At 37.6% G+C, this 72,089-nt stretch overlaps 4 non-coding genes across 4 annotated transcripts; 1 reads left to right on the forward strand and 3 right to left on the reverse strand.

Moving 5' to 3' along the window:
- Nucleotides 1–3,244: 3,244 nt before the first annotated feature.
- Nucleotides 3,245–3,352, reverse strand: LOC112725455 (small nucleolar RNA R71). The gene has a single exon (XR_003164563.1). It is a non-coding gene; the product is annotated as a small nucleolar RNA R71 (small nucleolar RNA).
- Nucleotides 3,353–11,447: 8,095 nt separating this feature from the next.
- Nucleotides 11,448–11,555, reverse strand: LOC112725456 (small nucleolar RNA R71). The gene has a single exon (XR_003164564.1). It is a non-coding gene; the product is annotated as a small nucleolar RNA R71 (small nucleolar RNA).
- An 8,095-nt stretch (nucleotides 11,556–19,650) lies between these two features.
- Nucleotides 19,651–19,758, reverse strand: LOC112725457 (small nucleolar RNA R71). The gene has a single exon (XR_003164565.1). It is a non-coding gene; the product is annotated as a small nucleolar RNA R71 (small nucleolar RNA).
- Nucleotides 19,759–29,955: 10,197 nt separating this feature from the next.
- Nucleotides 29,956–30,063, forward strand: LOC112724846 (small nucleolar RNA R71). Its single transcript, XR_003163990.1, has one exon. It is a non-coding gene; the product is annotated as a small nucleolar RNA R71 (small nucleolar RNA).
- Nucleotides 30,064–72,089: the final 42,026 nt, after the last annotated feature.

The raw sequence follows: 72,089 nt of genomic DNA on the forward strand, positions 1-72,089 counted from the left end.
CTCTTAGATCTCTTAACCGGAATCTTCGTGGCGTAAGCTAGAATGATGGCGGCATTCAAGAGAATCCGGAAAGTCTAAACCTTGTCTGTGGTATTCCGAGTAGGATTCAATGATTGAATGACTGTGACGAGCTCCTAACTCGCGATTGTAGGGCGTTAGTGACAGACGCAAAAGGATAGTAAATCCTATTCCAGCATGATCGAGAACTGACAGATGAATAGCCGTGCCGTGACAGGGTGCGTGAGCATATTACTCACTGAGAGGATAAGATGAAGCCATTGGCAAGGGTGATGCCTCCAGACGATTAGCCGTGCCGTGACAGGGCATTAGATCATTTTCCCGAGAGATGACCGAAAGTAGCCATTGACAGTGGTGATGTATCACATAAAGCCAGCCATGGAAAGGAGTGAGACTGATTGGATGAAGATAGCAGGAAAGCAGAGGTTCAGAGGAACGAAAAGCATCTCCATTCGCTTATCTGAAATTCCTACCAATGATTTACATGAGTACCTCTATCCCTATTCTATTATTTATTATTCGAAAACTCCATGATTATTTTATATCCGCCTGACTGAGATTTGCAAGGTGACCATAGCTTGCTTCATACCAATAATCTCCGTGGGATTCGACCCTTACTCACGTAAGGTATTACTTGGACGACCCAGTGCACTTGCTGGTTAGTTGTATCGAAGTTGTGACAAATTATGAATGTGTAATCATGATTACGCGTACCAAGTTGCTCACGTGCCAGGAATAGTTTGAGCCTGGACATCAAAATTTCGTGCACCAAGTTTTTGGCGCCGTTGCCGGGGATTGTTCGTGTTTGGACAACTGACGGTTCATCTTGTTGCTCAGATTAGGTAATCTTCTTTTTGTTTTATTTTCAAAAATTTTTCAAAAATCTTTCAAACATTCTTCCTTTGTTTTCGAAAAAAAAAAATTATTTTAAAATAAAAATGTTTTCAAAAATAAATTATTCTATGGCTTCAGAATTTTTAAGAATGAATTCTAGTGTTTCATGAAGCATGTCGAAGCCTGGCTGGCTGTAAAGCCATGTCTCAATTCTTATACTTAAGAGAAGAGCTTCTTTATCTTTTTTAGCCAATTGGCTGTTGAATGTAAGGAATGTCAGGCGTGTCATGTCTGAGTTACATACTAAAGCTTGGCTGGCTATTAAGCCATGCCTGACCCTTTGATTGGAGATTTAGAGCATAAGATTCCTGGAATTCATATTAAAAATTTTGGAATCCTTATTTTTCTCTTTTCTAAATAATTTTCGAAAAATATAAAATAAAAATCCAAAAAAATTAGAAAATCATAAAAATCAAAAATATTTTTTGTGTTTCTTGTTTGAGTCATGTGTCATGTTATAAGTTTGGTGTCAATTGCATGTGCATCTTGCATTTTTTTCGAAAATTTCATGCATTCATAGTGTTCTTCATGATCTTCAAGTTGTTCTTGGTAAGTCTTCTTGTTTGATCTTTGCATTTACATGTTTTGTGCCTTTTCTTGTTTTTCATATGCATTCTTGAATTCGTAGTGTCTAAGCATTAAAGAATTCTAAGTTTGGTGTCTTGCATGTTTTCCTTGCATTAAAAATTTTTCAAAAATATGTTCTTGGTGTTCATCTTGACATTCATAGTGTTCTTGGTGTTCATCTTGACATTCATAGCATTCTTGCATGCATTCATTGTTTTGATCCATAACTCTCATGCATTGCATCATTTTTCTTGTTTTTCTCTCTCATCATAAAAATTCAAAAATCAAAAAAATATCTTTTCCTTTTTCTCTCTTAAAATTTCGAAAATTAGATTTGACTTTTTCAAAAAATTTTAAAATCTAGTTGTTTTTATGAGTCAAATCAAATTTTCAATTTAAAAATCTCATCTTTTTCAAAATCTTTTTCAAAAATCAAATCATTTTCAAATTTCTTAGTTATTTTTGAAAATTCCAAAAATATTTTTCAAAAATCTTTTTCTTATTTTTATATCAAATTTTCAAAAATAACATAATCAATTAATGTTTTGATTCAAAAATTTGAAGTTTGTTACTTGCTTGTTAAGAAAGATTCAAACTTTAAGTTTTAGAATCATATCTTGTGATTTCTTATGAATCAAGTCATTAATTGTGATTTTAAAAAAAAATCAAATCTTTTTTCAAAAACTAATTTCTATCATATCTTTTCAAAAATAGCTTCTCATCTTATCTTTTTCAAAAATCTAATTTCAAAATATCTTTTCTAACCTCCTAACTTCTTATCTTTTCAAAATTTGTTTCAACTAACTAACTAACTTTTTGTTTGTTTCTTAACTTTTTCAAAACTACCTAACTAACTCTCTCTCCCTCATTTTCAAAAATATCTTCCCCCTTTTTCAAAATTTCTTTTCAATTTATTAATTATTTTAATTTTTAATTTTTAAATCTTAATTTTCGAAAATTACTAACATTTTTCAAAAACTATTTTCAAAAGTCACTAACTCTTTTTCAAAAAACTATTTTCGAAAATTCCTTCTCTCTCATCTTATTCTATTTATTTATTCATCTACTAACATCTCATCTCACATCTCTGCCATCTTCACAGTTGTGTTTCTTCCATTATATTACATTCTTTGTCTCCCCTTCTTCTTCTACTCACACAGGGATCTCTATACTGTGGTATAAAGGATCCATATTATTATTATTATTATTTTCTGTGCCCTCTTCTTTGTCATATGAGCAGGAGCAAGGACAAGAATATTCTTGTTGAAGCAGATCCAGAACCTGAAAGGACTCTGAAAAGGAAACTAAGAGAGCTAAATTACAACAATCCAGAGAAAACCTTTCAGAAATTTTCGAACAGGAAGAGGAGATGGCAGCCGAAAATAATAATAATGTAAGGAAGATGCTTGGTGACTTTACTGCACCTAATTCCAATTTACATGGAAGAAGCATCTCCATTCCTGCCATTGGAGCAAACAACTTTGAGCTGAAACCTCAATTAGTTTCTCTGATGCAGCAGAACTGCAAGTTTCATGGACTTCCATCTGAAGATCCTTTTCAGTTCTTAACTGAATTCTTGCAGATATGTGATACTGTTAAGACTAATGGAGTAGATCCTAAAGTCTACAGGCTCATACTTTTCCCTTTTGCTGTAAGAGACAGAGCTAGATTATGGTTGGATTCTCAACCCAAAGACAGCCTGAACTCTTGGGATAAGCTGGTCACGGCTTTCTTAGCCAAGTACTTTCCTCCTCAAAAGCTGTGCAAGCTTAGAGCTGATGTTCAAACCTTCAGATAGAAAGAAGGTGAATCCCTCTATGAAGCTTGGGAAAGATACAAACAGTTGACCAAAAAGTGTCCTTCTGACATGCTTTCAGAATGGACCATCCTGGATATATTCTATGATGGTTTATCTGAGCTATCAAAAATGTCACTGTACACTTTTGCAGGTGGATCCATTCACCTAAAGAAAACGCCTGCAGAAGCTCAAGAACTCATTGACATGGTTGCTAATAACCAGTTCATGTACACTTCTGAAAGGAATCCTGTGAATAATGGGACGCCTATGAAGAAGGGAGTTCTTGAGGTTGATACTCTGAATGCCATATTGGCTCAGAATAAAATATTGACTCAGCAAGTCAATATGATCTCTCAGAGTCTGAATGGAATGCAAGCTGCATCCAACAGTACTCAAGAGGCATCTTCTGAAGAAGAAGCCTATGATCCTGAGAACCCTGCAATAGCAGAGGTAAATTACTTAGGTGAACCTTATGGAAACACCTATAACTCAACATGGAGAAATCATCCAAATTTCTCATGGAAGGATCAAAAGCCTCAACAAGGCTTTAATAATGGTGGAAGAAACAGGTTTAGCAATAGCAAGCCTTTTCCATCATCAACTCAGCAACAGACAGAGAACTCTGAACAAAATACTTCTAATTTAGCAAACTTAGTCTCTGATCTGTCCAAGGCCACTGTAAGTTTCATGAATGAAACAAGGTCTTCCATTAGAAATTTGGAAGCACAAGTGGGCCAGCTAAGTAAAAGGATCACTGAAATCCCTCCTAGTACTCTCCTAAGCAATACAGAAGAGAATCCAAAAGGAGAGTGCAAGGCCATTGACATAAGCACCATGGCCGAACCCAATGAGGGAGTGGAGGACGTGAATCCCAAGGAGGAAGACCTCCTGGGACATCCAGTGATCAATAAGGAGCTTCCCTCTGAGGAACCAAAGGACTCTGAGGCTCATCTAGAGACCATAGAGATTCCATTGAACCTCCTTATGCCCTTCATGAGCTCTGATGAGTACTCCTCTTCTGAAGAGAATGAGGATGTTACTGAAGAGCAAACTGCCAAGTTTCTTGGTGCAATCATGAAGCTGAATGCCAAATTATTTGGCATTGATACTTGGGAAGTTGAACCTCCCCTATTCATCAATGAACTAAGTGATCTGGATCAACTGACATTGCCTCAGAAGAGACAGGATCCTGGAAAGTTCATAACACCTTGTACTATAGGCACCATGATCTTTAAAGCTCTATGTGATCTTGGTTCAGGTATAAACCTCATGCCCCTCTCTGTAATAGAGAAACTGGGAATCTATGAGGTGCAAGCTGCTAAAATCTCATTAGAGATGGCAGACAGTTCAAGAAAACAGGCATATGGACAAGTAGAGGACGTATTAGTAAAGGTTGAAGGCCTTTACATCCCTGCTGATCTCATAGTCCTGGATACTGGAAAGGAAGAGGATGAATCCATCATCCTAGGAAGACCTTTCCTGGCCACAGCAGGAGCTGTGATTGATGTTGACAGAGGTGAAATAGTCCTTCAATGGAATGAGGACTCCCTTGTGTTTAAAACTCAAGGATCTCCCTCTGCAACCATGGAGAGGAAGCAGAAAAAGCTTCTCTCAAAGCAGAGTCAACCAGAGCCCCCACAGTCAAACTCTAAGTTTGGTGTTGGGAGGCCACAACCAAACTCTAAGTTTGGTGTTCAACTCCCATATCCAAACTCTAAGTTTGGTGTTGGAGAGTCTCAACAAAGCTCTGCACATCTGTGAGGCTCCATGAGAGCCCACTGTCAAGCTATTGACATTAAAGAAGCGCTTGTTGAGAGGCAACCCAATGTTTATTTATCTAACTATATTTTTCTTAGTTATATATCTTTATAGGTTCATGATCATGTGGAGTCACAAAATAAACAAAAAAATCAAAAACAGAATCAAAAACAGCAGAAGAAAAATCACACCCTGGAGGAGCATCTGTCTGGCGTTCAAACGCCAGAACAGAACATGGTCCTGGCGCTGAACGCCCAGAATGGGCAGCATCCTGGCGCTGAACGCCCAGAACAAGCATGGTTCTGGCGTTCAACGCCAGAAATGGCAGCAAAGGGGCATTGAACGCCCAAAATGGGCACCAACCTGGCGCTGAACGCCCAGAGTTGTGTGCAAGGGCATTTTACATGCCTAAATTGGTGCAGGGATGTAAATGCCTTGACACCTCAGGATCTGTGGACCCCACAGGATCCCCACCTACCTCATCATCTCTCTTCCCATTCATGATCATCCCTTCTGTTTTCCATTTACCACTCACATCCATACACCCACTACCTTCAAAATTCAACATCTCTCTCCCACCCAATCCCACCCATATGGCCGAATACACACCTCCCTCCATCTTCTCCATATCTTCTTCTTCTTCTTCTATTCTTTCTTCTTTTTGCTCGAGGGCGAGCAACATTCTAAGTTTGGTGTGGTAAAAGCATAGCTTTTTTGTTTTTTCCATAACCATTGATGGGACATAAGGCCAAAGAAACCTCTAGAAAGAGGAAAGGGAAGACAAAAGCTTCCATAAAGGGTCCATAGCTCAGTGGTAGAACATTTGACTGCAAATCAAGAGATCTCTGAGATACCTCAGGGGATACATTTTCTTCCACACAATTATTGGAAGCAACTAAGGGTGGAACATCAAGAGCACTCCATCATCCTTCATGAAATCAGAGAAGATCTAAAAGCAATGAAGGAGGAGCAACAAAGACAAGGAAGAGACATAGAAGAGCTCAAAGACATCATTGGTTCCTCAAGAAGGAAACGCCACCATCACTAAGGTGGATTCATTTCTTGCTCTTATTTCTTCTGTTTTTCGTTTTCTATGTTAAGTGCTTATCTATGTTTGTGTCTTCATTACATGATCATTAGTAGTAACTATGTCTTAAAGTTATGAATGTCCTATGAATCCATCACCTCTCTTAAATGAAAAATGTTTTAATTCAAAAGAACAAGAAGTACATGAGTTTCGAATTTATCCTTGAACTTAGTTTAATTATATTGATGTGGTGACAATGCTTCTTATTTTCTGAATGTATGCTTGAACAGTGCATATGTCTTTTGAAGTTGTTGTTTAAGAATGTTAAATATGTTGGCTCTTGAAAGAATGATGACTAGGAGACATGTTATTTGATAATCTAAAAAATCATAAAAATAATTCTTGAAGCAAGAAAAAGCAGCAAAGAACAAAGCTTGCAGAAAAAAAAAATAGTCGAAAAAAAAAAATTAGAAAAAGCAAGCAGAAAAAGCCAAAGCTCTTAAAACCAAAAGGCAAGAGCAAAAAGCCAATAACCCTTAAAACCAAAAGGCAAGGGCAAATAAAAAGGATCCCAAGGCTTTGAGCATCAGTGGATAGGAGGGCCTAAAAAGGAATAAAATCCTGGTCTAAGCGGCTAAACCAAGCTATCCCTAACCATGTGCTTGTGGCATGAAGGTGTCAAGTGAAAACTTGAGACTGAGCGGTTAAAGTCAAGGTCCAAAGCAAAAAAAGAGTGTGCTTAAGAACCCTGGACACCTCTAATTGGGGACTTTAGCAAAGCTGAGTCACAATCTGAAAAGGTTCACCCAATTATGTGTCTGTGGCATTTATGTATCCGGTGGTAATACTGGAAAACAAAGTGCTTAGGGCCACGGCCAAGACTCATGAAAGAAGCTGTGTTCAAGAATCATCATACTGAACTAGGAGAGTCAATAACACTATTCGAAATCTGAAGTTCCTATAGATGCCAATCATTCTAAACTTCAATGGATAAAGTGAGATGCCAAAACTATTCAAGAGGCAAAAAGCTATAAGTCCCGCTCATATGATTGAAGCTCTGTTTCATTGATAGTTTGGAATTTATAGTATATTCTCTTCTTTTTATCCTATTTGATTTTCAGTTGCTTGGGGACAAGCAACAATTTAAGTTTGGTGTTGTGATGGGCGGATAATTTATACGCTTTTTGGCATTGTTTTTAGTATGTTTTTAGTAGGATCTAGTTACTTTTAGGGATGTTTTCATTAGTTTTTATGTTAAATTCACATTTCTGAACTTTACTATGAGTTTGTGTGTTTTTCTGTGATTTCAGGTACTTTCTGGCTGAAATTGAGGGACTTGAGCAAAAATCAGATTCAGAGGTTGAAGAAGGACTGCTGATGCTGTTGGATTCTGACTGCCCTGCACTCAAAATGGATTTTCTAGAGCTACAGAACTCGAAATGGCGCGCTTCCAATTGCGTTGGAAATTAGACATCCAGGGCTTTCCATCAATATATAATAGTCCATACTTTGGCCAAGAATAGACGACGTAAACTGGCGTTCAACGCCAGCTTTCTACCCAAATCTGGCGTCCAGCGCCAGAAAAGGATCCAAAACCAGAGTTGAACGCCAGAAATTGATCAAAACCTGGCGTTCAACTCCACAAATGGCCTCTGCACGTGCAACACTCAAGCTTAGCCCAAACACACACCAAGTGGGCCCAGGAAGTGGATTTATGCATCAATTACTTACTCATGTAAACCCTAGTAGCTAGTTTATTATAAATAGGACCTCTTACTATTGTATTAGAAATCTTTGGTCTCAGTTTTAATCCATTGTTCATCTTTGGATTACCTTATGATCCTTTGATCACGTTTTGGGGGCTGGCCATCTCGGCCATGCCTGGACCTTCACTTATGTATTTTCAACGGTCGAGTTTCTACACTCCATAGATTAAGGTGTGGAGCTCTGCTGTTCCTCAAAGAATAATGCAAGTACTACTGTTTTCTATTCAATTCATCTTATTTTACTTCTAAGATATCCATTCGGACCCAAGAACGTGATGAAGGTGATGATTATGTGTGACGCTCATCACCATCTCCCCTATGAACACGTGCCTGATAAACACTTCCGTTCTACATGAAATAAGCTAGAATGAATATCTCTTAGATCTCTTAACCGGAATCTTCGTGGTGTAAGCTAGAATGATGGCGGCATTCAAGAGAATCCGGAAAGTCTAAACCTTGTCTGTGGTATTCCGAGTAGGATTCAACGATTGAATGACTGTGACGAGCTCCTAACTCGCGATTGTAGGGCGTTAGTGACAGACGCAAAAGGATAGTAAATCCTATTCCAGCATGATCGAGAACCGACAGATGAATAGCCGTGCCATGACAGGGTGCGGGAGCATATTACTCACTGAGAGGATAAGATGAAGCCATTGGCAAGGGTGATGCCTCCAGACGATTAGCCGTGCCGTGACAGGGCATTGGATCATTTTCCCGAGAGATGACCGAAAGTAGCCATTGACAGTGGTGATGTATCACATAAAGCCAGCCATGGAAAGGAGTGAGACTGATTGGATGAAGATAGCAGGAAAGCAGAGGTTCAGAGGAACGAAAAGCATCTCCATTCGCTTATCTGAAATTCCTACCAATGATTTACATGAGTACCTCTATCCCTATTCTATTATTTATTATTCGAAAACTCTATGATTATTTTATATCCGCCTGACTGAGATTTGCAAGGTGACCATAGCTTGCTTCATACCAATAATCTCCGTGGGATTCGACCCTTACTCACGTAAGGTATTACTTGGACGACCCAGTGCACTTGCTGGTTAGTTGTATCGAAGTTGTGACAAATTATGAATGTGTAATCACGATTACGCGTACCAAGTTGCTCACGTGCCAGGAATAGTTTGAGCCTGGACATCACAATTTCGTGCACCAAGTTTTTGGCGCCGTTGCCGGGGATTGTTCGTGTTTGGACAACTGACGGTTCATCTTGTTGCTCAGATTAGGTAATCTTCTTTTTGTTTTATTTTCAAAAATTTTTCAAAAATCTTTCAAACATTCTTCCTTTGTTTTCGAAAAAAAAAATTTATTTTAAAATAAAAATGTTTTCAAAAATAAATTATTCTATGGCTTCAGAATTTTTAAGAATGAATTCTAGTGTTTCATGAAGCATGTCGAAGCCTGGCTGGCTGTAAAGCCATGTCTCAATTCTTATACTTAAGAGAAGAGCTTCTTTATCTTTCTTAGCCAATTGGCTGTTGAATGTAAGGAATGTCAGGCGTGTCATGTCTGAGTTACATACTAAAGCTTGGCTGGCTATTAAGCCATGCCTGACCCTTTGATTGGAGATTTAGAGCATAAGATTCCTGGAATTCATATTAAAAATTTTGGAATCCTTATTTTTCTCTTTTCTAAATAATTTTCGAAAAATATAAAATAAAAATCCAAAAAAATTAGAAAATCATAAAAATCAAAAATATTTTTTGTGTTTCTTGTTTGAGTCATGTGTCATGTTATAAGTTTGGTGTCAATTGCATGTGCATCTTGCATTTTTTTCGAAAATTTCATGCATTCATAGTGTTCTTCATGATCTTCAAGTTGTTCTTGGTAAGTCTTCTTGTTTGATCTTTGCATTTACATGTTTTGTGCCTTTTCTTGTTTTTCATATGCATTCTTGAATTCGTAGTGTCTAAGCATTAAAGAATTCTAAGTTTGGTGTCTTGCATGTTTTCCTTGCATTAAAAATTTTTCAAAAATATGTTCTTGGTGTTCATCTTGACATTCATAGTGTTCTTGGTGTTCATCTTGACATTCATAGCATTCTTGCATGCATTCATTGTTTTGATCCATAACTCTCATGCATTGCATCATTTTTCTTGTTTTTCTCTCTCATCATAAAAATTCAAAAATCAAAAAAATATCTTTTCCTTTTTCTCTCTTAAAATTTCGAAAATTAGATTTGACTTTTTCAAAAATTTTTAAAATCTAGTTGTTTTTATGAGTCAAATCAAATTTTCAATTTAAAAATCTCATCTTTTTCAAAATCTTTTTCAAAAATCAAATCATTTTCAAATTTCTTAGTTATTTTTGAAAATTCCAAAAATATTTTTCAAAAATCTTTTTCTTATTTTTATATCAAATTTTCAAAAATAACATAATCAATTAATGTTTTGATTCAAAAATTTGAAGTTTGTTACTTGCTTGTTAAGAAAGATTCAAACTTTAAGTTTTAGAATCATATCTTGTGATTTCTTATGAATCAAGTCATTAATTGTGATTTTAAAAAAAAATCAAATCTTTTTTCAAAAACTAATTTCTATCATATCTTTTCAAAAATAGCTTCTCATCTTATCTTTTTCAAAAATCTAATTTCAAAATATCTTTTCTAACCTCCTAACTTCTTATCTTTTCAAAATTTGTTTCAACTAACTAACTAACTTTTTGTTTGTTTCTTAACTTTTTCAAAACTACCTAACTAACTCTCTCTCCCTCATTTTCAAAAATATCTTCCCCCTTTTTCAAAATTTCTTTTCAATTTATTAATTATTTTAATTTTTAATTTTTAAATCTTAATTTTCGAAAATTACTAACATTTTTCAAAAACTATTTTCAAAAGTCACTAACTCTTTTTCAAAAAACTATTTTCGAAAATTCCTTCTCTCTCATCTTATTCTATTTATTTATTCATCTACTAACATCTCATCTCACATCTCTGCCATCTTCACAGTTGTGTTTCTTCCATTATATTACATTCTTTGTCTCCCCTTCTTCTTCTACTCACACAGGGATCTCTATACTGTGGTATAAAGGATCCATATTATTATTATTATTATTTTCTGTGCCCTCTTCTTTGTCATATGAGCAGGAGCAAGGACAAGAATATTCTTGTTGAAGCAGATCCAGAACCTGAAAGGACTCTGAAAAGGAAACTAAGAGAGCTAAATTACAACAATCCAGAGAAAACCTTTCAGAAATTTTCGAACAGGAAGAGGAGATGGCAGCCGAAAATAATAATAATGTAAGGAAGATGCTTGGTGACTTTACTGCACCTAATTCCAATTTACATGGAAGAAGCATCTCCATTCCTGCCATTGGAGCAAACAACTTTGAGCTGAAACCTCAATTAGTTTCTCTGATGCAGCAGAACTGCAAGTTTCATGGACTTCCATCTGAAGATCCTTTTCAGTTCTTAACTGAATTCTTGCAGATATGTGATACTGTTAAGACTAATGGAGTAGATCCTGAAGTCTACAGGCTCATACTTTTCCCTTTTGCTGTAAGAGACAGAGCTAGATTATGGTTGGATTCTCAACCCAAAGACAGCCTGAACTCTTGGGATAAGCTGGTCACGGCTTTCTTAGCCAAGTACTTTCCTCCTCAAAAGCTGTGCAAGCTTAGAGCTGATGTTCAAACCTTCAGATAGAAAGAAGGTGAATCCCTCTATGAAGCTTGGGAAAGATACAAACAGTTGACCAAAAAGTGTCCTTCTGACATGCTTTCAGAATGGACCATCCTGGATATATTCTATGATGGTTTATCTGAGCTATCAAAAATGTCACTGTACACTTTTGCAGGTGGATCCATTCACCTAAAGAAAACGCCTGCAGAAGCTCAAGAACTCATTGACATGGTTGCTAATAACCAGTTCATGTACACTTCTGAAAGGAATCCTGTGAATAATGGGACGCCTATGAAGAAGGGAGTTCTTGAGGTTGATACTCTGAATGCCATATTGGCTCAGAATAAAATATTGACTCAGCAAGTCAATATGATCTCTCAGAGTCTGAATGGAATGCAAGCTGCATCCAACAGTACTCAAGAGGCATCTTCTGAAGAAGAAGCCTATGATCCTGAGAACCCTGCAATAGCAGAGGTAAATTACTTAGGTGAACCTTATGGAAACACCTATAACTCAACATGGAGAAATCATCCAAATTTCTCATGGAAGGATCAAAAGCCTCAACAAGGCTTTAATAATGGTGGAAGAAACAGGTTTAGCAATAGCAAGCCTTTTCCATCATCAACTCAGCAACAGACAGAGAACTCTGAACAAAATACTTCTAATTTAGCAAACTTAGTCTCTGATCTGTCCAAGGCCACTGTAAGTTTCATGAATGAAACAAGGTCTTCCATTAGAAATTTGGAAGCACAAGTGGGCCAGCTGAGTAAAAGGATCACTGAAATCCCTCCTAGTACTCTCCTAAGCAATACAGAAGAGAATCCAAAAGGAGAGTGCAAGGCCATTGACATAAGCACCATGGCCGAACCCAATGAGGGAGTGGAGGACGTGAATCCCAAGGAGGAAGACCTCCTGGGACATCCAGTGATCAATAAGGAGCTTCCCTCTGAGGAACCAAAGGACTCTGAGGCTCATCTAGAGACCATAGAGATTCCATTGAACCTCCTTATGCCCTTCATGAGCTCTGATGAGTACTCCTCTTCTGAAGAGAATGAGGATGTTACTGAAGAGCAAACTGCCAAGTTTCTTGGTGCAATCATGAAGCTGAATGCCAAATTATTTGGCATTGATACTTGGGAAGTTGAACCTCCCCTATTCATCAATGAACTAAGTGATCTGGATCAACTGACATTGCCTCAGAAGAGACAGGATCCTGGAAAGTTCATAACACCTTGTACTATAGGCACCATGATCTTTAAAGCTCTATGTGACCTTGGTTCAGGGATAAACCTCATGCCCCTCTCTGTAATAGAGAAACTGGGAATCTATGAGGTGCAAGCTGCTAAAATCTCATTAGAGATGGCAGACAGTTCAAGAAAACAGGCATATGGACAAGTAGAGGACGTATTAGTAAAGGTTGAAGGCCTTTACATCCCTGCTGATCTCATAGTCCTGGATACTGGAAAGGAAGAGGATGAATCCATCATCCTAGGAAGACCTTTCCTGGCCACAGCAGGAGCTGTGATTGATGTTGACAGAGGTGAAATAGTCCTTCAATGGAATGAGGACTCCCTTGTGTTTAAAACTCAAGGATCTCCCTCTGCAACCATGGAGAGGAAGCAGAAAAAGCTTCTCTCAAAGCAGAGTCAACCAGAGCCCCCACAGTCAAACTCTAAGTTTGGTGTTGGGAGGCCACAACCAAACTCTAAGTTTGGTGTTCAACTCCCATATCCAAACTCTAAGTTTGGTGTTGGAGAGTCTCAACAAAGCTCTGCACATCTGTGAGGCTCCATGAGAGCCCACTGTCAAGCTATTGACATTAAAGAAGCGCTTGTTGAGAGGCAACCCAATGTTTATTTATCTAACTATATTTTTCTTAGTTATATATCTTTATAGGTTCATGATCATGTGGAGTCACAAAATAAACAAAAAAATCAAAAACAGAATCAAAAACAGCAGAAGAAAAATCACACCCTGGAGGAGCATCTGTCTGGCGTTCAAACGCCAGAACAGAACATGGTCCTGGCGCTGAACGCCCAGAATGGGCAGCATCCTGGCGCTGAACGCCCAGAACAAGCATGGTTCTGGCGTTCAACGCCAGAAATGGCAGCAAAGGGGCATTGAACGCCCAAAATGGGCACCAACCTGGCGCTGAACGCCCAGAGTTGTGTGCAAGGGCATTTTACATGCCTAAATTGGTGCAGGGATGTAAATGCCTTGACACCTCAGGATCTGTGGACCCCACAGGATCCCCACCTACCTCATCATCTCTCTTCCCATTCATGATCATCCCTTCTGTTTTCCATTTACCACTCACATCCATACACCCACTACCTTCAAAATTCAACATCTCTCTCCCACCCAATCCCACCCATATGGCCGAATACACACCTCCCTCCATCTTCTCCATATCTTCTTCTTCTTCTTCTATTCTTTCTTCTTTTTGCTCGAGGGCGAGCAACATTCTAAGTTTGGTGTGGTAAAAGCATAGCTTTTTTGTTTTTTCCATAACCATTGATGGGACCTAACGCCAAAGAAACCTCTAGAAAGAGGAAAGGGAAGACAAAAGCTTCCATAAAGGGTCCATAGCTCAGTGGTAGAACATTTGACTGCAAATCAAGAGATCCCTGAGATACCTCAGGGGATACATTTTCTTCCACACAATTATTGGAAGCAACTAAGGGTGGAACATCAAGAGCACTCCATCATCCTTCATGAAATCAGAGAAGATCTAAAAGCAATGAAGGAGGAGCAACAAAGACAAGGAAGAGACATAGAAGAGCTCAAAGACATCATTGGTTCCTCAAGAAGGAAACGCCACCATCACTAAGGTGGATTCATTTCTTGCTCTTATTTCTTCTGTTTTTCGTTTTCTATGTTAAGTGCTTATCTATGTTTGTGTCTTCATTACATGATCATTAGTAGTAACTATGTCTTAAAGTTATGAATGTCCTATGAATCCATCACCTCTCTTAAATGAAAAATGTTTTAATTCAAAAGAACAAGAAGTACATGAGTTTCGAATTTATCCTTGAACTTAGTTTAATTATATTGATGTGGTGACAATGCTTCTTGTTTTCTGAATGTATGCTTGAACAGTGCATATGTCTTTTGAAGTTGTTGTTTAAGAATGTTAAATATGTTGGCTCTTGAAAGAATGATGACTAGGAGACATGTTATTTGATAATCTAAAAAATCATAAAAATAATTCTTGAAGCAAGAAAAAGCAGCAAAGAACAAAGCTTGCAGAAAAAAAAAAATAGGCGAAAAAAAAAATTAGAAAAAGCAAGCAGAAAAAGCCAAAGCTCTTAAAACCAAAAGGCAAGAGCAAAAAGCCAATAACCCTTAAAACCAAAAGGCAAGGGCAAATAAAAAGGATCCAAAGGCTTTGAGCATCAGTGGATAGGAGGGCCTAAAAAGGAATAAAATCCTGGTCTAAGCGGCTAAACCAAGCTATCCCTAACCATGTGCTTGTGGCATGAAGGTGTCAAGTGAAAACTTGAGACTGAGCGGTTAAAGTCAAGGTCCAAAGCAAAAAAAGAGTGTGCTTAAGAACCCTGGACACCTCTAATTGGGGACTTTAGCAAAGCTGAGTCACAATCTGAAAAGGTTCACCCAATTATGTGTCTGTGGCATTTATGTATCCGGTGGTAATACTGGAAAACAAAGTGCTTAGGGCCACGGCCAAGACTCATGAAAGAAGCTGTGTTCAAGAATCATCATACTGAACTAGGAGAGTCAATAACACTATTCGAAATCTGAAGTTCCTATAGATGCCAATCATTCTAAACTTCAATGGATAAAGTGAGATGCCAAAACTATTCAAGAGGCAAAAAGCTATAAGTCCCGCTCATATGATTGAAGCTCTGTTTCATTGATAGTTTGGAATTTATAGTATATTCTCTTCTTTTTATCCTATTTGATTTTCAGTTGCTTGGGGACAAGCAACAATTTAAGTTTGGTGTTGTGATGGGCGGATAATTTATACGCTTTTTGGCATTGTTTTTAGTATGTTTTTAGTAGGATCTAGTTACTTTTAGGGATGTTTTCATTAGTTTTTATGTTAAATTCACATTTCTGAACTTTACTATGAGTTTGTGTGTTTTTCTGTGATTTCAGGTACTTTCTGGCTGAAATTGAGGGACTTGAGCAAAAATCAGATTCAGAGGTTGAAGAAGGACTGCTGATGCTGTTGGATTCTGACTGCCTTGCACTCAAAATGGATTTTCTGGAGCTACAGAACTCGAAATGGCGCGCTTCCAATTGCGTTGGAAATTAGACATCCAGGGCTTTCCAGCAATATATAATAGTCCATACTTCGGCCAAGAATAGACGACGTAAACTGGCGTTCAACGCCAGCTTTCTACCCAAATCTGGCGTCCAGCGCCAGAAAAGGATCCAAAACCAGAGTTGAACGCCAGAAATTGATCAAAACCTGGCGTTCAACTCCACAAATGGCCTCTGCACGTGCAACACTCAAGCTTAGCCCAAACACACACCAAGTGGGCCCAGGAAGTGGATTTATGCATCAATTACTTACTCATGTAAACCCTAGTAGCTAGTTTATTATAAATAGGACCTCTTACTATTGTATTAGAAATCTTTGGTCTCAGTTTTAATCCATTGTTCATCTTTGGATTACCTTATGATCCTTTGATCACGTTTTGGGGGCTGGCCATCTCGGCCATGCCTGGACCTTCACTTATGTATTTTCAACGGTCGAGTTTCTACACTCCATAGATTAAGGTGTGGAGCTCTGCTGTTCCTCAAAGAATAATGCAAGTACTACTGTTTTCTATTCAATTCATCTTATTTTACTTCTAAGATATCCATTCGGACCCAAGAACGTGATGAAGGTGATGATTATGTGTGACGCTCATCACCATCTCCCCTATGAACACGTGCCTGATAAACACTTCCGTTCTACATGAAATAAGCTAGAATGAATATCTCTTAGATCTCTTAACCGGAATCTTCGTGGCGTAAGCTAGAATGATGGCGGCATTCAAGAGAATCCGGAAAGTCTAAACCTTGTCTGTGGTATTCCGAGTAGGATTCAACGATTGAATGACTGTGACGAGCTCCTAACTCGCGATTGTAGGGCGTTAGTGACAGACGCAAAAGGATAGTAAATCCTATTCCAGCATGATCGAGAACCGACAGATGAATAGCCGTGCCATGACAGGGTGCGTGAGCATATTACTCACTGAGAGGATAAGATGAAGCCATTGGCAAGGGTGATGCCTCCAGACGATTAGCCGTGCCGTGACAGGGCATTGGATCATTTTCCCGAGAGATGACCGAAAGTAGCCATTGACAGTGGTGATGTATCACATAAAGCCAGCCATGGAAAGGAGTGAGACTGATTGGATGAAGATAGCAGGAAAGCAGAGGTTCAGAGGAACGAAAAGCATCTCCATTCGCTTATCTGAAATTCCTACCAATGATTTACATGAGTACCTCTATCCCTATTCTATTATTTATTATTCGAAAACTCTATGATTATTTTATATCCGCCTGACTGAGATTTGCAAGGTGACCATAGCTTGCTTCATACCAATAATCTCCGTGGGATTCGACCCTTACTCACGTAAGGTATTACTTGGACGACCCAGTGCACTTGCTGGTTAGTTGTATCGAAGTTGTGACAAATTATGAATGTGTAATCACGATTACGCGTACCAAGTTGCTCACGTGCCAGGAATAGTTTGAGCCTGGACATCACAATTTCGTGCACCAAGTTTTTGGCGCCGTTGCCGGGGATTGTTCGTGTTTGGACAACTGACGGTTCATCTTGTTGCTCAGATTAGGTAATCTTCTTTTTGTTTTATTTTCAAAAATTTTTCAAAAATCTTTCAAACATTCTTCCTTTGTTTTCGAAAAAAAAAATTTATTTTAAAATAAAAATGTTTTCAAAAATAAATTATTCTATGGCTTCAGAATTTTTAAGAATGAATTCTAGTGTTTCATGAAGCATGTCGAAGCCTGGCTGGCTGTAAAGCCATGTCTCAATTCTTATACTTAAGAGAAGAGCTTCTTTATCTTTCTTAGCCAATTGGCTGTTGAATGTAAGGAATGTCAGGCGTGTCATGTCTGAGTTACATACTAAAGCTTGGCTGGCTATTAAGCCATGCCTGACCCTTTGATTGGAGATTTAGAGCATAAGATTCATGGAATTCATATTAAAAATTTTGGAATCCTTATTTTTCTCTTTTCTAAATAATTTTCGAAAAATATAAAATAAAAATCCAAAAAAATTAGAAAATCATAAAAATCAAAAATATTTTTTGTGTTTCTTGTTTGAGTCATGTGTCATGTTATAAGTTTGGTGTCAATTGCATGTGCATCTTGCATTTTTTTCGAAAATTTCATGCATTCATAGTGTTCTTCATGATCTTCAAGTTGTTCTTGGTAAGTCTTCTTGTTTGATCTTTGCATTTACATGTTTTGTGCCTTTTCTTGTTTTTCATATGCATTCTTGAATTCGTAGTGTCTAAGCATTAAAGAATTCTAAGTTTGGTGTCTTGCATGTTTTCCTTGCATTAAAAATTTTTCAAAAATATGTTCTTGGTGTTCATCTTGACATTCATAGTGTTCTTGGTGTTCATCTTGACATTCATAGCATTCTTGCATGCATTCATTGTTTTGATCCATAACTCTCATGCATTGCATCATTTTTCTTGTTTTTCTCTCTCATCATAAAAATTCAAAAATCAAAAAAATATCTTTTCCTTTTTCTCTCTTAAAATTTCGAAAATTAGATTTGACTTTTTCAAAAATTTTTAAAATCTAGTTGTTTTTATGAGTCAAATCAAATTTTCAATTTAAAAATCTCATCTTTTTCAAAATCTTTTTCAAAAATCAAATCATTTTCAAATTTCTTAGTTATTTTTGAAAATTCCAAAAATATTTTTCAAAAATCTTTTTCTTATTTTTATATCAAATTTTCAAAAATAACATAATCAATTAATGTTTTGATTCAAAAATTTGAAGTTTGTTACTTGCTTGTTAAGAAAGATTCAAACTTTAAGTTTTAGAATCATATCTTGTGATTTCTTATGAATCAAGTCATTAATTGTGATTTTAAAAAAAAATCAAATCTTTTTTCAAAAACTAATTTCTATCATATCTTTTCAAAAATAGCTTCTCATCTTATCTTTTTCAAAAATCTAATTTCAAAATATCTTTTCTAACCTCCTAACTTCTTATCTTTTCAAAATTTGTTTCAACTAACTAACTAACTTTTTGTTTGTTTCTTAACTTTTTCAAAACTACCTAACTAACTCTCTCTCCCTCATTTTCAAAAATATCTTCCCCCTTTTTCAAAATTTCTTTTCAATTTATTAATTATTTTAATTTTTAATTTTTAAATCTTAATTTTCGAAAATTACTAACATTTTTCAAAAACTATTTTCAAAAGTCACTAACTCTTTTTCAAAAAACTATTTTCGAAAATTCCTTCTCTCTCATCTTATTCTATTTATTTATTCATCTACTAACATCTCATCTCACATCTCTGCCATCTTCACAGTTGTGTTTCTTCCATTATATTACATTCTTTGTCTCCCCTTCTTCTTCTACTCACACAGGGATCTCTATACTGTGGTATAAAGGATCCATATTATTATTATTATTATTTTCTGTGCCCTCTTCTTTGTCATATGAGCAGGAGCAAGGACAAGAATATTCTTGTTGAAGCAGATCCAGAACCTGAAAGGACTCTGAAAAGGAAACTAAGAGAGCTAAATTACAACAATCCAGAGAAAACCTTTCAGAAATTTTCGAACAAGAAGAGGAGATGGCAGCCGAAAATAATAATAATGTAAGGAAGATGCTTGGTGACTTTACTGCACCTAATTCCAATTTACATGGAAGAAGCATCTCCATTCCTGCCATTGGAGCAAACAACTTTGAGCTGAAACCTCAATTAGTTTCTCTGATGCAGCAGAACTGCAAGTTTCATGGACTTCCATCTGAAGATCCTTTTCAGTTCTTAACTGAATTCTTGCAGATATGTGATACTGTTAAGACTAATGGAGTAGATCCTGAAGTCTACAGGCTCATACTTTTCCCTTTTGCTGTAAGAGACAGAGCTAGATTATGGTTGGATTCTCAACCCAAAGACAGCCTGAACTCTTGGGATAAGCTGGTCACGGCTTTCTTAGCCAAGTACTTTCCTCCTCAAAAGCTGTGCAAGCTTAGAGCTGATGTTCAAACCTTCAGATAGAAAGAAGGTGAATCCCTCTATGAAGCTTGGGAAAGATACAAACAGTTGACCAAAAAGTGTCCTTCTGACATGCTTTCAGAATGGACCATCCTGGATATATTCTATGATGGTTTATCTGAGCTATCAAAAATGTCACTGTACACTTTTGCAGGTGGATCCATTCACCTAAAGAAAACGCCTGCAGAAGCTCAAGAACTCATTGACATGGTTGCTAATAACCAGTTCATGTACACTTCTGAAAGGAATCCTGTGAATAATGGGACGCCTATGAAGAAGGGAGTTCTTGAGGTTGATACTCTGAATGCCATATTGGCTCAGAATAAAATATTGACTCAGCAAGTCAATATGATCTCTCAGAGTCTGAATGGAATGCAAGCTGCATCCAACAGTACTCAAGAGGCATCTTCTGAAGAAGAAGCCTATGATCCTGAGAACCCTGCAATAGCAGAGGTAAATTACTTAGGTGAACCTTATGGAAACACCTATAACTCAACATGGAGAAATCATCCAAATTTCTCATGGAAGGATCAAAAGCCTCAACAAGGCTTTAATAATGGTGGAAGAAACAGGTTTAGCAATAGCAAGCCTTTTCCATCATCAACTCAGCAACAGACAGAGAACTCTGAACAAAATACTTCTAATTTAGCAAACTTAGTCTCTGATCTGTCCAAGGCCACTGTAAGTTTCATGAATGAAACAAGGTCTTCCATTAGAAATTTGGAAGCACAAGTGGGCCAGCTGAGTAAAAGGATCACTGAAATCCCTCCTAGTACTCTCCTAAGCAATACAGAAGAGAATCCAAAAGGAGAGTGCAAGGCCATTGACATAAGCACCATGGCCGAACCCAATGAGGGAGTGGAGGACGTGAATCCCAAGGAGGAAGACCTCCTGGGACATCCAGTGATCAATAAGGAGCTTCCCTCTGAGGAACCAAAGGACTCTGAGGCTCATCTAGAGACCATAGAGATTCCATTGAACCTCCTTATGCCCTTCATGAGCTCTGATGAGTACTCCTCTTCTGAAGAGAATGAGGATGTTACTGAAGAGCAAACTGCCAAGTTTCTTGGTGCAATCATGAAGCTGAATGCCAAATTATTTGGCATTGATACTTGGGAAGTTGAACCTCCCCTATTCATCAATGAACTAAGTGATCTGGATCAACTGACATTGCCTCAGAAGAGACAGTATCCTGGAAAGTTCATAACACCTTGTACTATAGGCACCATGATCTTTAAAGCTCTATGTGACCTTGGTTCAGGGATAAACCTCATGCCCCTCTCTGTAATAGAGAAACTGGGAATCTATGAGGTGCAAGCTGCTAAAATCTCATTAGAGATGGCAGACAGTTCAAGAAAACAGGCATATGGACAAGTAGAGGACGTATTAGTAAAGGTTGAAGGCCTTTACATCCCTGCTGATCTCATAGTCCTGGATACTGGAAAGGAAGAGGATGAATCCATCATCCTAGGAAGACCTTTCCTGGCCACAGCAGGAGCTGTGATTGATGTTGACAGAGGTGAAATAGTCCTTCAATGGAATGAGGACTCCCTTGTGTTTAAAACTCAAGGATCTCCCTCTGCAACCATGGAGAGGAAGCAGAAAAAGCTTCTCTCAAAGCAGAGTCAACCAGAGCCCCCACAGTCAAACTCTAAGTTTGGTGTTGGGAGGCCACAACCAAACTCTAAGTTTGGTGTTCAACTCCCATATCCAAACTCTAAGTTTGGTGTTGGAGAGTCTCAACAAAGCTCTGCACATCTGTGAGGCTCCATGAGAGCCCACTGTCAAGCTATTGACATTAAAGAAGCGCTTGTTGGGAGGCAACCCAATGTTTATTTATCTAACTATATTTTTCTTAGTTATATATCTTTATAGGTTCATGATCATGTGGAGTCACAAAATAAACAAAAAAATCAAAAACAGAATCAAAAACAGCAGAAGAAAAATCACACCCTGGAGGAGCATCTGTCTGGCGTTCAAACGCCAGAACAGAACATGGTCCTGGCGCTGAACGCCCAGAATGGGCAGCATCCTGGCGCTGAACGCCCAGAACAAGCATGGTTCTGGCGTTCAACGCCAGAAATGGCAGCAAAGGGGCATTGAACGCCCAAAATGGGCACCAACCTGGCGCTGAACGCCCAGAGTTGTGTGCAAGGGCATTTTACATGCCTAAATTGGTGCAGGGATGTAAATGCCTTGACACCTCAGGATCTGTGGACCCCACAGGATCCCCACCTACCTCATCATCTCTCTTCCCATTCATGATCATCCCTTCTGTTTTCCATTTACCACTCACATCCATACACCCACTACCTTCAAAATTCAACATCTCTCTCCCACCCAATCCCACCCATATGGCCGAATACACACCTCCCTCCATCTTCTCCATATCTTCTTCTTCTTCTTCTATTCTTTCTTCTTTTTGCTCGAGGGCGAGCAACATTCTAAGTTTGGTGTGGTAAAAGCATAGCTTTTTTGTTTTTTCCATAACCATTGATGGGACCTAAGGCCAAAGAAACCTCTAGAAAGAGGAAAGGGAAGACAAAAGCTTCCATAAAGGGTCCATAGCTCAGTGGTAGAACATTTGACTGCAAATCAAGAGATCTCTGAGATACCTCAGGGGATACATTTTCTTCCACACAATTATTGGAAGCAACTAAGGGTGGAACATCAAGAGCACTCCATCATCCTTCATGAAATCAGAGAAGATCTAAAAGCAATGAAGGAGGAGCAACAAAGACAAGGAAGAGACATAGAAGAGCTCAAAGACATCATTGGTTCCTCAAGAAGGAAACGCCACCATCACTAAGGTGGATTCATTTCTTGCTCTTATTTCTTCTGTTTTTCGTTTTCTATGTTAAGTGCTTATCTATGTTTGTGTCTTCATTACATGATCATTAGTAGTAACTATGTCTTAAAGTTATGAATGTCCTATGAATCCATCACCTCTCTTAAATGAAAAATGTTTTAATTCAAAAGAACAAGAAGTACATGAGTTTCGAATTTATCCTTGAACTTAGTTTAATTATATTGATGTGGTGACAATGCTTCTTATTTTCTGAATGTATGCTTGAACAGTGCATATGTCTTTTGAAGTTGTTGTTTAAGAATGTTAAATATGTTGGCTCTTGAAAGAATGATGACTAGGAGACATGTTATTTGATAATCTAAAAAATCATAAAAATAATTCTTGAAGCAAGAAAAAGCAGCAAAGAACAAAGCTTGCAGAAAAAAAAAATAGGCGAAAAAAAAAATTAGAAAAAGCAAGCAGAAAAAGCCAAAGCTCTTAAAACCAAAAGGCAAGAGCAAAAAGCCAATAACCCTTAAAACCAAAAGGCAAGGGCAAATAAAAAGGATCCCAAGGCTTTGAGCATCAGTGGATAGGAGGGCCTAAAAAGGAATAAAATCCTGGTCTAAGCGGCTAAACCAAGCTATCCCTAACCATGTGCTTGTGGCATGAAGGTGTCAAGAGAAAACTTGAGACTGAGCGGTTAAAGTCAAGGTCCAAAGCAAAAAAAGAGTGTGCTTAAGAACCCTGGACACCTCTAATTGGGGACTTTAGCAAAGCTGAGTCACAATCTGAAAAGGTTCACCCAATTATGTGTCTGTGGCATTTATGTATCCGGTGGTAATACTGGAAAACAAAGTGCTTAGGGCCACGGCCAAGACTCATGAAAGAAGCTGTGTTCAAGAATCATCATACTGAACAAGGAGAGTCAATAACACTATTCGAAATCTGAAGTTCCTATAGATGCCAATCATTCTAAACTTCAATGGATAAAGTGAGATGCCAAAACTATTCAAGAGGCAAAAAGCTATAAGTCCCGCTCATATGATTGAAGCTCTGTTTCATTGATAGTTTGGAATTTATAGTATATTCTCTTCTTTTTATCCTATTTGATTTTCAGTTGCTTGGGGACAAGCAACAATTTAAGTTTGGTGTTGTGATGAGCGGATAATTTATACGCTTTTTGGCATTGTTTTTAGTTTGTTTTTAGTAGGATCTAGTTACTTTTAGGGATGTTTTCATTAGTTTTTATGTTAAATTCACATTTCTGGACTTTACTATGAGTTTGTGTGTTTTTCTGTGATTTCAGGTACTTTCTGGCTGAAATTGAGGGACTTGAGCAAAAATCAGATTCAGAGGTTGAAGAAGGACTGCTGATGCTGTTGGATTCTGACCGCCCTGCACTCAAAATAGATTTTCTGGAGCTACAGAACTCTAAATGGCGCGTTTCAAATTGCGTTGGAAAGTAGACATCCAGGGCTTTCCAGCAATATATAATAGTTCATACTTTGGCCAAGAATAGATGACGTAAACTGGCGTTAAACGCCAGCTTTCTACCCAAATCTGGCGTCTAGCGCCAGAAAAGGATCCAAAACCAGAGTTGAACGCCAGAAATGGATCAAAACCTGGCGTTCAACTCCACAAATGGCCTCTGCACGTGCAACACTCAAGCTCAGCCCAAACACACACCAAGTGGGCCCAGGAAGTGGATTTATGCATCAATTACTTACTCATGTAAACCCTAGTAGCTAGTTTATTATAAATAGGACCTCTTACTATTGTATTAGAAATCTTTGGTCTCAGTTTTAATCCATTGTTCATCTTTGGATTACCTTATGATCCTTTGATCACGTTTTGGGGGCTGGCCATCTCGTCCATGCCTGGACCTTCACTTATGTATTTTCAACGGTCGAGTTTCTACACTCCATATATTAAGGTGTGGAGCTCTGCTGTTCCTCAAAGAATAATGCAAGTACTACTGTTTTCTATTCAATTCATCTTATTTTACTTCTAAGATATCCATTCGGACCCAAGAACGTGATGAAGGTGATGATTATGTGTGACGATCATCACCATCTCCCCTATGAACACGTGCCTGATAAACACTTCCGTTCTACATGAAATAAGCTAGAATGAATATCTCTTAGATCTCTTAACCGGAATCTTCGTGGCGTAAGCTAGAATGATGGCGGCATTCAAGAGAATCCGGAAAGTCTAAACCTTGTCTGTGGTATTCCGAGTAGGATTCAACGATTGAATGACTGTGACGAGCTCCTAACTCGCGATTGCAGGGCGTTAGTGACAGACGCAAAAGGATAGTAAATCCTATTCCAGCATGATCGAGAACCGACAGATGAATAGCCATGCCGTGACAGGGTGCGTGAGCATATTATTCACTGAGAGGATAAGATGAAGCCATTGGCAAGGGTGATGCCTCCAGACGATTAGCCGTGCCGTGACAGGGCATTGGATCATTTTCCCGAGAGATGACCGAAAGTAGCCATTGACAGTGGTGATGTATCACATAAAGCCAGCCATGGAAAGGAGTGAGACTGATTGGATGAAGATAGCAGGAAAGCAGAGGTTCAGAGGAACGAAAAGCATCTCCATTCGCTTATCTGAAATTCCTACCAATGATTTACATGAGTACCTCTATCCCTATTCTATTATTTATTATTCGAAAACTCCATGATTATTTTATATCCGCCTGACTGAGATTTGCAAGGTGACCATAGCTTGCTTCATATCAACAATCTCCATGGGATTCGACCTTTACTCACGTAAGGTATTACTTGGACGACCCAGTGCACTTGCTGGTTAGTTGTATCGAAGTTGTGACAAATTATGAATGTGTAATCACGATTACGCGTACCAAGTTGCTCACGTGCCAGGAATAGTTTGAGCCTGGACATCACAATTTCGTGCACCAGTTGTCTCCTACCTAGCACTTTTGGTTAAACTCCTTAAGTTGGACATTAGATGAGCTTCCTGTTATGGTGGCTTGTGCTTAAATTCATCCAGAAATCTCCACCAATGTTTGGAATGCCAACAGCCTCCGGGGTCCCAAACTAGGCATGTGAAGCTTTTGAGCAGCTTCAAATAGGTCCTCAGGCTCCTGGGGTGACGAATGTCAGAATAGATTCCAGGATCCCAAACTTTGCTTTTAAGTCCGCCTTCGTCTTGATCTATTTTTTTCCATCCAGGCGGTTCAGAAATTAGATTCTCACCAAGATGACCAAACATTTTCCGAGATCCATTCGATTGAACATGATGCCAATCCGTGCACTTCGAGTTGAAGCATGGAATCTTATTGAACCTTGTGCACCAGCTCTGAGTACGAGTCATTTCCCTCTTACTCTTAAAGCCGCAGAGAGCTCTAAGCTGGCCATTTGTTTCAAGCAAATCATATTCAAGTGGAAAAATAAAGTTAAAGGTTAAGGATTGTACCCACTTGAAGCTTATATTGGGTGGTAATGGCCTTGGGATATGTGTTTCCAGTGGTTCTGTAAGTTCTACTCCCTTGTGAGCTTCTGTGAATTTCTCCACTTCCTTGCAGAATTCTTTAAATATAACATCGTCCTGATCAAAGTCTTCTATGTCTTCCTCATCACTCAAGTCATAAGCCGGAGGTTGAGAGAAATCTACCTCCGCATCATCTTTGTATTCACTTGGATAAGGTTCTTCAATCTCAGAGAATTCACTTGCGGATGCAAGTTCATTACTAGGAGAACTTGACTTGAGACTACCATCATCAAGGAAACTTGCGTCTTGGGTTATTCCGTCTAGTTCTTCATAAAATACCTGCTTTGCGGGCCGTGCACTATCCTCCTTAGCATCAATTGTAACGTCCTTGACGGAATTCTTCACAACTCTGGATTCCCATGGAAGTTCAGCATCTCCTAAATCTTCAATTAGTACTTCTTCTTTTTGGATAATTTGAGCTTCCTCCAATTGTTCCAGAACAAAGTTATGCTCATTACTGCCCTCTGGGGTTTCTAGTGTCTCCTTCATGCTACGTTCGTTATTAGATTCTCCACATAAGACTATTGGAGTTCCTTGAGTGCCTAAACATCTGGAAGATAATTAATGTATTGCATGCTCTAGCTGATGAAGGGTTGTATGAAGTTGATCTACTGTTTCCTTGAGGCGAGCCTGTGATTCTCGAGGTGATGGATTTGGACATGGTACATAGGGAAGTGGTGGTGTTTGGGAGTAATTGGATTAGAATCGGGGTAAATAAGGATCGTATGGTGGTGAATGGTGAAAAGGATCTTGTGAGTGTGGTGGTTCAAAGTTATATTGAGAGGATGGTCTATAGGCACAGGGTGAGGCTTGTTAGTAGTTACAAGGTTGTCCAACATATCTATTAGCTTGGTTTGCATTGTATAATGGTCTTTGTCCATGATATCTTGGAGGGTGTTGCTACCTAAAGGGTTGATCAAATCTTCTTGGCTCCATCCATCTTTGATTGCCTAGACCTTGATGCATATTCCTGTTATAGCTTTCACTCCCTTCAACAATATTAGAACCAAACTCAAAGCGAGAGGGGTGAGAATTCATAGCAGCTAATAAAATAAAAAGGGAAAAACAAAAGCAAATAAACAATTAAAAAAAACTATTTACAATAACCAATAATAAGGCACACGATTGCAGTTCCCCGGCAACAGCACCATTTTGACGATTAGACTTCTGCTAGTAAAGAAATTCACAAATATAATCGCGTTGTAAGTATAGTTTCTGAACTAACAAAAATCCTTTCGTACAAAAGTTTTTTGTTGTCACAAGTAACAAACCCCTAAATAAATTCATAAACTAAGTATTTAAACCTCGGGTCGTCTTCTCAAGGAACTGCAGGGAGGTATGTTCTTATTATTGGTTATGAGTTTTGTAAATTGGGATTTTGAAAGTGAGGAACAAGTAATTTAAATGACAAATAAAATAAATAAATAACTGTAAAATAAACTCTTGGCAAGGTATGAGAAATTGGAATTTCTATCCTAGTTATCCTAATCAGGTGTGATGAGAATTGGATTTTAATCCCACTTAGTTAAGTCAAGTGGACTAATTAGATTGATCCTCAAGTCCTAGTCAATCCCTGTGGGACGACTAGCTTTAGAACGATCTAGATTAATTAGAAATCTGCCAATTTCAACCACTGCACAGTTTGACAACTTAAGTGTTACCAATTACTTAACCAAAGCCAAAAGAAAGAAAATATCTAAATTAAATTAAGAGCATTCATAAATAGAATAAGACAATCATAAGCTGAAATACCTCAAGTAATATTAATTAAGAAAATCATAACATGAATGTAGCATAAGTCAAATTGAAAAGATAAATGATAATTAAAGGTATATAATAAAAGTAGAAAATAAATAAGAGAAACATTGAACCTATACTTGAAGAGAAGTAATCCTAAAATTTAGAGAAATCCTAATCCTAAAACCTAAGAGAGAGGAGAGAACATCTCCCTCTAAGAACTACATCTAAACTATGAAAAGTGAATAATTGGAGCTTTCTCCATATGGATGCATTCCCCCACTTCATAACCTCTAATATGTGCCTTCTGGACTTGGATCTGGGCCAAAAATGGCTTCAGAAATTGCTGGGAGAGTTTTCTGTAATTTCTGGTGCGTGGCGTCTGTCACGTGTTCGCGTGGGTCACGCGATCGCGTCATCTGGAGTTTTCCTTGTCACGCGTTCGCCTCGGTCATGCGTCTGCGTCATCTGTGTTCTGCTCATGGCGCGCGTCCGCGTCAGTCACACGTTCGCGTTGCTGTCTTTTCGCGCTAGGCAAGCGGCCGCGTCGTCCATGCATTCGCATCGCTGCCAATTTCTTCAAAAACTCCATTTTGTGCTTTCCTTCCATTTTTGTATGTTTCCTTTCCATCCTTTAAGTTATTCCTGCCTTTAGAATATCTGAAACTACTTAACACACAAATCACGGCATCGAATGGTAATAAAGGGTAATTAAAATAAATAATTTTAAAGCATAGGAAGCATGTAAGTCACATATATCACATAATAAGGAAGGGAAAGTAAAACCATGCAATTTACATGAATAAGTGGGTGAAGGATTGAATAAATCTCTTGAATTGAGCACATATATATCATAAAATATGGGTTTATCATATACCTCCCATTAAAGCAGATATAGAACTACCTAAAGGAATAGTTTCTAATTCATTAATTTTATCTTTATGTATGCATAAATCTTTTAGAAACTTTGCATATTTAGGTACCTGCTGAATAACATCAAAAAGGGGAACAGTTACCTCAACCTTTTTGAATATTTCTACCATTTTGGGGTCAAGTTCCATCTGCTTTATGGGCTTCTTTGCAAGTTGTGGGAATGGGATAGGAAGGGCGTTACTTGCAGCTTCTGTATCCTTCGGTGTTTCGTTCTGTGGTTGAGCTGCTTCTTCTTCAACTATGTTTTGTACGTCCTCTTCCTCTTCAACATCTTCCACTTCCACTACATCCTCAGCTGGGACGTGTTCTGGTAGGCTTGTCTCCTCCTGGTTCTTCTCCTTCAATGTGGTTCCGGACCTCAAAGTGATAGCATTGATGCCACCTTTGGGATTAGGTAGGGGTTGAGAGGGAATTCCACTGGAGCTTGAAAGTTGATTGGTAGAATTAGGTGATGAATTTAACCGGGAGACGAGAGCTTGTAAAGTAGCAGTTAGACCATTTAAAGTAGAGTTCAGCTGCGTCTGCATGTCTTGTTGTCCTTGTGCAAGAGAACGGAGCATCTCGTCATTTGATGAGGAATTGGAATAAGTGATCTGAGGAACCTGTTGTTGGTTGTGTTGAAATCCTTGAGATTGTCTTAGGTGAGGTGCTTTGTAAGGCTGGTTCTGATTCTGCTGTCCGTTGTTATTATTGTTATTCCACCTTTGGTTTCCATTGTTATCTCTGCCTCCTCTGTTATAATTGTCCTTCCAATTATGGTTAGAATTATCTCTCCAACCTTGGTTGGAGTTATCCTGCCATCCATGGTTATAGGTTCCACCTTGGTTGTAATTGCCGCCTTGTTGATTGTACCCTTGATTCGGGTGGTCATAGAAGTTATGAGTAGCTGCCACAGTATTGTCTTCCTGTTGGAGTTGCAGACATTCATCAGTATAATGACTATAATCAGCACAGATCCCGCATACTCTTTGTGGAACTAACTGTTAGCTCTGTTGTGGTGGGTGAGGCTGAGCTTATTGTTGATTTAACTGTATCTGCTTCAGTAGGTTGGTCATTTCACATATACTCTGTGTAAGAGTAGTAGTCTCAATGCTAGAGGAAACCTCTGCAACAGCTTTTGAGTGGATGTGCCTTTTCCTATGATTCCTAGTGGACTCAGCTAAGTCGCCGATCAGTTGCCATGCTTCATCTGTGGTTCTGTACTTTTTCAGGGAACCATTACTAGCACCATCCAGTGTAGTCTTATCTTGGGGGTTCATGCCTTGAGTGAAGTAGCTGATCAACACTAGTCTGTCAATCATGTGATGGGGGCATGCATCTAGAAGGTTCTTAAAACGCTCCCAGTATTCATAGAGAGTCTCCGAGTCACCTTGAACAATGCAGGAGATCTCTTTTCTCAGTCTATCTGTGACTTCAGCTGGAAAGTATTTTTCCAAAAATTCTCTCCTGAGTGTATCCCAGTTGGTAACGGTCGCTTCAGGTTGGGAGTAGTACCACTCCCTTGCTTTTCTCTCAAGAGAAAACGGGAAGGCAGTTAACAGAATAGAAGTTTTATCTGCACCATTACGCCTGACAGTAGAACAGGCTGTCTGGAAATCCCTAAGGTGCTTAATAGGCTCTTGAGCAGGTAAGCCATGAAAGTTGGGCATCAAGTTGATTAGTGCAGTCTTCAATTCAAAATCTGCAGCCAGATTTGGATGATGCACTTGATAAGGTTGCAGTGTAAAATCTAGGGCTCCAGCTTCCTGGAGAGTAATTCTCCTAGGTTCTGCCATGTTACCTGCACGTGAATCAACTGGATCAGTAGTAAAGGAGCTTGTCTCGCTCTCAGATGGCGGTTCAGATTCGCCCTCAGATGATACTGGTGAATCGATAACAATCACTTCACCACCCTTAGAGGCTAACCGACATCGAGCTCGCCTAATACGTGAAAGAGTTCTTTCAATTTTAGGATCAAAAGTGGCTAAGCTCGGATCAGGCAGTGAACGCGTCATTCAATGAGAAAGACATATAGCTCATGGTAACAGAAATAAAAATAAAATATGCAAATAAAAAAATAAAATATGTACAGTAATTACTAATCTAGCACACTATTGCAACTCCCCGGCAATGGCGCCAAAAGTTGATGCATGGCAGAAGTTAGACCAATTAAGAGAATCTTAATAAGAGGAATGCGTTGCAAATATAGCCCTTAACCGGCTAAAGTCTACCTCACCAATTTAAAAAGGGGTTGTCACAAATTTTAGAATTAAAAATACTAGAAGTATGAGTCCCAAGTCGCCTCCCAACGAGTTGCAGGAAAGAGTGCTATTTTATTAACTAGAAGTTTTCCAGAAAGTTGAGGTTTGACAATGAGTAAAAATAATTGTAAATTAAAGCAATAAAAATAAACTAAGAACAATTATTGATATTCTTAAATAAAAAGCCTTGACTGGGAGAATGATTAATTAGAAGTTCTATCCTTGTTGGAATCTTCTCAAGCGTAGTGTAAAGAGGTTGTTGTTTTCACTTAGTTAACCCTTACTAAATAAAGGAAAGTCAAGTGATTGAGCTAACTCTTACCCACAAATCCTAGTCCTCTCCCTTGGGAAGGTCTAGTGTTAGTAGGTACAGAATTAGCCAACAACGTCCAATTTAACTAAGCACTTGAGCATTCCAACTCAAGTGTCTCCTCTTAATCAACCCCCATGTCAAGTAGAAAATCTACTCCATTAACGTGGATATAATACTCATAAAAATATAAGAAGACATAATAATTTAAATAAAATAAAAAAGAGAATTTATAATTAATTAAAAGTAAAAGTAACTCTATATATTAATAAATCTAAAATGTAACATACTTATTTGAATAGGGTCAATGAGCAACTAATAAGAGTAAAGGAATAAGGAAACAAACTAAAGTGATGTCTTCACGGAGGTAATGACTCGTCAGCATTCAAAATCCAAAGCAAAAGCATAAACTATCAATGTAAAATTAATCTAGATTCAAATATAAAACTAAAAGTAATCCTAATATCAATATATCTGAATGTGTGTGGATGCGTGTTGAGTCTCTGCATGTTCCCTAGCTTTAGTCTGTGTTTCTGGGCCGAAAACTGGGTCAAAATGCGGCCCGAAATCGCCCCCAGCATATTCTATTATTTCTGCAGATTGCGCAGGTCACGCGTACGCATCGTTCACGCGATCATGTCATTCTACGATTTTCCTTATCACGCGTTCGCATCATTCGTGCAGACTCCACTCCACGCATTTGCGTCTGGCACGCGTTCGCGTCGCTGCGATTTCTTCATTTCGCACGCTCGCGTGAGCCATGCGATCGTGTCATTGTTCGCTGGTCATCTCCTTGGTGTCTTGTGCTCCTTCCATTTTTGCAAGCTTCCTCTCCATTCTCTGAGCCATTCCTGCCCTATAAAGCTTGAAACACTTAACACACGGATCACGCCATCGAATGAGATAAAGGAGAGTTAAAATGTACTAATTAAAGGTCTCTAGGAAGCAAGTTTTCAACCATAAACAATACTAGGAAGGAATTATAAAATCATGCAATCCATATGAATAAGTAGGTAAAGACTTGATAAAACCACTCAATTAAACACAATATAAATCATAAAATAATGGTTTATCAATATCTATCCTCAACTTAGTCAGCCTCTGAGGTGGAAAAAAATTGGTCAGAAACCTGTTGACCACCTTATCCCAAGTGTCCAAGCTCTCCTTGGGATGAGTATCAAGCCACTGTTTAGCTCGGTCCCGTACAGTAAATGGGAAGAGAAGTAGCTTGTAGACATCAGAATGGACTCCATTAGTCTTCATAGTGTCACAGATTTGTAGGAAATTAGAAATAAACAAGTTGGGATCTTTCTACGAGAGTTTGTGAAATTGGCAATTTTGGTACACCAGAGAAATCAACTGAAGTTTCAGCTCAAAGTTGTTAGCAGCAACAGGGCGTACAACAATGTTATTCCCATAGAAATCTGGACTAGGAGCAGTATAAGAGCCAAGTGTTCTTCTAGGTTGTGCAGGAATATTAGGAGGAGGATTAACAACATTGGCGTTAACTACATTGTTGTTGTTGTTGAGTTTCATAGTGGACTCTTCAGCCTCTTTCTCAAAATTATCCCTGAGATTCTCACCGGATTTATAAGCTCTAGCTTGTTGTAAACGTCGCCTCAAGGTTCTTTCAATCTCAGGATCAAACTCTGAAAGAGGTTCTTTGTTCCTATTCTTACTCATAAACAGATAGAAAATAAAGAAAAGTGAGAATCTCTACGTCAGAGTGCAAAGAATTCCCCGTGAGATATCCTGTGTAAAAGAAATAAAATAAAATGAACTAAATAAATAACACTGAATTTTCAAAAAATCGACAAAGAAAAATAAACAATTAAATTCAAAAATACTGAAAAGAAAATTAATAAAGTAAAATCACTAAGGGGAACACCAAATTTAATTTCAGAAATTAAGGAATTTTTTTAATTAAAATAAAGCTTAAATTTTTGTAAATTTAAAGGTTGAAATTGAAGAAAAGTAAAAAAAAAACTAAGAATGCTTAATATAAGCAATCAGATTACGGTTAGTTGTCAATCACAATCAATCTCTGGCAACAGCACCAAAAACTTCGAATTTCGAATGTCCACAACTGAACCGGCAAGTACATCGGGTCGTACCAATAGTAATACCTCAGGTGAGTGAGGGTTGATCCCTTGAGGATTGATGGACTGAGCAATAATAGTCGAATAACTCACTTAGTCAGGCAAGCAGAAAATGGTATTTTGAGGGTTGTAAATCGCATTAAACAGTAAATTCAGGAAAACTCATGAAAGCAAGCAAAGGCTTGGTGTGGAAAATATATGAGATAAAACAGTTAAGGTTTCAGAGATGTTTATTCTTCCGAATTAAGTTTTCTTACCAATTATTTTAATCATGCAAAATTCATTTCATGGCAAACTGTGATTGACTAAACCCTAATTCCTTAGTGATTTAGTCTCCTCTAACCAAATTAAGCACCAATTCCTTGGTCACTTAATATAGATTAGAGGGTTAGGTTCAATTCTAGTTTATCAGCCATAAAAACCCTAATTACCCAAATATAAGAGGATTATATGTCACGTATCCCATTAAGTCTTAGTAATTAGCAGTTTAGGAGGAATTTACTTTCAAGCTGGTATTCAAGTGAGATAACTTTTTCAAGAATCACAAGAATTCATATAGAATAAGGGTTGTTCTTTCGATATAACCAGATTCATAAGAGAGAAGGTCCCTCGAACGGCTAAATTTTATATCTAACCTAATTTGATTTGAAACTAAAATAAAATAATAAATTCTAAAGCTAAAAGATTTTGTTTGTAAATAAAAATAACAAAAATAAAATAAGATATATCAATTAAAAGCTAAATCCAACTAAAGATGTTCTATTTGAAAAGTGTGATATGTATTGCTGGAGCTAAATGCCAAATTCGGCGTTTACCGCCCAAGGGGGCCGAAAGTCTCCTTTCCGTTCTGGCTTGTCGGTGCTAAATACCAGGCTTGGTGTTTAGCACCCTAGTAGGCAAAGAGCTCCCTTGCGTGTCTGAGTTGCTGGCACTAAACGCATAGGTCCGCTGGTTGCGCGTGTACGCAAAACGAACACTATTTCGTACAACAGCAGCAGTACCAGAAAGTGCACTGGGTCGTCCAAGTAATACCTGAGCGAGTCAGGGTCGATCCCACGAGGATTGTGCCTTAAAGCAAGCTTATGGTTGTCTTGCAGGTCTTAGTCAGGCGGACTCAGAAGGTCTTTGGTATTAAGAAGTTAGCTATTAGGAATTATATGATGGGAATAAAGTTGAGAGTTGGAGTTGTTTTGTCTTTCTGAAATAACTTTGGTACTACTGTCTTCTTTGCTTGTGAATGATCTTCTTTTATGGCAGGCTGTAAGTGATCAAAGTCATTGCCCATGGTCATTGATCTCCTCTGCTACAGGTCAAACACAATTGTCAGTGGTCATTCAATCTGACGGAGGGTGAAGCTCTTAGCAAGTCATTCTCTTGGCGATCCTACTCAAGCGCCATAGACAAGGTCGAATCTTTCAGATCAGAGAATGCTGCTTCTATGGATTCTAGCCTATACTACGGAGACCCTAATCTCCCCGGAAATCGGCTGAACTGGTGTCTCAAGATGTCCCCAACGAAATCATAGATTAACTGTCTGAGAGATGTATAAACATAGCTGTTGGTTCGTGCTTTCCAGCCAAGTATTCACACGAACCCAAGTAGACGCGGGTGTTTATCAAGCATGTTTGTCTTAATGTGATGAACAGAGCTAATTTGTCAGATCATCCTACTCACTATGATGAAGATCGAAATATACATCTTAGAGATATATCAAACACGGATCGAAGAAGAAGAAATAGTACTTTTGTTAATTCATAGGACTCAGCAGGGCTCCTCCCCTCAACCTAGGAAGTTTAGAAACTCATACTAAAGGTGAAAACAATGGAAAATGTGAATATAGAAGACCTCCCTCCGCGGAGGTGTAAAAGATTCTGAATTACAAAAACATAATCCCTTAAATACTAAACAAATGACTAGTAAGGGTAAAACAGTCTATTTAGTGCTAAAATCTACTTCTGAGGCCCACTTGGTGAGTGTTTGGGCTGAGCTTTAATGAGATCCACGTGCTATGAGGCTCCTTGGGCATGTAATGCAAGCTAGGGGGTCCTCTCTGGGCCTTTGGACACTGGGCTCTACTCTTTGGGCGCTAGATGCCTGGAAGAGGGCAGGAAGATGGCATTGGATGCCAGTTTTGGGCCTTCTAATCCGAAGCAAAGTATGAACTATTACATATTACTGAAAATCTCTAGAAGTTAGCTTTTCAAAGCCATTGAGAATGCTCCTTTTGAATTTCTGTAGCTCCAGAAAAGCTCTTCCAAATGCAGGCAAGTCAGATCTGGACAGCATCTACAGTGCTTCCTCCGTCTCTGAATCAGACTTCTGCTCCAGCTCCTCAATTTTATCCATAAAATATCCAAAAGTGCCCAAAAACACAAAAACTCATATTAGAATCCAAAAATGTGAATTTAACACTAAAACCTATAAAAGCTTAGTAAAAACTAAACAAAAACTACTAAAAACTATGTAAAAGTGATGCCAAAAAGCGTATAAAATATTCGCTCATCACAACACCAAACTTGAACTGTTTCTTGTCCCCAAGCAACTAAAAACACAGTAGGATAAAAAAAAAGGAAAATTAAGATACAATAAAGTTCTAAGTTTCAAATGAAGCTTAGTTAAAATCAAATGAGCGGGACTTAGTAGCTTTTTGCTTCTGAATAGTTTTGGCATCTCACTATCCATTGAAACTCAGAGATGTTAGCATCTTTAGGAACTTAGAATCCATATGATATTATTGACTCTCTTAGTTAAGCTTATTTTGATTCTTGAACGCAGCTTTTTGAGTCTTGGGCGTGACCCTAAGCACTCTGTTTTCCAGTATTACCACCGGATACATTCATGCCATAGACACTTTACCTGGGTGAACCTTTTCAAATTGTAACTCAGCTTTGCTAGAGTCCCTAGATAGAGGTGTCGAGAGTTCTTAAGTACACTCTTTTTGGTTTAGACCACGACTTTAATCGCTCAGTCTCAAGCTTTTCACTTGACACCTTCATGCCACAAGCACATGATTAGGGACAACTTAGATTGAGCCGCTTAGACCAGGATTATATTCCTTTGGGCCCTCCTAACCACTGATGCTCAAAGCCTTGGGTTCTTTTACCCTTGTGTTTTGGTTTAAAGGGTTATTGGCTTTTTCAATCTGCCCTCCTTTTCCTGCATTTTTGGGCAGTAATGGATTTTTTTGCTTTTTATTTTTTATCTTTTTGCCGTTTTTTCTTTCTTGCATGCATATATATATTTTTTTTCTTTTGCAACATGCTTTTTCTTTTACTTTTTGCTGCTTTTTCTTGCTTCAAGAATTAATTTTCAGATTTTTCAAATTATCAATAATATTTTTCCTTTTTCCTTATTCTTTCAAGAGCCAACATTCTAAAATTACAATTTCAAACATGCACTGTTTATTTTGTTCATTCAGAAAACAAAAGCAAATGACACCACATCAAACTAATTAAACTAATCTTATTTTAAATTTAAAATTCATGCATCTCTCAATTCTTTTCAGAAAAAAATTTTTATTTAAGCAAGGTGAGAGATATATGGAATATTTTACAACTTAAAGACATCAAATGCAAATGATCATGCAACTAGAATAAGAAAGTAGATAATTAAACAGATAGAAAACAGAAAAATAACAGGAAAGGAGTAAAAGAGAACGAATCCACCTGAATGATGGTGGCGAGTGCTCCTCTTTGAGGATCCCATATAGTGAAGACAACTCTCATGCCACATGAGAGGCCTTCAGTTGGGCCTTTCTTGTCCTTCCAGTCTTTAGGTACTTTCTTTTTAGTACCTTTGTGCTTAGAGCTTGTTGAGGGCTGCCCGACACCAAACTTAGAATTGATGTCTGGGGGCTCTGTAAAGCTTTACATAGAAAGAGAGAGTTGGCACACTAGGTGTTGACAGTTGTCCCTTTCTTATTGGAGGGAGAATTAGGATTGGACATCTTAAATAAGATGTAGTCCTCTTATAATTGGAAAACCATTTCTCCCTTAGCTACATTAATCAAAGCTTTTGTAGTAGCTAAGAAGGGTCTTCCAAGGATGACACAGTCATCTTCATCCTCTCCAATGTCCAAGACAATTAAGTTTGCAGGAATGTAGTGGTTTTCAACCTTCACTAAGACATCCTTCACTAAGCAATATGACTTCTTCATGGTCTTGTCTGCCATCTCTAAAGAGATGTGTGCATCTTGTACCTTAAGAATTTCCAGCTTCTCTATTATAAAGAGTGGCATGAGGTTGATGCTTGACCCTAGGTCACATAGAGCCTTTTCAAAGGTCATAGTGCCAATGGTGCAAGGAATCAGAAAGCGTGACGAGCGAATTTTCTGTCAGTAAAGAATTTCACAATAAGTTCTTGTTGTTAGTATAGTTTCTAAACCAACAAAGAATCCGTTCGTACAAAAACTTGTTTGTCACTAAAGCAAACCCAATAAAATTTATAATCGAAGTATTTAAACCTCGGGTCGTCTCTCATGGAATTGCAGGGAGGTGTAATTATTATTGGTTATGAGTTTGTATCTTTTTGGGATTTTTGAAAGGTTGAACAGGGAAATTAAATGGCAAGAAAGTAAATTAATAACTAGAAAAGCTCTTGGCAAGGTATGAGAATCGGAAATCCTATCCTAGTTATCCTTATCAATTGTGATGAGAATTGTTTATTGCTCCCACTTAGTTAACCCTTACTAAATAAAAGAAAGTCAAGTGGACTAATCAATTTGATTCCTCAAGTCCTAGTGAACTCCTAAGGAAAGACTAGCTTTAGAGGGATCCAAATCAACCAACAATTATCAATCAACAAAGGAGTTTGATAACTCAAGTGTCACCAATTACTCAACCAAAGCCAAAAGGTGAGAAATCTAAATTAAATGAAAAGCATCAACAACATAAATTGAACAAGGCAATCATAAATCTGGAATACCTCAAATTGCATTAAATAGAAAATCAAATTAAACATGAGAATTCATAAACCAAATAGCAACATAAAGTAATCAATAGGGGAAATAGATACACTAGAATGCTAGAACAAATAAAAGTAGAAGAGAAACTAAATTAAAGGAACATTGAACCTGGAATTAAGAAGGAATAAACCTAAAACAAAGAGAAATCCTAATCCTAAAACCTAGAGAGAAGAGAGAGCCTCTCTCTCTAGAAAACTATATCTCAAACCTAAAATTGGGAATAATGAATGAATTAATTGATTCCCTCGTTCTCCAGCCTCTATTCTGTGTTTCCGGGCTTGGAATTGGGCCAATAAGGAGCCCAGAAATCGCCCCCAGCACTTTCTGCAACTTTCTACACGTGGCGTCTGTCACGCATACGCGTAGGTCACGCGTGTGCATCATTTGGCGATTTTCCTTGTCACGCGTACGTGTCAGTCACGCGTACGCGCTGCGCCAGGCACGCGTCCGCGTCGTCCATGCATGCGCATCATTGTCAGTTTCTCAAAACTTCATTTTCTTGCGTTCCTTCCACTTTTGCATGTTTCCTTTCTGTCCTCTAAGTCATTCCTGCCCTATAAAGCCTAAAAATACTTAACACACAGATCACGGCATTGAGTGGTAATAAAGGATAAGTAAAATTCGCAGTTTTAAGGGCTAGGAAACATGTTGTCACCTATAGCACAGAATTAGGAAGGGATTGTAAGAATCATGCAAATTATATGAATAAGTGAGTGAAGAATTGATAAAAACCACTTAAATTAGCACAAGATAAACCATAAAATAGTGGTTTATCAACCTCCCCACACTTAAACATTAGCATGTCCTCATGCTAAATTCAAGAGAAACTGAAAAAGAGTGAAGGCAGTATGGTGGAATTTATGCAATGCAATCCATCTAAATACAAGCTACCTATATGAATCATGCAATTCTAATTACTGTCCACCTATATATATAAAGCTTACATGTGGTTAGATTGAGTCAAATTTTCAAGCCATCATATATGCACAACCAAGGGTTAAATCATATTAAAACACATTCACAGTTGAGTTGAGTCAATCAAAAGAGTTCACAAACTTGCAAGACAAGCAATGATCAAACATGGACATATGGAAGTGAGCTATTGAACCCTCACTGGATTTGTATATACACTCTAATCACTCAGTGTTTGGGGTTAATCACTCTACCCTTCTCTAGTCATGCTTTCTAAGACTGTTATTCATCTAACCAATCAACAACTATTTAATGTACAAATGCAAACATCATGAGGTCTTTCCAAGGTTGTAATGGGGTTAAGGCAAAGGTGAGGATATATGTATGGCCAAGTGAGCTATAAATTGAATCCTTGATTAGTCTAAGATCTCACCTAACATATACATACTCTATACAACTCTAAAATTATGCCTAGCTACCCAAATTTTTGACTTTTGTATCACATACTCATGCATCAACTTTTCCTTTAATTTGTATCACATATGCATTAATCTTTTACTAAACTTAATACTGGGATAATTTTGTCCCCTTATTTATTTATTTGCCCCTTTTTTTTTTTTGAAAATAAACACAACATATCAATGCACATGGTATTTTAATTATTTTGGTCTCACATGAGCATGCACCTAAATTCTAAATATTTTGTCAATTTAACACTTTCCTATCAACCCAAGTTCCCACGGTTTCCCCACACTTAATTGACACACAATATCTATCTTAAGCTAACCAATGATTCAATTTGGGATATTTAATTTGTTTTTCTGCTTAAGGCTAGGGATGTGGTAAAATGCAAAATAAATGAGGATTAAAAGGCTCAAGGTGGCTAACAAAGGTGATTGAAAGGGTAGGCTATTTGGGATAAGTGAGTTAATAATAATTGATGACCTCAATCATATGCAAGCATGTAAATACGCTAAATAGTGGACATATAGAATGGGACAAAGTAAAGTCTGTAATCATAGTGAAGAAACACACAGAAATGAAATATTATGGCTAAATAATGTAACCATACAATTATATTTCTAAAAATAAATATATTCCTTGAAAATGTCGTCAATTGACCAACATTTATCACTATATATATGGATTGTTGTGATTATGAAAAACTTAAATATTTTCTAGTTTACTCTCTATTTTCAATTAAACCAAATTCTCATATGCTAAAAAGGGTAAACTAAACTTAATAATCCATGTTTTTCTATATCATAACTAATAAACTAAGAGTGCAAATCAAGCTAAATATCTAAGATATATACAGCCCAAAGTGCAAAATGTAATAAAGTAGAAATAAACAGAAATACAGTAAAAGAGAATGTGCAAGCACTGAAAGAAAAATAAGATAAAACAAAATAAAATAAAATAAAAATACAAAAGTTGAAACAAAATAGGATGAAAAGGGTCTAAAATAGTTCACCAAAATAAAATTCGCCAGAGATGGCGACCTCCCCACACTTATATAATAGCATCATCCTCGATGCTCAGTCAAGCTGGGTGTGAAGGGTCGTCACCTCCTGAAGGGTCTGCTGCTACTGGCTCTGTGCGCTCTGGCAGTGTAGGAGCCTGTGGCTCTGCCTGTATAGGGGCCTATGGCTCTGCCTGTTGTGTCTGCTGAGGCTCCTTCTGCTGCGCCGCCTCTGCCTGTGCCTCCTCTTCCTGCTCATCCACCTCCTCCTCAGAGGGCTCCGATGGGGTGTCAGGCTCGGAGGGGATGTCAGCATGTCCCGACCTGATCATCAGCTTCAGATGCTCGTAGCGTCGCTTACTGTGACGCTTATAACGCCGCTGGTTGCGGTGCTCCATCTGATCCAGGCACTCAAAGAGTCGGTGCACTAAGTGGTAGATGGGCTGGGAAGCGGAAGATGGTGCGGTGGATGTGGATGGTGCAGCAGGTGCTGAAGGTGTTGAAGGTGCTGCAGAGGATGTGGCTGCATCAGCGGAGGCAATAAGAGTAGGAGGTCTGTGGCCCAAAGCTTCGAACCTCTTGCCGTGTGGGATGATCTTCCTGCAGTCAGTAGCTGGTGGCTTCTCATCCTCAAGCTCCCAGGATGCATCAGCACGGAAGCCCATCTGGGTAATCAGATAGGAGAATGGTAGAGTGCCTCGAACGTGAACCCTAGCCATGTACTGCTGGATGAACTGTGGAAGGTACAGGTCCTTGCCTTCCATAACACAGCAGATGAGAATTATCATAGCAGCTGGCACCTCAGTCTCGTGAGTGTTCGGCATAACATAGTTGCTCAGGATTTGTTGCCATAGCTGAGCCTCATCATTAAGATAGATGATCTTGATGCCCTTTGGATTTACCGTCGACTTACCCATAGCCTAGGGGACAGCAGGATCAATGGCTATAGTGCGCTTCACTGCCTCCCAATCAAAACTCATAAACCTCATGGATTCCTCAGCCTGCTGATAACCATCTGGCTCATCTGATTTAGGCTGAAAATGGAGGATATCTTCAATGGCCTCCTCAGTAACTAAAATCTGTTTCCCTCTTAGCTGTACTGCATCCAGGATCGTCTTGTAATAGTTGTAGTAGAATTCCCAGAACCAGGATGCATTAACCTCAGTCAAATTCCTCTCTAGAAAGAACCAGCCTCTTTGTTTGATTTGCTCTGTAGTGTACTGCTGTAATGCAGGTGGAATTCTGAGGGTCCTTTCCAAATATAGGTGCCTCTTATCCGCAAAGACCGGATATTTCAGTTCACAATAGCGATTTGCAAACTTGATTGGATCAGTCGCAAGCACTAGTTGATCTTCTTTTTCCTGCGAAGTGAAGTTCTTCTCACGCCAGGAATCATCATGCAGAATATCTGATAGAGCCACAGATGATTGGCCTCTTTTTCTCTTACCCGTGGTAGCCTTAGCCTTACCCTTTCCTTTTGGATCAGACATCCTGAAAAATAAAAATTCCAGGATATAGATTAATAAGTAAAGCAGAGGAAAGAAAAGCAGGTAAGAAGCAAACAGATAGGAAGCCAGAAACAAAAGAAGATTGAGACAAAATGGTGAGTTTACTCATAGAAATGAACTCTTGGAAAGTTAGAAAACACAATGCAAACAGCAGTCAAAACTACAACCAAGAATTCCTGTAATAGTAGTGAGAAGCTTGTTTGTTAAGCAACAACAATTAGCATGCCTTAGAAAGGGGTTAAAAGAGTTAGTGTAAACTTAAAAGGAAAGTTAGAAAGTCAATTAAGTTAATAGTTAGAAAAGGGTGAGGAAGTTAGTGGCATGGAAATATTGTTCTTAATCAAAAGAGGTTCAAAAGATTTTTAGCACAAGCAAGCTCACAGTCAAACGTACAATGCAAGTTATTGAAGATAAAACATGAAAATGAGAGAAGCATGAAAAGGATCAAAATCACAATAATGCATGTTAAGTTGGCAGGGAACCAAAAAGGACAGGGAATGCTAGCCCAGCATGTCATGAGTTGACTTTGGTTTAAACCAAATAAAGCATAATTTAAAAGTACCAAAGGCAAGTCATGAATGGCAGTTAAGTAAAACCATTTTTCAGAAAAAATTGGGCAGCATTCTGGCAGTAAAAGAAACATTCCCGGAAGGTCAAACAGCAGAAACAATCAAGCCATATGAATTTTATAAGTGCAGGTAGCGTGAAGAACAAGAAATCAAACGAAGTAGGCAGGGAAAAGCAGTTAACTAGTCCTAAACTCAGTCAAGAAGTTTGGATTTCCAAAGAATTATTATCAATTAAGAGCAATATAACCATGTTGAAATTCATAGGACTTAAGCGAATGGCCAGTAAAATAGCAGTAAGCAGTGAGTTCATAACCAATTGATTGCAGGTAGCATGCCCTCTTTGAGAAGAACTAATTACAGGCCGAAACATGTCACTAGTGTAGCAAAGACAAGCAGTTCAGCAAAGAGCAGCAATCAGCATGTTATATGAATTTAGAGAACAAATTCAATCAGCAGTGAGACAACAAGCCAGCAACATCAACAGCAAAGCAAATGTGAAAATCAGATAGTTCAAACAGCAAGAACGGAGCACTTATCAGACCTAGATTCCTCTAACCACAACCTAGCTACCTAACCACCTAGAATCCACTACAAACATGTAATTCTAATTATCCTAATTTGAACAAAAAGTAAACATGCAAACTGACTTAAGTGAACAGAAAATGAAATGAAAATGCAGGGTTGTAGACATAGGAAACCTGGGTGCTAGCAATAGAATTGGAAAGAAGTAGGAAGGGAGTTGCTACGCAGAGACGGCGGCGCTGGTGGTGGTGGACGGAGGCTCTGGTGCGGCGGGGGGAGAGAGGGGGATAGGGGAAGGAGGAGGAAAAGAAAGGGGGAAGAGGGAAGGGGCGAACGGCGGCGGTCAGGGGTCGCCGATAGTGGCAGCGGTGGGAGGCTGGTGGCGATGAGTAGTGGTTTGAAGGTTTGGGGGAGAAGGGGAGAAGGTGACATTGAGGGGTGAAGGAGAAGAGTGAGACGACGCAGATTAGCGTTCTCGCGTCAGGGGGGTTATAAAATTGAATCCATGCGTACGCGTGATCACGCGTACGCGTGATCACGCGTAAGCGTGGGTGAGACAAAAATGGGAAGGGAGTAATGAAGATGACGCGTACGCGTGGAACACGAGTACGCGTCGACCAGAATTGTGCTAAACGCACGAATCCAGCGTCTTTATGGCACAACTCTTTGTTCCATTTGAGGGGGCAAAAATTTTACATACGACACGTGCGCGTCGCACACGCCCACGCGTGGTGTGCTAAAGTGAAAGTGACGCGTACGTGTCATGGACGCGCACGCGTGGGCCAATTTGTGCATCGCACACCAGCCGCACGATTCCAGCCTAACTTTCTGGTCGTTGGATGGAGACGCCGATTTAGGATCGACGCCCACGCGTGGCCTACGTGCACGTGTGGTGCGGTTTTTTTTTTATGCAGAATGCAAAATGGAGATGCTGATGCAGATGTTATGAATGACAACAGGGAAAATAGAATAAAATAAAACTAGGAATAAAATAAAACAAAATAAATCTAAGATTGAAAAAGAACGATCATACCATGGTGGGTTGTCTCCCACCTAGCACTTTTAGTTAAAGTCCTTAAGTTGGACATTTGGTGAGCTCCCTGTCATGGTGGCTTATGCTTGAACTCATCCAGAAATCACCACCAATATTTGTACTTTCTGCACGTGGCGTCTATCACGCGTACGCGTAGGTCACGCGTACGCGTAGGTCACGCGTGCGTGTCATTTGGCGATTTTCCTTGTCACGCGTACGCGACAGTCACGCGTACGCATCGCTCGTGTTCTGCGCCAGGCACGCATCCGCATCGTCCATGCATGTGCATCATTGTCAGTTTCTCAAAACTTCATTTTCTCGCGTTCCTTCCACTTTTGCATGTTTCCTTTCTGTCCTCTAAGCCATTCCTGCCCTATAAATCCTGAAAATACTTAACACATAGATCACGGCATCGAGTGGTAATAAAGGATAATTAAAATTCGCAGTTTTAAAGCCTAGGAAACATGTTTTCACCTATATCACAGAATTAGGAAGGGATTGTAAGAATCATGCAAATTATATGAATAAGTGAGTGAAGAATTGATAAAAACCACTCAAATTAGCACAAGATAAACCATAAAATAGTGGTTTATCAAAGCGTCCATGGTCTAGAAACTTATGAGGTAGCTCTTGCTGAACCAAAGCATGGAGTTCTCTGGTAAGTAGTGGAGGTTCTTCCTTCAGAGGCTTTGTACCAAATAACTTGGTATTCAGCTTCATTAGAGCTCCTAGAAAATGAGCAACTTGCTCTTCCCTAGTGTCTTCATCCTTACTTGAGGATGAGTAGTCATCAGAACTTATGCACTGCAGAAGTGCATTCAAAGGAACCTCGTTTGTCTTTGTGGTTTCCTTTGGTTCTAGGCTAGAGGGTTCTTGAGTGGGATTCAGGCATCAAAGGGTGTGCTTTGACTGGCGTTCAACGCCAGCTTTGTCAGCTTATTGGGCGTTGAACGCCCTTACTGTCTGCCCTGACTGGCGTTAAACGCCAGTCCCTCTAGCATTCTGGGCGTTGAACGCCTAGCAGGGATGTCCTTGCTGGCGTTCAACGCCAGCTTCCCTGGACTGGTAGGCGTTGAACGCCCAGTATAGGCTTCTTCACTGGCGTTCAATGTCTTCCCATTCTCTTCCAATTTGGCCTCAACCTCCATGGTTATGGCCTTGCACTCTTCTCTAGGATTAACCTCAGTATTACTAGGAAGAGTGTTTGGAGGGATCTCAGGGATCCTCTTGCTCAGTTGACCAACTTGTACCTCTAAGTTTCTAATCGAGGACCTTGTTTCATTAATGAAACTATGGGTGGTCTTAGTGAGGCTGGAGACTAGAGTGGCTAAGTCAGAGAGTCTCTGCTTAGAGGTCTCCATATTCCCATGAGAAGATAGGAATGGTGGTCTGTTGTTGAACCTATTCTGGTTCCTACCACCTTGATTGAAATCTTGCTGAGGTTTCTCTTGATCCTTCCATGAGAGGTTAGGATGATTCCTCCATGAAGGATTGTAAATGTTTCCATAGGCTTCTCCCATGTAATTCACCTCCTCTATGGTGGGTTGATCAGGATCAAAAGCTTCTTCTTTAAGAGAAGCTTCCTGATTACTGCCATGTGCAGTTTGCATCCCAGTGAGATGTTGAGAGATCATGTTGACCTATTGGATTAGGATCTTATTCTGAGCCAAGATGGCATTCAGAGTCTCAAATTCATGAACTCCTTTCTTTTGAGAGATTCCATAGTTTACAGGGTTTCTTTCAGAAGTGTGCATGAACTGGTTGTTTGCAACTATTTCAATGAGTTCTCTTGCTTCTGCAGGTGTTTTCTTCAAGTGAAGGGATCTACCTGCAGAGCTATCCAAGAAAATCTTGGATATCTCAGACAATTCATCATAGAACATGCCTGTGAGGGACCATTCTGAGAGCATGTCAGGAGGACATCTCCTGATCAACTGCTTGTATCTTTCCCAAGCTTCATAGAGGGATTTACCTTCTCTTTGTCTAAAGGTTTGAATTCTCACTCTAATCTTGCTCATCCTTTGAGGAGGAAAGAACTTAGCCAGAAAAGCATTTACTAGCTTTTTCCAAGAGTCAAGACTCTCTCTTGGTTGGGCATCCAACCAAAACTTAGCTCTGTCTCTTAAAGTAAAGGGAAAAAGCATAAGCTTATAGACTTTACAATCTACTCCATTAGTCTTTACAGTATCACAGATCTGTAAGAATTCCGCTAAGAAAGGATATGGATCTTCCAGTGGAAGTCCATGGAATTTGCAGTTATGCTGCATAAGAGAGACTAACTGACGCTTAAGCTCAAAATTGTTAGCCCCAATGGCAGGTACAGCATTGCTTCTGCCATAAAAGTCAGAGGTAGGCATGGTGAAGTCACCAAGGACCTTTCTAGGTTCCTCTTGTAGTTCGGTCATATCCTCCTTTTCTTGTTCAAAACTTTCTGAAAGGTCTCTTCCGGAATGTTGTGTTTTAGCTAGTTGTAAACACCTCCTTAGAGTCTTCTCAGGTTCTGGTTCAGGAGTCAAGAGGGGTTCTTTATCCTTGTTCCTGGTCATAAACAAGAAGAAAAAGAAAAGAAGAATAGACCACGCCAATAGGCAAGAAGCTCCTCCTTAAAGTTAGAAGTAGAGAAAGAAGAGGAAGATAAGAAAAATAAAAATAAAAATAAAAATACATAAAATAAGTAGAAGAAAAAAAATACCTTGGCTATAGTAAATAAGAGAGGATGAAAGTTGAGAAGATGGAAGAGAAGTCACAAGAAAGCTTTTTGTGCCAATTGGCAAGAAGCTAAGAAGAAAGGAAAGAAGATAAAGAAGTTGAGGTAGACCAATAGAAGAAATGGGGATAGGAGAGTTTTGAATGAATAGGGACGAGAAGAGAAAAGGTATAAATAGAAAAAGTAAATAACAATTAAAATATTTTTACTTTTTATTTATTTAATTAACTAATTTTCGAAAATTAAGTTATTAGTTTAAAAAAAGAATTTAAAATTTAAATGTTAAATTTTTGAAAATAGAAGAGAGAGGAAAGTGAGGAATTTTCGAAAATTGAAAGAGATGAGAGTTAGTTAGGTGGTTTTGAAAAAGAAGAGAGAGAGAGAAGAAGATATTATTTTCGAAAATTAAGAAAGAGAAGAGTTAGTTAGGAGGTTTTAAAAAAGAAGAGAGAGAAGATAAGAAGTAGTTTTCAAAAATTTGAGAAGAGAGAGTTAGTTAGGTTGTTTTGAAAAAGATGAGAGAGAAAAAGAGAGATATTTTCGAAAATTTGAGAGAGGTGAGAGTTAGTTAGGTAGTTTTGAAAAAGAAGAGAGAGAAGATAAGAGTTAGTTTTTGAAAATTAAGAAGAGAGAGTTAGTTAGGTGGTTTTGAAAAGGATGAGAGAGAAGATAAGATATTAATTAAGAAAAGATAAAAAAATAAAATAAAAATGAAAGATAAGATAAGAAAAGATTTAAATTTAAAATAAGATAAAAGGTAAGATAAGAAAAGATTTTGAAATTAGAATTTGAAATTAGAAAAAGATAAGATATAAAATTAAAAAGATTTGAAATTGATTCTAAAAAGATAAGATTTTGAAATAGATATGATTTTAAAATTAGAAGTTAGAAAAGATAAGAAACAAAAAGATAAGATTAGAAAATTGATTTTGAAAAGATTTAATTTTTAAAAATTTGAAACTTGAAAAAGATAAGATGAGATTTTTGAATTTTGAAAAAGATATGAAAAAGATAAAATTTTTAAAAAAGGATAAGATTTTTAAATTTTGAAAAAGATATGATTTTTATTTTTGAAAAATTTGATTTTAGAAAACTTGACAACTAAGATAAGATAAGATAAAATTTTAAAATTGAAATCTGAATTTTATTTTGAATTTTCGAAAATTATGTTCGAAATTAGTTAGAAAAGATATTTTTTTATTTTTTTTTAATTTTATGATGAAAGAGAAAAACACAAAAAAAAGACACAAGACTTAAAATTTTTGGATCTAGTGTACCCAAATTTTTGAAAATTTGGAGAGAAACACCAAGGGACACCAAACTTAAAAATTTTAAGATCAAAGCACATGCAAGACTCAAGAATACTGTGAAGATGAACAAGAACACGAAGAACAAAATTTAAAGACTCAAAGAACTCAAGAACACAAAAAGAACACTAAACTTAAAATTTTTAGAAAACTATGACCAAAATTTCGAAAATTGCAAGAAAAATAAAAAGAAAACACCAAACTTAGAAACTTGACACAAGATTTAACCAAAGAAAATTATGTTTTCGAAAATTTTTAGAAAATAGGACTCAAGAACACGAAATTACCAAGAACATAGACACATTGAAAAAATAAAGATTAAACAAAGAAAATAAAAAATACTTTTAAAAAAGATTTTTGAAATTTTCGAAAATTTGAAGAAGAAAAAGAAAATAAAAATAAAAGACTCAAAGACTCAAACCAAGAACACAAACAAAGACTCAAACAAAGAAAGACAAATATTTTAAAAAAGAGTTTTAAAATTTTCAAAAATTTAAGGAAGAAGAAAACAAAAAGTAAAGACCAAATTAAAATAATGTAAAATAAACTTACCTGATCTAAGGAGCAAAACAATCCGGCTATTTGTCCAAACTCAACAATCCCCGGCAACGGCGCCAAAAACTTGGTTGCGCGTGTATGCAAAACCCACACTATTTCATACAACAGCAGCAGTACCAGCAAGTGCAATGGGTCGTCCAAGTAATACCTGAGCGAGTCAGGGTCGATCTCGCGAGGATTGTGGCTTGAAGCAAGCTTATGATTGTCTTGCAGATCTTAGTCAAGCGGACTCAGAAGCTCTTTGGTATTAAGAAGTTAGCTATTAGGAATTATATGATGGGAATAGAGTTGAGAGTTGGAGTTGCTTTGTCTTTCTAAAATAACTCTGGTACTACTGTCTTCTTTGCTTGTGAATGATCTTCTTCTATGGCAGGCTGTAAGTGATCAAAGTCATTGCCCGTGGTCATTGATCTCTTCTGCTACAGGTCAAACGCAATTGTCAGTGGTCATTCAATCTGACGGAGGGTGAAGCTCTTAGCAAGTCATTCTCTTGGCGATCCTACTCAAAGCGCCACAGACAAGGTCGAATCTTTTGGATCAAAGAACGCTGCTTCTATGGATTCTAGCCTATACCACGGAGACCCTAATCTCCTCGGAGATCAGCTGAACTGGTGTCTCGAGAAGTCCCTAACGAAACCGTGGATCAACCGACTGAGAGATGTATAAACATAGCTATTGGTTCGTGCTTTCCGGACAAGTATTTACATGAACCTAAGTAGACGCGGGTGTTTGTCAGGCACGTTCATCTTAATGTGATGATGAACAGAGCTAATTTGTCAGATCATTTTGCTCACCACGATAAAGATCGGAATATACATCTTAGAGATAGATCAAACATGGATCGAAGAAGAAGAAATTAGTACTTTTATTAATTCATAAGATTCAGCAGGGCTCCTCCCCTCAACCTAGGAGGTTTAGAAACTCATACTAAAGGTAAAAACAATGGAAAAACATGAATATGGCAGACCTTCCTCCGCGGGAGGTGTAAAAGGTTCTTAATTACATAAACATAATCCCTTAAATACTAAACAAATGACTAGTAAGGGTAAAACAGTCTATTTAGTACTAAAATCCACTTCTGAGGCCCACTTGGTGAGTGTTTGGGCTAAGCTTTAATGAGATCCACGTGCTATGAGGTTCCTTGGGCGTGGAATGCCAGCTAGGGGGTCCTCTCTGGGGCTTTGGACGCTAGGCTCTGCTCTTTGGGCGCTGGACGCCTGGAAGGGGGCAGGAAGCTGGTGTTGGATGCCAGTTTTGGGCCTTCTAATCCGAAGCAAAGTATAAACTATTATCTATTGCTGGAAAGCTCTGGAAGTCAGCTTTCCATAGCCATTGATAATGCTCTATTTGTACTTCTGTAACTCCAGAAAAGCTCTTCCAAATGTAGGCAGGTCAGATCTGGACAGCATCTGCAGTGCTTTCTCTGTCTCTGAATCAGACTTCTGCTCCAACTCCTCAATTTCAGCCAGAAAATACCTGAAATTTCCCAAAAATACAAAAACTCGTAGTAGAATCCAAAAATGTGAATTTAACATTAAAACCTATAAAACTTAGTAAAAACTAAACAAAAACTACTAAAAACTATATGAAAGTGATGCCAAAAAGCGTATAAATTATCTGCTCATCATCCGCGTTTAGTGCCAACTTGGCAGATTCCAAACTCTTCTCTTTTCTTGTACATGAACTCTGCCAAACCAATCCAAACTTCATCTGAAATAATTAAAACACCAAAGCAACTCAAAGTAACATCCAAAGAAGTTTCAAACACTAAAATAAAATTAAAACTCATTAAATTCTAATTTAAAATAAACAAAAAATAAAGAAAAGATGCTCACGCATCAATGACTGCTGTAGTAAATTCCTTTATGTGCACAAGATCCGATGCACCTACAAAAAAAACCAGTCAAACAAAATGGAATCCACAAGTAATAAGACAAATTTCAAACATATGAAATAGATAAGTTATAAAGTATACAACTTGACCTAACATGGCAGCAATATGGTCGATCTGATCTCGTTTATAAAGGGTATCCTCGTACTCTAACATGTTTTACGCCATAAAACTACAATATGATAGAATAAATTCGAATAAAATAATTTTAAATTAACTCATTTTTTATCAAACATTTTAAACTTAATCTAACCACCTAAATCATAAAATATAATTTAATTCTAATCAGTTCAATTGAAACAGTAATCTAAATAAAAAAATTAAAATTAACTAACTTATTATTTGTGAACATTGGTAATAAATCTAAAAATTCTAAAAATACTTAGACTATAAACTATAATTTTATTCTAAACTATAATTAATACAAATGAAATAATAATCAAAATAATTTTTTCATTAGCTAACATCTATCAATCTCCTACCATAATAATCATATGATCGTTTTACATTATCTAAACTAACAATTGATGGTACTCTAAACAAACTATATCATCTAATTATCAATCTAAATAATTATCAAACTAACCAAAATTAAAAACTAACAACAAAACTTAATCTAACTAAATAAACATGTTAAAATCATAAAATAGTACAAGAACAAATTAAATTGAAAAGGAACAGAAGAATAGAATTCTCTAGAATTGTCAAAAATGGCAAAACTGAAAAGTTTGACAAGAGAAGAGAGGATGAGAGTGAGGAAGAGTGAAAAGTGCAAAAATGGAAGGGGACCACCGGTTTTTATATTTGGGCAAACCTCATTAAAGTTCGCTAGTGCACGTGTATGCAAAACCCACACTATTTTGTACAGCAGCAGTACCAGCAAGTGCACTGAGTCTTCCAAGTAATACCTGAGCGAGTCAGGGTTTATCCCACGAGGATTGTGGCTTGAAGCAAGCATTGGTTGTCTTGCAGGTCTTAGTCAGGCGGAATCAGAAGTTTGTATATAGAGTTGGATGAAGTATCATGAAACTATGAAAGGAATACTATTAGGAATTATATGCTTGGAATAGTAAATAATAGGAATAGAGTTGAGAGTCGGAGTTGCTTTGTCTTTCTGAATGAACTCTGTTATTACTGTCTTCCTTGCTTGTGAATGATCTTATTCTATGGCAGGCTGTAAGTGATCAAAGCCATTGCCCGTGGTCATTGATCTCCTCTGCTACAGGTCAAACGCCATTGTCAGTGGTCATTCAATTTGACGGAGGGTGAAGCTCTAGCAAGTCATTCTCTTGGCGATCCTACTCAAAGTGCCACAGACAAGGTCGAATCTTCCAGATCAGAGAACGCTGCTTCTTTGGATTCTAGACTATACCACAGAGACCTTAATCTCCCCAGACATCGGCTGAACTGGTGTCTCGAGAAGTCCCCAACGAAATCGTGGATTAACAGTCTGAGAGATTTATAAACATAGATGTTGGCTCATGCTTTCTGGCCAAGTATTCACACGAACCCAAGTAGACGTGAGTGTTTGTCAGGCACGTTCGTCTTAATGTGATGAACAGAGCTAATTTGTCAGATCATCCTGCTCACCACGATGAAGATCGGGATATACATCTTAGAGATAGATCAAACACAGATCAAAGAAGAAACAGAAATACTTTTATTCATTCATAGGACTCAGCAGGGCTCCTCCCCTCAACCTAGGAGGTTTAGAAACTCATACTGAAAGTAAAAACAACGGTAATGTGTATGATGATTGAAAGGGTTCGAATTACATAAACATACTCCTTTAAATATTAAACAAATGACTAGTAAGGGGAAATAGTCTATTTAGTGCTAAAATCCACTTTTGGGGCCCACTTTGTGAGTGTTTGGGCTGAGCTTTGATGAAATCCACGTGCTTAGGCTTCCTTGGGCGTTGAATTCCAGTCCTGACACCTTTTTGGGCGTTGGACTCCAGCTTGGAATTCTTTTCTGGCGTTGGAAGCCAGAACTGGTCAGATGGCTAGTGTTGGACGCCAATTTTGGGCCTTCTAATCCGAAGCAAGATATGAACTATTATATATTGCTGGAAAGCTCTGAAAGTCAGCTTTCTAAATCCGTTGAGAACGCTCCATTTGGATTTCTGTAACTCTAGAAAAGCTCTTCCGAATGCAGACAGGTCAGATCTGGACAACATCTGCAGTGCTTCCTCTATCTTTGAATCAGACTTCTGCTCCAGCTTCTCAATTTCAGCCAGAAAATAACTGAAATTGCCCAAAAACACAAAAACTCATAGTAGAATTTAAAAATGTGAATTTAACAGTAAAACCTATAAAAACTTAATAAAAACTAAACAAAAACTATTAAAAACTATATGAAAATGATGTCAAAAAGCGTATAAAATATCCGCTCATCATTCGTTGAGGAGGGCGACGAACTTCATATATTACATGAAGTTCACCGAGTGGAGTGGCAAACTTTGTGAAAACGACAATGTTCGCCGAGGAGAGTGGCAAACTTGCCCCGGACGCAAAAAAAAATAAAGAATTTCAGAAATTAAAGTTAAAATATTTTTTTTACAAATAAAGTTTTTTTTTAATTTATATAAAAAAATCTCAATAAAAGGCACATACATAGCCTATGTGGATTTTTCCCTTTATATTTTCATTTTTTACTTGCAATACAAGTAATCTATTCTATTCTTCTTGGTTCATATAAAGAATTCTAATATAGTATTAGAATTTTTTTCATAAAAAAAGAGAGCTTTTTTTTTGGTATACCAAAAAAGAGAGGTTTGTTATATTATTTTGATCGATTTTGTTATTGGAGGTGATTGTTTTCGTGATCAGCTTTGATTGCAAAAATTTACAGAAACGGCAACATTTGTTCATCTTTGTAGAACTACATTCTTCAATGTCTCCTTATGTTTTTAACTCTTTTTTCTTTTATTCTTTGTTTGATGTTTTTGTCTTTGTTTGATCTTACATAGGATAGTGACTCTAATTAACAGAATCAAAAGAAGGAGGTCAATTCTCATTTCTACTTACACTTGGTAACAATGGAAGAAACCATTCATGATCTAGATGCAATGAGGCAAGCTCGCAACTTAATTAGTTCATATTTTTTACATCCTAATAAAAATCTAGGACAAACATTAATTTCAACTCCGCTCACATAATTGAACTATCTTTTCTACTCTAGAGCCATGACTATGGCTTTGGATTCGAAGATCAAGTTAGAATTCTTGGATGATGCTATGCTAGAGCTAGTAATTGGTGATCCAATTCGGACAATTTGGGAACACAATAACACTTTCATCAGAAATTAAATTCTTTGTTTCCTTAGAATTGAAATTACACAAACCATCATGTTTGTTAAAGAAGCCAAAAAAAAAAAAAAAACTATAGACATAACTAAGATAAATATTTTTTCACAAAAAAATCACATACCTCTTACAAACTCGAACGGAGAATGCTTACAAATTTATTTACTCAGTTGAAAAAAAAATATGGAGTAAAATTGAGAATTTTAGGCCACTTAATCCATGTTCATGCGAATTGCAATATGCAGACAAAAATATACAAAGAACAAGATTTCATCATGCAAATCTTGAAATGACTTGATGACAGTGCATGTGTCCTAATTTATGTTTAAGTCTATGACCCACTATATATATATATATATATATATATATATATATATATTTCCAAAGAATATTTTACTTTTTTTTGTCCCCTAATATCATAGAAATCTCTGCATGTTTGATACTAATTGTTTAGAATTTCCGTGCTGACATTTAAGCTTTGTAACATCATAGTGATAGATGTGATACCTGTGGGGGAGCGTAAATGTCAATCTTCCTATGGCATAAGTTCTTGGTACTTGGGATTTTATTTCTTTGCATTGGCTGTTAGGCATGTCTATTAATTAATGCATGATTTGGATGGCTTGTAAGTCATTAAATGTAGGTGAATTTTATGGTGTTTATAATTTAGTGTCTAATTTTGTTTAATTTATTTTTTATAGTAATTTTTGAATATTTAATAATTATTTATTTTTATATTTTTAAAATTAAATATTAATTTTTAACTTTTTTTAGTAAATTAGACAAATATTTTTAGATACCATAACAATCACTTTAAATATATTTCACATGATATAATAGATTTTTTTTTAGGTCTTTTTAATTATTTAAAAAATTAGCTAATCAATCTTTTTGAAGTGTTAAATTATTACTTACTAGACACTTATTAAAGTTGTTAAATGTAAAAACATGCGATATAACATAAAAGTACATATTAAAATATAAAAATATTATTTATATATTAAAATTAATCATTAAAATTAGTTATTAGTATATTTATATATAAATATATTATGATTTAATTTAGTTTTAATGTGTATTTATATTTCAATATATATTTTATATTGATAACTGATTTTGATATACATATAACAAAGTCGATTAAAATATCAAGAAATGGTCATATTTATTTATATGGTTTAAACAAGTATTTCTTCAGAACTAGCAGTAGAATAAGAAAAACTTTTTGTATATTTAGTTATATTTTTAAATATACATTTTATTAAAATCATAGACAGTTTAAACTATTTGAATATGATACATACATAAGTATCTCTTAAAATTTCAATGATGATCATCGATACAAAACTATTTTACATAAGATGATATGTTTTTAAACATTAAAAGGTATAATTATTTTACTATATATTTACTTATTCGTATAAAATAACATAAATTACAGAATTACACAAATTTTTAATAGAAAAGACTAACTATGTTATCTTTTAATTTCAATAATATTTTAATAAAAATATTTTATTTTATTAATAGTATATAATATATAATACACTTTTTTAGATGTACTCACATAATTCATGTGTGTAGAAACTAGTCAATTTAATAACTCTGCATTATTTCGTATTTAGCGAGACAAAAATAATTTGTGATATACCCGTTATAACATTATAACTCGGTTTGTGATGTAACTTGATTGAAAATACGTTATAATTCGGCTATTGTCACTGCTACGCTACAAAATCATTGAATCGAAGAAAATATCTTTATTCACACTATTAGCATAATCATAACTAATAAACGGTAATGAGATATGCTCTATCTATAAAATAACAAGGACATAAACAACAAAAGTATGAAAAAAGTATTTACTTTTCATTTAGTCTTTGATATAATTATTTCATACATTGACTTGAGTGTCGAAGTGCCTTACAGAAGTATCTACCCTCTTTGTCCTTTCACAACCGAGGTATAAGTTAGCTCATCCCATTTGAAGATCTTGAAAAAACTACTAAAGGGACGAGCTTTATCTGAATTGGTCAAGTCGATCTATACAAGAATAATTGGTGCCCATTATGAGTCCGAAAAAATAAATTTTCTTTGAGCTCCAACCTTTAAGTGCAACCGTGGCTGACAATCAACCTCCTCCAACACCATTCGAGCTTTTTCATATGGTAACAAAATTATAACAGGCTAATCAGCGCATAGTAATAGAGAACCAGAGAATAGCAAACCAGTTAGCTGAGCTTACTAATGTTTGAATAACCAACAATGATAACAATAAAAATAATGATGAACAAAATGATAAAGATGAGGAAGCTGAATCTGATTCAACTCACATTTCCAAAATACAGAGACAAAAAAATTATCAACCTGCAACTCAAGCTGAAGGACCAAATATTACTTGTCTATTCACTGCTGATGTTATGAGCTTCCAACTTCTTAGTATTTTTGCTTTGCCTTTGACGTTAAAGTCTTATGCTGGACTTGGTGATCACAAAAAGACACATCCAGGAATTTCGCTCAATGATGTTAGTGAATGGTATTTCTGATCCTATTTTGTGTCATTGTTTTCCAACTATTTTAGATGTTATTGCATTTGATTGGTTTTCTTCTTTGTTTGCAGGATCTATTTCTTGTTTTCAAGAGTTAGCTAAGCTTTTTGAGGATCAATTTGCAGCCTCTTCTATTTATTTCTATGATTTTGATTACCTAAGTACCATTTAACAAGAACAACACGAAAGCCTTCTTGACTATGTTACTCGATTCACAAAGATAGTTATGATTATTTCAGACTTTATCCAGAAGTACATTTTTATACTATTAAAAGTGGACTTAGACTAGAAAAGTTCTAAAAAACTATTGTTGTGGCAAAGCCGAAGACTCTGGCTGAATTTGTGAATAGGAAAAAGGCTAGACAAAGATTAAAAAACTTCGACAAACTAGGTGTTTAGAAAAAAGCACCACAACCAAAGATGATGAGCGAAGTTGGACAATAAAAGTCTTTTTGGCTTGTGCCTCATTATGAGTCTTACATATAGTTCAATACTAAAAAAGAAGATATTATTAAAGAGATTTTGAATGCCAAGCTAATTAGACTTTCAAGGAAGGCAGCCACTTATTAAGATTTGAAAAGTGTTGACAAGTCAAAATATTGTACTTTTCACCAAAAGTATGGTTGTACTACCGACGAGTGTGTCGTGGCTAAATATTTATTGGAGCGTTCAGCTCAGCAAATTCATTCAGATAAATATATTGATGGACACATCCAGAAATGCATAGACATTGATAAACTATAATTTTATGGTTTATCTTGTGGTAAATTGAGTAAATTTTATTAATTTTTTCTACATTTATTCATTAAAATAGCATGGTTTTATGAATTTTTCCTGAATTGTGCTTAAGAGTAAAAATATGCTTTTTAGGCCTTCAAATTGCTAGATTTAATTTGTAAATTCCGCAAAATTAGCGAATAATTAATCAATAAATTAATTTTTTTTATAAAAGAAACTAGAAATGCAAATTTTATAGTTTAATTGGATAGAGCTAATTAAAACAAGAATTTTGACACCAATTTTAAAGAATTTGGCCCAAGATTGGGTTGAACGGACCGAACCGGTTGGACCGGACCTATATTGGGCCCAAGGCCCAACCCAAGCCACCTATACCCATGAGCTTCAGCTCATTTCTCTTCCATTCACATATGAAACACGCTGGAATCAGTTTTGAGGAGGAAGAAACAAGAACACCAAACCTAACCCTCACTTAATCTTCAATCCTCCGTAACTTTCAATCCGGAGCTCCGATTGATGAGCCGTTTGCGGCCACGCGTTCGTCTCGGAGTCCTTTTCAATTCTATCTAAACAGAGTAGTATGTCTCTCTCTAATTCGTTCCCAGTTCTCTGTGCCCCCTTTATGTGCGAAATTAGTTTAAGTTTTGAGTGATTTTCATGATTTTAGTGATTTAGGTGCAATCTAACATTGGATAATTGTTGGATTATACTCCAATCATCAATGGGTAAGGTAAGAAAACTCTAAACCCTTGTGGTTTGTCCAATTTTGTGTGCCCTGGTGTTAAATTGTTCAATTGTATGAACTAGTTTGAGTTTACGTTGAATTAGAGTTGAAATTGTCAAATTGGAGCTTGATTGAATATATTGGAGGCTTGGTGGAGTTTGGATGCCATTACTTTGGGAATTTTGGATCCTTGGAGCTATGTTTGGTGCCTCTTTGGTGGTGTCTCGGGTAATACGTGAAAATCGGCCAAGGTATGGTTTAGGTTTCTCGTATTTAATATGTAAAATTTTTGTGAAAACTTAGGCTAGATGACCATAGGATAGGTTGAAATGTATGAGTATATTTAATGCATAGTGCCCTTGATAATGATTGTGACATGAACTGAATATTTGCTGCATGATTATTGTTTATAGTGATGCTAGGTTGTTAGGCGATGAGTTGATGATGGTGTATAGGTGTTGTTGTTAACATTATTGGGAAAATTATGTTTATGGTTGTCTAAAATTGATGAATGGTTGTATATGGTAATATGTGATGGATGTGATGTGGTAGTTGGTGTTAGGGTGCTTAATATATGTATAGTTGGGTTGGATTTGAGTTTGGTTTTTAATAGAAATTGAGGATTGAAGTTTTTGTATAAAATGGGTTTTTGGCTGAATTTCGGCGAGTCATAACTTGGCTTTCAGATCCCCAAATTATTTCAAACTTGTTTCAAATAAAAATTGGGTCTGTGAAGTTTATGCCGTTTAAAGAATGATAAACCACTATTTTATGGTTTATCTTGTGCTCAATTGAGTGGATTTTATCAATCTTTCATACACTTATTCATACTAATTGCATGGTTTTACATTTTCCTTCCTAATCCTGTGATATAATTGAGAACATGTTTTCTAGGCCTTTAAACTGTCAATTTTAATTATCCTTTATTACCATTCGATGCCTTGATATATGTGTTAAGTGTTTTTAGAGATTATAGGTCAGGAATGGCTTAGAGGATGGAAAGGAAGCATGCAAAAGTGGAAGGAATACAAGAAACTGAAGGAACTGCTAAAGCTGTCCAGCCTTACCTCTTTGCACTAAATCGATCATAACTTGAGCTACATAGGTCCAAATGACGCGATTTCAGTTGCGTTAGAAAGCTAACATCTGGGGCTTCACAACGATATATAATTTGATATAGTTTCCCTGAATATAGGCGACACACACGCGTAACCTGGCAAAACCTCAATCCGCGCGAACGCGTGGGCGACGCTCACGCGTGACTTTGCCGCGACCTGTACGGATCAGAAATCGCCTAGCGATTTCTGGGCTGTTTCTAAGCCAGTTTTTGGCCCAGAAAACACATATTAGAGGCTATAAAGTGGGAAAATCCATTCATTCATTAACACAATTTTCATATTCACAATTTTAGGTTTTATATGTAATTTTAGAGAGAGAGAGAGAGGCTCTCTCCTCTCTCTTAGGTTTTAGAATTAGGATTTCTCTTAGTTTATGGTTATTCCTCCAATTCCAAGTTCAATATTCTTTTAATTTAGTTTCTCTTCTACTTTTATTTATTCTAATGCTTTTACTTGTTAATATTGCCAAATTGGCTTATGAATTCTTCATGTTAGATTTGATTTTCTTTATTTAATGCAATTTGAGGTATTTTAGATTTATGATTGCTTTCTTCTATTTATGATATAAATAATTCAGATTTTTCCCCTTTTGGCTCTGGTTGAGTAATTGGTGACACTTGAGTTATTAAACTCAGCTGTTGATTGAAAATTGGAAATTGCTGATTAATTTGGATCTCTCTAAAGCTAGTCTTTCCATAGGAGTTGACTAGGACTTGAGGAATCAAATTAATTAGTCCACTTGACTTTCCTTTATTTAGTAAGGGTTAACTAAGTGGGAGCAATAACAATTCTCATCACACCTGATAAGGATAACTAGGATGAGATTTCCAATTCCCATACCTTGCCAAGAGATTTTATAGTTAGTTTATTTCCATTGCCATTTACTATTGTTTCTTCTTATCTTAAAAAAACCCAAAAATATACCTTTTTCCATAACCAATAATAAACACACTTCCCTGCAATTCCTTGAGATACGACCCGAGGTTTAAATACTTCGGTTATAAATTTTATTGGGTTTTGTTACTTGTGACAACCAAATTTTTGTACGAAAGGATTTTTTGTTGGTTTAGAAACTATACTTACAACGAGGATATATTTGTGAAATTCTAAATTAGCAGAAATCCGTTCGTCAAAGAACATATGAAAAATGTTTTAAAACAAAAAAGTTATGCGCGTCGGAAGTTTGGAGGGCGAAACTGAAATTCTGCAGACTTAGCCATTTCTAGCCAAACTGCATTGTATGCGTATGCATACCCTTCATTCGCGAAGGGTTGATTCTGCCTCGCGTACATGCATACGCAGACAAGACTATGTGTATGCGAAATGGGCCAAATGCACTCCCATGCGTACGCGTGGCCCTCTGTTTCAACAAATCTAGTTTTTTAAATTTTAAACTTAATTTCAAACTTCTAAACCTCTATTTTCATTCTTTTAGTCATAAATCATAGTAGTAAGCCTTGTAATTATATGAAGCTAGGAATAGGCGGTAACTTGCGGATGCAGAAAGTTAGAGAAGTGATGATTTAGTTATGAGGAAGTAGGGTAAATATGTATATGTATATACATATAAACTACTTGAATTATGAATCTGGCTAAAGAAAAGAATAAATATTACATCTGAGTATTCTTTCTCGAAAGTGCGACCCCAGGAGATGGTGGAAGGTGAGGATCCCCTTCTTTGTTCCTCCTGGTTAGGGGTGTGCATGGGCCGAGTGAAACCGGGTTTGATGTGACCCAGACCCCACCCGAAATATATATCGGGCCTATTTGTTAGACCCGAACCCGGTTTTAGACCCGATAAAACCTATACACTTTCGGGCTACGATTATACCGGGTAAAAATCGGGCCGTTAACATTACATTACCTTTATACCTTCTTACTTCTTATAAGCTAGCATGTAAAAATATCCAAATTTCCAAGACTCCAACCGTTATTTGACATGGTAAAATTCACTTAGAAAAATATAACAAGAACCAACTCTTCTCTAAAATTAAAGCATAACCATAATCAATACTAATATTGTCTAATAACACCAAATATTTAAATCAATACAAATAACACTATTATGCATTAGTCTTAAATCTTATGCATTTAAACATAAAACATTAACTTATAGTCTTATAATAACTAATAACACAAAATATTAAGGTTTACAATACTTAAATTCCACGTAAGAATAGCCATCGTTCATCACTAATAACACAAAATATTAATTGTGTATGATGACCGGGCCACCGGGCCGAGTTCGGGTGACATGAGCTATGGCCCGGACCTGACCCGAAATAATGACCGGGTCTATTTTTGAGACCCTTACACGGCCCTAGACCCGGTGAAATCACACCAAATTAGCCCCTAAAATGTTCAGGGCCGGGCCGGGTCTTCGGGCCGGGCTGAGCCATGCACACCCCCTACTCCTGGTATTGTAAAATCGCCCTCAGCGAGAAGGTGGGAGGTTAGGATCCCCTCCTTGGTTCCTCCTGGGCATATGAGAACGTACCTCCTGGGTAGATGCAAGGGTTGTAGTCTCGCCCCACTTGCTTCAGGGTGGTTAGTATAGAGGCTCCCCGGGTAGACGCAAGGATTGTGGTTTCGCCCCCACTTGCTCCGGGTTATGATGTGTTATGTGTAAAAATGCAATTATATGATGAGTAAGTAATGAATGATTTTGAAATGTTAATAAATGAATATGAAATGATTATCTGAGATACGAGTTTTTTGGATAAAGTATCATGGCTTGCCACTACGTGTTCTAGGTTAAGACTCGATACTCTGTTGACCCTACGATGTAAGTGTGACCAGGCACTTATAAATTCCCGGGGAAATGACCCCATTGAGCAATTTTATATAAATGAGAAAAAGCTATGCATAGACTCTTGGGGATATGCGTCAGGAAACAGTCCAAGGGTTTAGCAAACCGGACTTGTCAGGCTGGCTTGATAACTGACAAATGAGTCTCATCAGCCATAGGACAAGCATGCATCATATGCATATTTCTTGAATTACTTGTTTGTGCATTAACTGGGTGTGCCTAAATGTACTTGCTATGTTAATTGCATAATTACTATCTGCAGTACTTGTACTCTACTTGTGTTTGTCTTTATCTGCTTGTCTGCCAGTGAAATGTCTTTGGAGATGGAAGAACGGAGGAAAGATGGAGAGAGTGAGGGTTTAGCTCGAATTTTTGTTAAGTCAGAACCTTAGAGAACCACCCTTTTATGGTTTCTTTTTAGTTCTTTAAGCTTGATATCTGAGTGTCGACGTTCTAGGATTGCCTCTGGCATTTCCAAGACCTTATGTATTATGTGCGTGGCACGTTTACCATGCTGAGAACCTCCGGTTCTCATTTCATACTATGTTGTTATTTTTCAGATGCAGGTTGAGAGGCACCTCGGTAGGCGTCTGGAACTTCTGCAGCAAAGTGGTTTTCATTTTGGGGTTTCTTTTGTTCTTTTGATATATATATATATATATATATATCCTCTTATATACTTGTTTATTTTGCTCCTCCTAGAGGATTATGGAGAACTAGGGTTTTATCTATGTATTTTGGATTTGGGATATGTATATTGTAACACCCTAATTACCCTAAGCCTTACCTCGCGTCGTAAAGCAAAGGTTAATCAAAGGTTATGACAATTCTAAAGCTTGTACATATTTATATAGAAAGAAATAATATATTCTAAAAGCCCGATGAAGGATTTAAGCCCAAAAATAGAATTTGAAAAGCACAAAACGTTCACACGAAGCTACAACTTAAGGCACAAGATATACAAACCGATATCAAGACATATATATAGATATATCAAGTATGATAGTCATAAGAGTCTAGCCACCGCCCGCGGAGTTTAAGCCGGCTAGTCATATACAAATAAACAAAGTTTTGAAAGTAAAACAGCTTATACAAACTTCTTCTCTAAGTAAGCGTCTAGGCCAAATAGATATAAAAGTGAGAGATCTATACAAAATAATCAAAAGAGACTTTAAAATAGGATAAAGGTCCTCCGTTCTGTCACCACCAAAGCAACTCACTAAGGTGGGTTGTGACCTGCATCTGAAAAATAATAACAGAATATGGTATGAGAACTGGAGATTCTCAGTATGGTAACTGTGCCCAGTGATGTAAGATATAAGACTCCAGGACGCCAGAGGCAATCCTAGAACTTCATATCCATCACAAGATTTAACTTAAAGCATAACTAAAACATTAAAACATCACTTAAAACCATAATGATAAAGGGGTAATCTAACTTAGTGGATTTTTAAACTAACAACTCTCTGCTGTCCCACAGACTTCACCAACCTATCCTCCATGTAATCCCACCGCCACCGCCTTCCGAACCCCCTCAATCCCAGTAGAATACACAATTAATACAATGCAAGTAAAGCACAAGTATAAGCATATATGTCAATTAATTCAAATAGGCAATTAGGCATCTTATACAATTATGCATACAATTCAAGTCGGCAAAGCAAGTAAGCAGATAAAAGATGCACGTGATGAATGCCTGTCCTATTGGCTGTGATATTACATTATCGGTTTAACTGCCAACCCGACACATCTCCATGGAGATGTCGCTCTTCGGTCTCATAATGGGAACCCACGAGATATCGTGCCCGGATCACGGTCCAGGATGTCAGTACCTGCACACTGTTGTGATTCCAAAGGGATGCGAGTGGGATACTCTTGCTACTGACCTCACATCTCAGCGTAAGTGGGATAAACCTACCATCCTTACGCCGCCGCCGCGACCTCGACAGGCGGGATTAACCTACCGTTCCTGCCAGGCGCATAGCGTCTCAATAATTCTCAGTATATAATAGTAATCCAGTGGTTTTCAGAAAATCATTTTTCAGTTTATCAATAATTCATCATTACATTCTGAGTCCTAGACTCATCTCAACCACTGTCAATTCATAATTTCCACAATTCTTTATATCAATCGTTATTACAGTACTTCGTCATCTCTCTCAGCTAATCCGTCCTCAGTACACCAGAAACCTAAGCCTCCGTTCTCTAACTTTTTACCAGAAATACCAAATTAAATTCACCTAGGACCTTCTCTATGTTTTGACATCCAAAAATAGGACAAGGAGTCTTAGATAAGTGTCACGGAAGTTTACAAGTTTGCTGGAAAGGTGAAACAGTTAAGAACAAGATTTTTATTAAAAAACAGGGCAGTGGTGCGTACGCATAGGGTTGTGCGTATGCACGCCCATAGGAATTTTCAAGAAGTGTGCGTACGCATAGAGGTGTGTGTACGCACAGTAAATAAAATTTTCATTCTACTCATACACACGATGCGTGCGAACGCCCTCAATAGGATGCACCTTCCAGCGTGTGCGTGCGCACAAGGCTATGCGTGTGCACAGCTTGCAAAACATCGTTGGTTGTGTGTGCGCACAGAGCGTGCTAGCGCTTCCAACAGCAGCCATATCACCTTGTGCGCGTGCGGACAAGGCTGTGCGTACGCACGTTTTCAAAAATACACAGGATGTGCGTGCACACAAGGCTGTGCATGCGCACACAAACCAGAAATCACAAATTCTACAGCATTCACAAAATTCAGATTTCAGACACCAACTTGCAATGATCATATCTTTTTATACAAAATTTGGATTTATACAAAATTGATACCGTTTTAAATCTCTTTAAATTATCTTTGATTTGATATAAAATTCATTCCTTTTCACAAACTATAGCTCAAGATATGATCCGTTGAAGTTCATCAAAAATCCATTTTTACAAAAGTCGCTAATTTCTTAATTTACCAAAATTTTCGACCAAAACCACACCAACTTCTACTCATATCAGTTCTTACCATGTGTATCATATTCCATCACTCATATCATCAAATTCTCAAACCCAATTATCAATTATATTGCTTTAAACTGTTTCTCACATAACAAACTCATCAATCATCATTCTATTACCACTAATCATGAGAAATCAACTTCAATTTCAACATCCAACGTCATTTATCAACATCAATACCAACTTCCATCAAAATAACCCAAAGTCATCAAATCACCATACATTATCATTCAACAAATTCAACATCCAATTCAATCCAACCTACGCTATGGGTCACTAGCCTAAGTGTCCAGAAATATTATATATTACATAGAGAAAACCGAAACCATACCTTGGCCGATTCCCAATATGCACTAAATCACCAAATTGACTCCACCAAGTTTTCACAAGCTCTCTCAAACTCAATCAAACCACCAAGTCCACTTTCAAGTTACCAACATTCTCCATAAAACACCAATTCAAGCTATAAACACATAATTCATAGCTAATCAACCTAGAGTTTATCATAATCACAATTTTACAAGGGTTTAGAATAAAATCACCTCACCCAACATTGATTGAGTCAAAACCAATAGGAATTAGGTGCTAGAGTGTACCTAAACACCCCAAAAACACAAGATTTCACTCAAAACCAAAACCAAAACCAAATTTTTGAATTTCACAAGGGCTTGAAACTGGACAAGAAATTTCGAGAAGCTTATCACAATACTTAGCTAGAAGTGACGGGCTCGGTGAGAGCTTTGCGTAGCCGCTAACGGCACATAAATCGGAGCACCGTAGCTCGAGATATGTCCATCGGAAGTGAGGAGTGAATAGTATTTTTGAAACCCCTTCCTCTCTTCTCACTTCAGCTGCAACTCTCACTCTTTAATGGTTATGGTGGCTGGATGGGGTCATTAATGTGTTTTTATATGTTGGGCTTGGGCCCAACTTGGGTCCGGTCTAACCCGTTAGCGTTTTTGGCCCGTTTGGCCCAATTTCGGGCCAAACCTTTAAAATTAATACCCAGTTTTCAACTCTAAATATTTTCCTAAGGTTTTATACTGTTTTTAATTATTCTCTTACAGCACCGTACCGGTTTAAGCCGGTGCTGCCAGTTCATTTATCGATTCGCATATTTATGCAGTTTTTTGCAGAAAATTTCATTTTCCAACTCAGAAAAATCTACTGAGTCTGAAAATCTATTCAAAATATCTAATTCACATTCTAAATTTTTGAATCCTATTTTGGGCAATTTAATTACTTAATTAAACGGTTAATTAATCGTGGTTCTTACATTCTCCCCACCAAATAAGAAAATTTGTCCCCAAAATTTAGTGATTACCTGAGAATAGCTCGAGATAATCCTTCCACATGTCGGACACCAATTCCCAAGTATGCTCTTCCACTCCTGCTCTCTTCCAAGCAACTTTAACCAGTTGAACTTCCTTTCCATGCAGTTTCTTCACACTAGTGTCGTCAATACGCACCAGTGTTACTTGAAATGTCAAGTTCTCCCTCAACTAGACCGACTCGGGTTCTCACACATGAGCTGCATTCGACATGTACTTACAGAGTTGTGACACATGGAATACGTCATGCAAGTTAGACAAGTGAGGCGGCAAAGCTACTTGATATGCCACCAGCCCGAATCGCCTCAGAATTTCAAACAGTCCAATGAACCTCAGATTCAACTTCTTTGTTTTAATCGCTCTTCCAATGCCAATTGTTGGTGTAACCCTGAGAAATACATGCTCTCCCACTTCAAATTTCAACGGTTTCCTTCTTTGATTCGCATAACTTTTCTGTTGGTTCTATGCAGTTAAAATCTTAGCTCGAAACTTCTTAATCTTCTCAGTAGTCTCGGCTACCAAATTAGGACCTAAAACACTTGCCTCACTGGCTTCATACCAACACAGTAAAGACTGACACTTCCATCCATACAAAGCCTCATACGGAGCCATCCCAATGCTTGCATGAAAGCTGTTGTTGTACGCAAACTCCACCAACGGCATGTAACGGTCCCAACATCCTGGTTGATCCAAGACACACACGCCCTCAGCATATCTTCCAACGTCTGAATAGTCCTTTCTGACTGTCCATCCGTTTGTGGATGATATGCCGTGCTGAGACATAATCTCGTACCGAAAGCTCTTTGGAAAGCTCTCCAAAACCTTGATTTGAATCAGGGATCAAGATTCGACACTATGCTCGATGGCACACCGTGCAACCTTATGATCTCCTTGATGTACACCCTCGCCAAATCCTCCATAGAATAGTTCACTCGGATAGGTAGAAAATGAGCGGATTTGGTTAAGCGGTCCACTATCACCCACATCGCATCAAATTCCGACCTAGTCCTCGGTAAACCGGTCACAAAATCCGTTGCAATTCCTTCCCACTTCCACTGAGGAATCTCAAGTGGCTGTAACATTCCCGATGGTCTCTGATGCTCTATCTTTACCTTCTAACATGTCAAACATTTAGATACAACAGTAGCTACATCACCTTTCATCCCAGGCCACCAGAACATCTTCTTTAAATTATAGTACATCTTCGTACTTCTTGGGTGAATGGAAAACCCGCTGTTGTGAGCTTCCAACAACAACTCTTATCTCAGACTCCCAACATCTGGCACAGAAATTCTCCCTTTATACCTCCATAATCCTTCATCATCTTTAGTAAACTCTTCATGCCTCTGCATGCCAACTGGTTGAAATAATCGCTGAAGTCCTTACTCATCTTGCTGAACCCTCTGAATCTCCGTTTTAAACGTACTTGAAATTTGTAACTGGTTCAAACAAGCTCTTGTGGCAACTTAACCAATATCCAACTTGAGATCCAAAAACTTATCCACTAACTCCTCATCCTTGATTCTTATCCAAGCTATCGTTAAAGACTTTCGACTCACGCATCCGCCACCACGTTCACCTTTCCAGGGTGAAAACTTAGTTCAAAATCATAATCCTTCAGAAGCTCCATCCACCTTCTTTGACGCATATTGAAGTCTTTCTGATCAAAGATGCACTTGAGACTCTTATGATTAGAAAAGACGCTAAATCTTACTCCATACAAGTGGTGCTTCTAAATCTTCAATGCAAACACAATCGCCGCTAATTCCAAGTCATGAGTTGGATAATTTACCTCATGTGGTCTCAACTGACGCGATGTGTAAGCCACCACGTTCCGGTGTTGCATTAATACGCAACCCAAACCCTTCAATGAAGCATTATGGTATACGTCAAACGGTTTGTGTGGTTCTGGTAAGATTAAAACAGGCGCTGAAGTCAACTTTTATTTCAAAGTCCGGAAACTCTCCTCACACTCCAACATCCACACAAACGGTACCTCTTTCCTTGTCAACTTAGTCATCGGTAGTGCAATCCGGGAAAATCCCTCAATGAATCTCCGGTAATATATGGCCAAACCCAAGAAACTTCTAACCTCCGTCACTGTAGTCGGTTTCTCTTATTCCATCACTGCCTCCACTTTCGAAGGATCTACCGCAATTCCGTCCTTACTCACCACGTAACCTAAGAACTTTACTTCTTCTTTCCAAAACTCACACTTTGACAACTTGGCATACAACTTTCGCTCCTTCAGGATTTGCAACACAATTCTTAAGTGCTCTTCGTGTTCTTTCGCTGTCTTAGAATAAATTAAGATGTCGTCTATGAAAAACACCACGAATTTGTCCAAGAAGGGACGAAATACTCTGTTCATGTAATCCATGAACACAGCAGGTGAATTCGTCAGCCCAAAGAACATCACCATAAACTCGTAGTGTGCATAGCGCGTCCTAAACGCAATTTTCGGAATATCAACCTCTTTCACCCTTATCTGATGATAACTGGATCTTAAGTCAATCTTAGAAAACACTCTAGCTCCTTGCAGTTGATCGATTAAGTCATCTATCCTTGGCAGCGGGTACTTGTTCTTCACAGTCACTTTGTTTAACTGCCGATAATCCACGCAAAGTCACATTCCTCCGTCCTTCTTCTTCACCAATAAAATTGGCGCTCCCCACGTAGACACACTCGGTCGAATGAACCTCTTGTTCAGAAGCTCTTCCAACTGAGCCTTTAGTTCAGCCAGCTCTATCGGAGGCATTCAATACGGTGCAATCGACACTAATCCGACTCCCGACACCAAGTCAATCGCAAATTCAGTTTCCCTTTGAGGTGGGAAATACAGGAATATCTTCTGGGAATACTTCTGGAAAGTCTCTAACTACCGAAATCCTTTCTAAGTTCTGTGCGTCACTGATGAGTCCATATTTTACGATATCTTTTGGTCTGATTTGAGTGAATTTCATCACATAAACCCACATTTATTCATCTAAATAGCATGCTCTTGAGATTTCTTCCTAAATTGTGCTTGAGAGTAAAAATATGCTCTTTTGTGCTTAATTTAGTCAATTTTAATTCACTTTAATCCTATGTGGTGCCTTGATATATTTGTTAAGTGATTTTAGATTTCCAAGGCAAGTATGGGTTGAAGAAGTGAAGAAAGAGCATCCAAAAAGGGAGAAATCATGAAGAAAATGAGATTTGGAAAGCTGCCAACCCTGACCTCTTTGTACTAAATTGGTCATAACTTGAGCTATATAGGTCCAAATGAGGCGGTTCCAGCGGCATTAGAAAGCTAACATCCAGGGCTTTAAAATGATATGCAATTTGCTGTAGTGGACATAAGTCTACATGTGCATACACACAGGTACTTGTGCGTACGCACAAGTTAGAATTCAGCATGTGTGCAGACGCACACATCTGTGTGTCTGCACAGGTCCCTGCACGTGAGCTCATTAATGTAAATCGATGAGGGCGAATTCTGGGCCTCTAAAATTCAATCCAACTCATTTTTTGAAGCTATTTAAGGCCAAAGTGAAGAGGACTGAAGGGGGGCAATTAGGTTTATTTTTTATTATGTTTTCTCTTAGTTTCTAGAGAGAGAAGCCCCCCTCTCTCTAGAATTAGGGTTTGTTAGTTTAATTTCTTGTAATTCTAATTTTAGTTCTTGTTTTAATGTAGTTTCATTTATATTTTTATGCTTTCTTGTCTTTATCTTCTTCATCTCTTTTGTTTATTTCTCTTTTATGTCACTTTTCATGTTATGAGCACTCTTTATTACTTTAATTTTAATTAATGCAAATGTATGTTTCCATGTCATTTATTGCTTTCTCTAGTTGTTATTGTCACTTTCTTGCTTTGGTAGTTTTAGAATTTATTTTATTGTAATTTAATATTATTTTATTCTCATGCACACCAGGTGTTTGATAAAATGCTTGGCTTAATTTTCACTTAGTTTTTCTCCACTCTTGGCTTGAAATTGTTGACTTTGGTGATCCTTGAGTCAGTGATGTCCATTCTTGTTTGATATATTAGAGTAGTTAGTTGATTTGGTTTCCCTTGACTCTATGTGACCCGTTAGTGTTGACATAGGACTTAGGGATTGAAATTAACTATGCCTATTTGACTTATCTTCGATGTAAGGTTGACTAAGTAGGATTAACTCTTCATAATCATCATATGCTTATGGTCAATGACTAGGATATGTAGCCTTAGCCTTCAATTACTTGCCAAGAGATTTCTTGCATTTTAAGTTTCCTTTACTTGCATTTAATTGCTTTGACTTTTATTTGCTTTGATGTTTAATTTCTTGCATGTTTAATTTTTACACTCTTGGTTGAGAAATTGGATATTTGGGTGGAATTGAGTTGTGGATGTCCATTCTGCATTGTGTGAGAATGGTTAATTAATTTGGTTCCCATTGACGCTAGTCTTTCACTAAGTAATTAGTGAGTTGACTAGGACTTATGGATTGAGATCAATGACACCTTATGACTAATTCTCAAGGAGGATTGACTAGTTTGAATTTCTTCCACACCATTGCCATGTTTGTAGTCCATAACTAGGATAGGAAGCCTAGATTACCCAATTCTTGCCAAGAGTTGCCATTTACATTCCTTGCATGTTCATTTACGCTCTTGCTATTTACATTTCTTACTCTCTTGCTTTCATTCCCAATCCCTCATGCTCTCTCAAATAGACAATAATTGTACATTTTATTGCAACTCCTAGGGAAGACGACCCGGAAATTAAATACTCTCGGTTATTTTGTATTGGATTTAATATTTGATCTTGAGAATTCATTGTTGGTTTGGACTATGCTACCAACGAATTGATGCTTGTTTTGATTGATTTCGAACCACACAAGAATTCTCTTTATCAATCATCCAAAGCATTAGCAACCAATAATATATAACCCTGACACTCTTCCCCACTGCAATTCACCATTATAGAGTTCAGGTAATAACCCTCGGCTACCACTGCTCCTCCTTCTCCTTCTGGCACAAACCGAATAGATCGCTCAAAGAAATCCAACAAAACTCAATTCTTGGACATCCAGTCATACCCCAAAATCATTTCCAACCCAACCACATTGGCAAACAAATTAAGTCATGGATAAATTCTCTATTCTCAAGCCTGAAAGCTACTTGCCTACAACCTGACCTAGTCATAACTGTCTGATATGGGGTATGCACATGTAAATCAAATGCTAATTTTGACACCTTCAATCCTAGTTCCTCAACCTTATCAAATGAAATAAAAGAATGCGAAGCTCCAGTATCATATAATGCAAGCAATGTTTTATCACCAATTAAGCATATACCTCTCATCAAAGGATCCGCGTTTGCTGTATCCTGGGCGTTCACAGCAAACACCCGGCCTTGTTGGTTCTGGCCCGCATTCTGAGTCTTCCTCCCACGAGTGCAATCTCTCGCAATGTGACCAGGCAATCCGCAGATGAAGCAACCACCTATACAAATCTTGCAAGAGTCATTAGGATGAAAACGCCCACAACGATCACAAGTTAAATGCAGGAAAGCCTTACTCTGATTACCTCTCCCTCTCGCCTGGTGGTACTAATCAAAAGTGGGTCTCCTAACATTGCCTTGACCATGAGGGGCATCAAGGCATGTCCTCCCCACTTGAAGTTCTGACCCCTCGGTTGAAAGTACTTGCCACGTCCACGGTTAGTGTTTCCTCCTCTAGGATCTCTTGATGTTGCCACTTTCTTCACACAATCCTCAATAACATTCGCTTTATTCACTAGTTCTG

This window comes from Arachis hypogaea, chromosome 11 (assembly GCF_003086295.3).
Source record: "Arachis hypogaea cultivar Tifrunner chromosome 11, arahy.Tifrunner.gnm2.J5K5, whole genome shotgun sequence".
NCBI classification, from domain to species: Eukaryota; Viridiplantae; Streptophyta; class Magnoliopsida; order Fabales; family Fabaceae; genus Arachis; species Arachis hypogaea.